This window comes from Neltuma alba, unplaced genomic scaffold (assembly GCF_004799145.2).
Source record: "Neltuma alba isolate B1F8T4 unplaced genomic scaffold, ASM479914v2 tig00002165_pilon, whole genome shotgun sequence".
NCBI classification, from domain to species: Eukaryota; Viridiplantae; Streptophyta; class Magnoliopsida; order Fabales; family Fabaceae; genus Neltuma; species Neltuma alba.
Window position 1 is genome coordinate 148,557 of NW_021632765.1, and position 53,009 is coordinate 201,565.

Sequence of the window (53,009 nt, forward strand, 5' to 3'; positions counted from 1 at the left end):
GAATCATTATTCCAATTCTCCAATGTATTTTCATTCCATAGTGAGTCATCATTTCAATTGGCCATTGTATAATTAACCCTGTAACTGTGGTTAGAAGAAAGTACAAGTATTATAACTAGCAACTAAATATTTTTCATATTGTAAATAAATAAACCAAATACATAAATGACAAGTCGAAATTATTGTAAATATATTACATAGTCATTAATTAAGTTCCTACAGCAGGCCACATTAGTTTACGTTAAAACAGAAATCAGTTTAATTTAAAAGGTACAATAGCAACAGTGAAATTAGTAAGTCCTAAGCTACAGGTCCCTTCCATGTGTCTGCGTCTTGTACTGCCGGTATCAACCACCTCAACAAACTTGCGCTTATTATCTATAAGTGTCATATATAGGCTTGCCTAGCCCATCTCAACCACGTAAGCATTTTAGCACGTACATAATATAGTTTATTGTCATCATTAAGCTCTTTAAAGTCAATCAAGTGTTTCAAAACCTTGTCAATTAAATGGGGATCGTCGTTCAATGTTGTTGCTCACTGCTTAGAAGCAACTGCTATAACACTGAGGCTATTAGCAATTTTAGTCGCGGCAATAACTTTTTTTTTCCATTATTCGTATCACACGTCTCACCCCTCTTCCTCTTTCCATAGTTTCCTGAATCACCTAATCCATTACTCATGGGCTTGTTTAAGTTACAATCAAACAAGTCATCTATCACCCTTGCACTGCCTGTTGGCCTAACGCCAAAATTTTCATCTTCACTGTCCCCCTACCCTTCCTCTGGGTCCAGCATGACTTTATAAACATTCTCCTCCTCTTCTGTGTCAGTCTGTGGAGCAGGTGCCTACTGAGGCTATGAGGCTGATGGTGCATACATATAGTTTCCCGAAACCATAACATCTTTGAATATTTTCACCAAATATGATGCAAACATCAACCCTTGATGTCTATGTTTCTTGAAATTAGGGTTCACCTACGTTAACATAATTAGGCAGAATCAAACGATGTCTAAACTGATATTTAAAATTAAAATTCAACCAACTCAAATAGTCACTAGTAATTTTCATTGCCACTACTCATCAGAGGCCAACACTCTATTTGTGGCTGCATCATAACCTATGCCAGTCTCTCCAGACATCAATGATTTCCACAACTTCCAATTTTTTCTCAATATGTCAAATCTATTCTTTAGTTTTTTCCTGTTGTAATTTTTCCCGCTGCTTTCGTTAAAATTCTTTTCAATTTTGGTCCAACCAGGCTTTACAAATGATGTTCCTTGTCCTTCCTTTTGCAATATTTGCTTGGCACAAATATCAATAAAAATTTTAGTCATGTAAGGATCCCGTGTCGCTTTTCCTTTATCATTATCGATTTTTCTATGAAAAATAATAGAGATAAGACTAACTAAAGCAAGCAAAGCACCAAAAAATGTTCAAGTAAAAGCTATATTACGCAAGAAATAAGTTGTACCCAAACAAAAATATATATTATTTGCATAGTCTGCTCACCTAAATTTCAGAATATGGGCTAGTGGGCCAATTGTATAGCAAACGGTGATTAATTCATTATTAACTTCTAATCACATACAAAATATATTTAGAGAGCCTTATAATAAGCTTTTCTATACGAAGAAAGGTTTTATAGTTACTTGTATTAGTTTTTATTTTATCATTTGTTTAATTTCTTTGCGGATTGGCCCTTTTTTATATTAATCAATCATTAAAATAACGAACTTTTTTCAAAGACGTGCTATGATTATCTTAGATAGGCTCAGATTTATTGTTTTTATTTTAGTATCTCCTAGTTACAAAGGTTGAGCCATTCTCATCATGTGTATAATATCTATGCATCTTTTTAAATGTGCTGAATCGAATCAATATATAGTGCTGGAGTCAAATTAAATCATCGGCAGAAAAAATTAATCTTCCTTAGAATAGAGGACTCTTTCTAATTAGATTTACTTCATAGATGAGAGTTTAATTATATATTTATGTCATCTAAATTAATAAATATTAATGCAAGAGGTTCAACACAAGTTTCAAGAATGATATGAAAATTGGAAGGAAATTTTATCGACAAAACTACCCAAAATTAAACTTCCCTTAAGGTTCTATACATACACTGATGCATTGATGAATTCATATATTGTTAAAATGACATAAGAAATCATAGTATGATGTTTAAATGAAAGTAAATATAAGTTGATGATAGATAGAATAAAATTTGGTTTAATAAGCAATGTCTAATAAGTGGAATGATCCTTAAACTCATATTTTAAGAGTTTTATAAGTTAAGAAGTGATGACTTCTAATTTTTTATCACCGATTTCTTCTCTTCCTCGTTTTTGGCTTTACTCCTCTTTCTTAACAAATTTATAATTTAGGACCAATTTATTATAAATTTCATATTTTATATCGATATTCTATATATCTTCCTTGTTGCACAATGAAATGATCTTGCTAACCCGGGGGTGTGGTTGAGCGGTGGGGGCTCATCCTCCCTTAAGTGTCGAGGGTTCGATCCTTGCCTTGGGCATGGAAAAGCTTTAAAACCTTGGGCCAGCTATCCCACCCATCGAGGTGCCTACAAGCCAGCAAAGGAATTAGTCACCGGGTCCGCCGGTGGATACCCTGATGTTTCATAAAAAAAAAAGAAATGATCTTGCTGCAAGAGAAGAAGAAAAGAGCTGAAGAGGTTATCCTAAATCTAATCAGAAATTAATTTTATTACTCCACCTGAATAGCAACGGAATGATTAGAGTATACAACAAACATCTCCAGAAATTAAATTTTCTTGTAAACCAAAGAATGTTAGTTAAGTCATTTAAATTTGTTTTAAATTGATAAAAGTTACATATTTTACCTTTGTTAAAGAATACGATTGCAAGATTTTCTCTCATGTCTTATGCATTTAAAACTCTCTCTCTCCTCCCTGTAATGTGTTACAGGCAAATAACTTTCATTAATTACTCTGTTAACCTCTTATATTTTAGACCAAATTTTTTTTTCTAATATGTTTTTTATATTATGGACCAAAGGGAATAATTTATAAATGTAGAGAGGAAGAACTTTAACAAGGGTACACTACATGAAAATATGTTATATTAAGAGCGGGGCAATATCTACAACAGTTGTTCAACACTGCCAATCAGGATCTCAAGAATTGTTTAATAAAACATCAGAAACTAGAGACTGGCAATCAAACTCAATCTGAACCTTCCGAATAGCCATGGGATAAGACAGCTATGGTCCCTCATTCTAAAACCAAACATTTCTCCATATGATGAGTAGCATAACTGTGGAAGACATACGACGATAACTAGTTAAGAATAGGATTTGATTTGTTCTGATATGATGTAAAACTTGATGTATTTATATTTCTGGTTTTTGGTTTGCGTACAATGCATGGGCTATAAATATAAGTTCACAAAACTTGCATTCCGGGTTTGATAGATACAATTGAATATTCAGTTTCTAGTCTCTGGGACGCTAATAACCCCCGTTGCGGAACCTCTCGTGTTTCTTCCCATCCTCTTTTCATCATCTTCCCTAATCATTGCCCTTCATTTCATCTATGCCTACAAACAAACCCATTTATCCTAGCAACGTCGTTTTGCCCATTCTCAGTTTCATCTTTTTCTCCCGAGGTGCGTGAACTCGTGGTATTAAAAATGGGAGGATTATTTGACTCATCCCCAAAATCATTTCCAAATTATTTTCCTGGCATGAAGGTTACGAAGGACCTTGCTTTTACGACTTCTGAACTTGGATTTTGGACAGTAAAGAGTAAAAGCTGAAAGTCTAAATACCTGTACTTTAGCATCTGATAGTTTTATGATTTCCTCATTATAAATTTTCTTTCTGGCGCCGGTTGCATGTAGTTAAGATGAACGGTTAGGACATGATCTTTTTTTTTTTTTGGTGACAATAAAGGAGAAAGCCCAAGAAGACGAAAACGTAAAGCAACAAGCCCACTAAATGACGATGACTCGACGAGGTACAAGGTAGCTTTATCCAGTGAACTTAATTAGACCTTTATGACCAACGGGAGTTGGTCCAAGTAATAAGTTGCTTGGTACCGTTTAAGCGAAGTCTCGAATTCGAACCTTAACGTATGCAGAAATTTTCGTTGGGAGACTCACCCACCACAGCCAGGTGTATGACGCGGTCGGATCTAGATGTAGTTGGAACAAAGCTCCGGTAAACTGGGAGGGTAAAAAAAAAAATTAGACCTTTATGAGCTATGGAGTTCCAAGGCTTTGTGGGTGTTGCATTTGGAAACCTGTTGTCTATGGTTATAATAAAATGCAGGAGGTTTTATAAGCTACCAGGCAATGGAAGCCAGGACGTTTCACAGGCAGCGAGGCAGGGTGCGTCTGCATCAGTCCGGTGCTTTTGATGATAAGGGATGAAACATAGACTCCTTTCCAAAACAAGAAGGGATGAAACATGGACTCTTTCGCAAAAAACTATCGCTGGGATAAGTGAGATCGTTTTAAGCCGTAGATGAAATGAAGGGCGATGATTAGAGAAGAGGATGAAGGAGGGTGGGAATGAATGGGAGAGGTTCCACGTCGAATAACCCCTCTGGTGTAAATCGTAAAGGAAAAACGCCGTCTGTGTTAATCATCAAACATCTCACAAAAGGACTGAGCAGGACACCAAACCCGAATGACTGGCTCAGCACAAGACCATCTTGACGCTAATGATGACAAATTTTGTGCTTATAATTTTAACTAAACTCTTACTCAATCCTTAAGTTTTAACCAGATGCAATTAAATTCTTATGGTTTGAAGTCCTTGAATTTTGACTCCACACAATTTTGTCCTATAATCTAACCATTTAAAATATTAGTTTCTATATAAGCATAAATTATAAATAAAAATCAATTATAAGCCTAAGGGCTTCTGACTCATATCACTGTGCTAATAAACAGTAGCGACCAATTCTATCTGGCTGCTTGTAGCAATCTGTTCTCTCCCATTTATTTAAAATCACGCTTGTGCATAGTAGTTAATGGTCGCCATATAGGTCAGTTACCTTGTAAGGCTTGCTTTATGAGCGGCGAGACTGATGATTTGCTCCGGTTACTGCGCTCATTGAATTTGAAGAAGGGGGGAGTTTCAGTTGAGGTACGCATGTTCCATTCTTTTATACCATTCGTCCCGTGTGTTATAATCGTCCTTTGTGTTGTTCATAGATGAAAATTTATTGCAGTTTGGTGATTTCTTTCTTTGTGTTAGGTGGAAGAAATTGAATAATTATGAATTTATATCGTTCTTTGTGATTTCTTTTGTTCCAATCATTGTCTTCCATGTGTTTACTGTTCTCATTTCTTGTTCTCGTACCTTTCATAAAATTGTTTCTCCCTTTTCTGATTGGATTCTTCCATTCCATCTCTTGGTTCTGAACAACGGTCGTAGAATATGAGTATGCTATTTATCCTTCGGTCGAGATGCGGAGAGTGATTATTGTGAGAGTGACTATGGCTAACCAAAGAAGTTGCTTTCGCTGGACATTATAGTTTTTGATGAGGATGTAAGTAAGGTGCTTCCTTCCTCACCCCCCCGGGGGGGCGTTCTTTAAGTTTCATCTTCTATAAAATTTAATGTAGTTTAATTTCTTGCTTTAGCAACATGTAAGTGCGTTACTTTAATTTCTTTTTACTTCTTTGGTTCTTTAAGTCCACTTCACTAACATGCTCAATTGTTCAGGGGACTAACATGTTGTGAATTTCTTCACAGTATATATGATTGATTATGTATTATTATTTGTTGTTTCCAGGAGACCCATCTTTGACAGACTATAAGAATGCTACAAGGGCATATTGGAACCCAGCATTTTGTGAAGTCCATTATTTGAGGAGAGAGATGCTGAGGGATCCTTCAAGGAATTGAAACTGTTTCTTAGCTTAAGTAGAATAGTTTAACTGCCTAGCTTTCATGATTAGGAGGGGCATGGTTTTTGGTGGATTGATGAAATAGTTAAATACCAATTATGTATTATGTTAGGTATGATCAGATTTGAAAAGATATTGGATGTTTGATTGAGCAATTATCTCCTAACATTCATCATGTCCTGATTGTGTTTTGATTAGATTAAAGCTCGTCAATTCGTCATTAATTATTTCTGTGGGCAGATGTATTATTTGTTTATTGCATGCCAGCAGAATATTATCATTGTGCAAACTATTTTAAGTGATGGGATGCTTAATAATATATTACTTTTTGTTTGATGTCAATGTGATTGAATTTGGTGTGCAATAATATGTAGCCCTATTTGACTTGATAGTTCTTAACCAAACATGTTTCTCCATTGCGCAAGTGAAGAGATAAAAAAAGATGAGTAGCCAACTGAATAAAAAAAATGTATAAAAACTCTTGCACACAGCACACTAGATAACAAATCTAAAGCAATGAAGCACACACAGGAGGTAGTATTGGAGTTTTGAACTGTTGGGACTGTATTAGTCAAGAGGGATAAGATACATGCAACAACCCAATCAATTTATATATGTAATTACTTTATCAAGCAGTGCAAAGTTTGAAAGAATAGGATGATCTGTTTGTTAGACTTGGTTAAGAGAGAGCGGTCTGACAATGGTTCGGTATGTTTGTTAAAAGTTAGTACCTCAGTTTTTGATATAAGAGCTTGTTTGATTTTTATTTTGATTCTAAATATAAAACCTCAATCTACTTTATTTCTCATATTTATTCATTTTTTCTAAAATAGTCTTTGAAATAATAATAATTTTAACCAATACACTTGATTAGCAAGAGTATTTTAGGAAAAACAACACTTATGTATTACAAATAACTAATTTAACTAGTTTTTTTAATTTATTCAAATGAGTTAACTAGTTTTTATATTAAGGATTGGAACTAGTATTATTGAGTTCAGCATAGGAGTGGAATTTATAATGTTTCAGAATATTTTTTTACCATGCATAATGTTTCAGAAATTTATGTTTGAGGGGCAATCAGGATATCTATGTTTGACTGGTATCTTATAATTTTTTAATTGTACTTGAACTAATTATATTTTTAAAAAAGTATAAATCAAACATTTAATTTAAATATTTAGTTATAAAAATCAATTAAATGAAGCAATTATTTACCGTCACTGATCATTCATCAATGTATAATAGCATATCCACCACCGAATTCATTATAAAATAATTGAGATGAGATGCATTGTGTTATTACCTACTCATTGTATAGTGTTGTCATATGATTGTTCAAAATTGAGTGGCGAAAGTGTAGTGATGGAACTTTGCCATATTATGTTTCTTAAAGTTCTGTCTATTTGTTTAAGGTTGAGTGAAAGGTTCAGATTATAATTTAGTTGATGCAGTACAGACTTTGTGTAATCTCTGACTTATGTCCATATAAAGTTGGTGGGAAAGCAGTCTTTTGGATTAATGTTTACTTAATACGCAATCAAGAGATAATTAGATCTAAAATTATTGATTTAAGATAGGATTAAACAGCATTTTTGCCTTGGAAGTTTTCAAAAAGGAGCTGTGGATATCCGAATTTTTTTTTTAGTGTAATTTTAATTTTCCCTAAAAGTACTAAAAACATAGCAATTTTGCCTTACCCCAGTAAAACCAAATTGACTTAGTTAAAAAATTATATTTGCCTTAGAAGTTTTCAAAAAGGAATTGTTAGTATTCGGAATTTTTTTTCTAGTGTAATTTTATCCTGAAAGTAGTAAAAAATGTAGCAACTTCACCTTATTTTGAATTGTCACTTGACTCTCATATAATATATTAATTTATAGGTTACTAAAATTAGTTTGAGAGAAAATAATAAACATAAGAAGCAAAGTAGACTAAAATCTCATATTTAAAGCTAAATATAATTCTTAATTAGCTCTTATATTAAAGATTAGAAGTATACATATATGTATTTTATCATAAACATAACATTTTTCAATTTTATTTATTATATATATAAATTAGACATGCGTTTATTTTACATATGGTATTGAACTTTTGAAATGACCACTCAAGTAAATAATAACTTATCAAAAAAGTACTTCATATAAATTTTTTTATATTTTATGTTGATATATTCTCTGTACCAGTTCATGTTTGCACGAACACCGACGATGATGATAAAAGGGAAAAGATGTTTCTTTTGTTTTTTTAGTGAGATGATGATGTGGCGCTTAAGATAAGATAATATATCAATATAAAATATAAAAAATTTTATAAGCAGTGTTTTTTTAATAAATTATTTACTTGAATTGTGATTTGAAAGTTTTATGTAACATGTAAAATAAACGTATGCTTTTTATATAAAAAAATAAAATTAAAAAGCTTTATATCTATGATAAAATATTAATTAAAAATATAGATGAATACTCTTTACTCTTAATATAAGAGTTAGTTGAAAGTTAAATTTTGTTCTAAATATAAGATTTTAGTCCACTTTATTTCTCATATTTATCATTTTCTCTCAAATTAATTTAGGTAGCCTATAAATTGATATATTATATAAGAGTCAAGTGACAATTTAGAATAAGGTAAAATTGTTACCTTTTTATTACTTTTAGGGTAAAATTGTACTAAAAAAAAATTTCAGATACCCATAACACCTTTTTGAAAATTTTCAGAACAAAAATGCTTTTTCAAACTCGGTCAACTAGTGCCAACCGTTTAGGTCTATTAAGACAGGATAAAATTACTATGTTTTTAATATTTTCGGAGTAAAGTGGCACCCAAAAAATTTTTTATACTTGCAGCACCTTTTTGAAAATTTTCCAGATAAAAATGCTGTTTAACCTCCTTTTGTATGTTAACTTAGTCTCACATGACATGTCCATCTTATTCAATTTAGTTCACTTTATACTGTTCTGAAATGTTCATCTGACTTATGGGGACTGTCCTTTTAGTGCAGCATTATATTTTGGTGTTCAGTATGGCTTTACTACATGGTGCAATTACTTCCTGGATTGGTTTTTTATTGATAAGACCTGAGGACAATTAGACGGGAGTCATAAAAAATAGGCCTGAAATTACAGTCAAGAATGTCAATAGAGAGAGATCTTCCAGAAAATGATTGAAATTATCAAAGGAAGAAAAGTGACATCTTGTGAAAGTGAAACCCGTTCCCTGGGTCTCCTGGCGTACGCAAGGAGATACTGTTTCACACCGAGGCATAAGTCATAACCCATTCCCCCAAAAGCTGAGCAAGTCACATCAAGTCGGCAGCATTGAGTCAGTTCATACGATACGATGCAATAATAATATAAAATCAGAAACAGATATTTTGCGGTGACATTTACGCTATTTGCTTTTCAATAAAAAAATATCAATTGGGGAAAAAAGTAGCATATATATTTTTTTGTCCAACAAAGTAGCATCTATTTAAGACAGCTTTTCCTTGCAAAACATGAGAAGACGTTTCTTCCATTGGAATCCAACGGAGAAAGAGGAGCACAGACAAACGGAGAAGGAAGAGGTAAAGATTCGATCCCACGCCCAACCCATCCTTTTCAGGGCGCATGGCTAAATGCTTAAAGCATGAAACCTCTGTCATTCTTGATTCCTGCCCGATTTTTCATCTTTTTATTTTTTTTTCTCCGTAGCTTCTCTTCAAATTGCTTGTCTTCCAGAAATTTGCTCATTTTCCTTTTCGCTTCCTCGAAACATCTTTCAATTTTTATTGAAGATTTGAGGTGGATTTCCTTTCTGTATTCTTATTTGTGCTGCCAAATTCACTGGCGCTGCATCAGGAAGATTTGTCTTTGGAGATTTCTGACAAAGGGGAAAGTGTACGAGTTAGATTCAGAATTCCTTGATCTGAAGTCTCTTTCTTTGTTATTCGATATTTATGTGGCCTCCATCGACATTTTACTTGCAATTGTGCCTCTCGTGTGTTGGGAAGGATTTCCATCGGTGCCTGATTCGTCAATCTTCTCCCTGCTGGCTGATATTCTCAAATCAATTAGAATTCTCTCGTTATGCTTATCCTTTGTTTGTTCTGAATAAGATTAGAAATATGTAATCATGGTAGCTTTTTCGCAGGTCCGTCATCTGTGTCTCCTCCCACAAATAGATTCTAGTTTCCGAGGTGCGGTGAATTGGCGACAGAGATAGAGACAATCATGGATTATGAAGGTAACGGTTGGATTTGGGACGGGGTATCCTACAGCCCACACCTCTTTGGTGGTCTAATGCTCACAGCTGCCTTGCTGGGACTGTCATCTAGTTATTTTGGAGGGATTGGGGTTCCTTCTCTGCCATACTCCTGGTCTGGTTTGGGAGTTTTCCGCAAAAAGAGAATTGGGAAGAAGCGCGTTCGGGTTTATATGGATGGTTGTTTTGATCTGATGCATTATGGGCATGCTAATGCTCTCAGACAAGCAAAAGCGCTTGGGGATGAGTTAGTTGTGGGTCTTGTTAATGACGAGGAGATTTTGGCTAATAAAGGTCCGCCTGTTTTGTCGATGGAGGAGAGGTACACTTTTTTAGTTTCATTAACGTTTATGCATAGTCAGGCTTTTTGTACCATGTTAGGTGATCCTTTTTCATCTACTACCCCCATGTTCTTTCCCCTACCCTTAGGCAAAATCACTAATGAGTTTAATTTTTAAGAATCGATATTTACATGATCTTCTATTTTTCTTTCCTTGGTTGTTTCTTTTTTTGGGGCAAATTCGTGATTTACAACCTACCCGAATTGCTTTCCTTTTGGGGTCTCAAGTTTACCTCTGAAATGTACAAACTTATGTTGGTAATTGTTTCACTCGTAGTTGCTAGCCGCCCATATATTATGTACGACTGGGGCTGAGATTTTGTTGTTGTAACTTGTGAGTTCTTTGGCATTTTGAATCCGCCAATTTGCTCTAGTCATTTCTACTTTAATTCCATTATATAGCCAATGACAACGAAAGAAACTTGAATTGCGTCAAAGACATTAATGCTAATCAAGATTGTAAAAGACAATTGAAGTTTAGAGGAACGTTATATGATCAGTCCCTGAATATTGATATTGTAGCGTTATTAAATGTACAGGATATATTAGGGAATTTTAAATCTGCAATGTGGAAGTGCCCTTCCGATTTGAAAATGTATTTAACCTTCCAGGCTGGCCCTTGTGAGTGGATTGAAATGGGTGGATGAAGTCATTACTGATGCTCCCTATGCTATTACTGAGCAATTCTTGAATCGTCTCTTTCATGAATACAAAGTAGACTATATCATACACGGTGATGATCCTTGCCTGCTTCCAGATGGGACTGACGCTTATGCCTTGGCAAAGAAAGCTGGGCGCTATAAGCAAATTAAACGTACTGAAGGAGTTTCCAGCACAGATATCGTAGGTACTGAGTTTGTCTATCTATATCTGTAAAATGTCAGAAGTTCTGCAAATCATGATTATTTTTATTGGGTTCCTGATGAATAAGTTAAGACCTTTTTCGTTGCAAGTTGTTTTTTTTTTTTGGGTGAACTTCTTTTGCAAGTTCTTGTTGAAGCAACTATTCATTGGCAAGAGGAGAAAAAGAAGGAAAAAAACTCTGTACATTTGTTTCTGTGCACACCTGCAAGTGTGACAATTAAGTTATTTAAGCTCAAAAGATTATCTAAGGTTCTCTCAAATTCGTAGAGCATCTTAATTGATGTGATTCTCTTGTACCCAGTTAATTTCAGCACATCATTTTTGTGCTTATCATACATATTACTGCTAATATTGTTTCATTGCAGGCAGAATACTTTCTTCTCTGGGAGATACGAAAGTTTGTAAAGATCATGATGACAATGATGCAAGGCTTGAGGAAGAAAGCCAGTTGAAGGGTGCCCATTTGGCGCATTTCTTACCAACTTCCCGACGCATTGTCCAGTTTTCAAATGGCAAGGTATATTTTGCTGGTGTGGCCTAACTGTGTTGTTCTGTAATTCTACTAATCAAATTGGTGGATTTTAGTCTCTTGCTATATTTTTTATTGTTCCTCTTCTGACGTCATGTATTCTATGTTGGTTGATCTAATCCAATAAATGTCACTTGTTTACATTTTGGGCTTGACGGTCTTTACATTTTTTTACTGTCTTTTCGTGGGTAGGTCTTTGCATCATAGTACTGTCCTTGCCATTCAAGAGTGGGCATGATGAGTTGTGAAGTGTCTAATCTTGAATGGATTGGCCAAAATTATAAGATGTCTCTTTCTCCCATTTAGGGCCTTTCTACTGTCTTATTTAACTTCAAGTTTTGGAGAATTGGGCAAAATTTTAATTTCTAGCAGTGGCAGATTCTTTCTTGATTCTCAAATGACACTTTCAGCTAGATTATATTAGGAAAACAGCTAATGCAGATCACATTAGAATTCAGTGCAGAATGAAGCTTCAATGAATATTTATTTGTGTCTATTAATACATTTAGAGATATTTCAATTGATTGAAATATATATGGAATTTTACGATATAGTTTTTATGTGGATGGATACACACACACACACACACACGCACGCACATATTATATGTTTTGGACCTTTTGGTTAGTAAATCTCTATGTCTAGAACAGTGGTGTGACTTTTGAAACTTGCAAGAGCTCTGTCTTCTTACATTCTAGTTTTGAGGGTTTTTCCCCATTGAAAAAATAATTATTGACTCCTTCCTTATTATAGGGCCCTGGACCAAATGCTCGTATTGTTTACATTGATGGGGCATTTGATCTCTTCCATGCAGGACATGTTGAGGTAAACAGATTTATACATGGGTTTAATTTAGTATTATTACAGTCAAAAATTAAATTTTATCATAGTATGAAAATATATTTTGAAGGTAAAATGTGATCTAATTTCTATTATAGTGTATGATTCTTTAATCATTATTTCATTTGCTTTCAGATTCTTAAGAGGGCTCGGGAGCTTGGAGATTTTCTTCTGGTTGGTGTCCACACTGACGAGACAGTGAGGTATGCAGTTTGTTATCATGCAAAACTTGACTTTATGGAGTTTATTTTGGTATTATCTTGAAGAGTAGATAAAACTTTCCTGTAGTGAACATCGGGGGAGCCACTATCCAATTATGCAATTGCATGAACGTAGTCTCAGTGTGCTGGCTTGTCGTTATGTAGATGAGGTCATTATCGGTGCGCCTTGGGAAATTACAAATGATATGGTAAGTTCCTGTTGTCACATTTTTTGAATCACATTAAAGCAGCTATCATTGTATCATTATGGAAATATCTTAGTTGGAATTATTCCTAGTGTATGTGTACAGAAACCGACTTTTTGTACATTTTAAATTGTTAATTAATTTCAATATGACTGCTGTATGATGATTTTATGGATAAATACGAGCATACAACCTAGAGAGAGAAGGAGGAAAGGTTTCATCTTGATAAGTTATTTGTGATGATCGGTCAAACCTTAGTGAGTAAACGAACAGATCCTTCCTCTTGTTTCTCACCATCAGATTGTTATTAATGAGTTGGAAGTTGGATCTGTGATGTTCCCTGTTGTGTTGTGTCACCGTCAAAGCTATTAGCCTGTCTCTTGTTTGCTTTGATGTTTCGGCTAGCAACTGTTTCATGTTTTTTCCAGGCTTGTCTATCCCATCTGATCTCATCATCAAGGATAATTTCTATTTTCTTTGTGTATCATTTACATATTTCAATATGACGAGGTGTACATTTGTTTCGAAACAGATTACAACTTTCAATATCTCCCTAGTTGTTCATGGCACAGTCGCAGAGAAGTCACAAAATGTAAGCTCATTCATCATCTGTAAGCTCACATGTGATAAAATACCGATTTCCATTTAACATGCCAGGAAAAAAATATTGCCTTGCAGTGTGATATTGATCCATACAAGGTACCAATGATGAAGGGAATATTCCGGTTGCTTGATAGCCCAAAGGAAGTAACCACTACTTCAGTGGCCCGAAGGATAATGGCTAATCACGAAGCTTACAAGGTAGTCTTAATTTTATTTGCTTTCTTGATATTGGAGCAACCCTCGGGTTTCACATCAATGATATTCTTGACGCATGATCCTAAACCCCACCCTTTTAAAAAAGGAAAAAAAGAAGGAAAGCGAACATCATATATTTTTGCTTCCACTTTTGCTTGTGCTGCAGAAACGCAATGCTAAGAAGGCTACGAGTGAGAAGAAATACTACGAAGAGAAAAAATATGTTTCCGGAGACTAGCTGTATATATATAGACGTGTTGGAGCGTAGTTTGGTGCTGCACTTTGACTTAACTTTATCACAATTGGTGTCCTATGGATAGAGAAGGAATGATATTTATTTGAAGGACGTGTTCAGAGGATGATACTTCACGAAAAGGCCTCACAAGAACATTGGGAAACCATCATGTTTTTCCATTTTATTTATTAGGTGGCTTCCTTGGTGGTATACCTCCCATTTCTATAGAATTTGGATTTTTTTGTTGTTGTCTTACATATGGGGGGGTGCGCCACAACCCGAGTTTGTCCATTTAAACACAAAATTGACTAGTACAAGTTTTGAATGTATCATGAATTTTCCTGCTATTTGATTTTCAAATATAAGCAGTTTAAAATTATTCTAAAAATTGCGCAGTAGAAGCACATGTTCGAAGACGATGCATTTCCTGACGTTAAGAGTCGGACACTAATTCCTAGTTATTTGTTAGGAGCGTCGCTGCATTTGATTTATTTTAGGGTTGAAATACAAATATATTCATTGGCTGTTATTTATTGTTTAACAAACATATTAATCAAGAAAATATTGCAAAAGTTTCTTCGATGTTTTCACCTCCACCTCCTTAATCTCCTCTCCGTCTCCAACACATGGTTAATTTGTAATCACGGTGTTCCTAATCTATAACTAGTTAGCTTGGAGGCAAAAGTACAGACAAAGAAGAAACCAAAGAAAATGATAGCGGATGAGGCAATTGGCGGAGCAGCAGCTTTAATACTGAGAAGGTGCTACCATGAAATTATGCAAAAGACTCTATAATAGCGGACATGGTTGTGGGGAGTGAAAATACTGTGCAACACATGGTATTGTTTGTTAAATGATTAGCATTAGTTAACTTAATAACCATGACATTTTTTATCATTTTGAAAACTTCATATATGCTTCCTTATCATTTTAACTAACATGTTAAACAGTTAATATTATTTCATTTGAAATCTAACATTTCATCATTGCTCCACAAGCAAATAAGAAACTTTTCTAGAATTAAATGGAATAGAGTGAGACGGGTTAAATGCATGTATTATTGTTCTATGAGAATTTTTCCAAAGTGAGGAATGATTTGGGATGGCCATTTACAACATCATTAGTCATTTGAAAGGCCCTTTTTCCTAAGATGGAATGACTTGAAATAAATTGCACAACTACCACTTATTCTTCTCACCCCTCCTCTCACTTTCTCCTCCCCCACCATAAAATTACAAAAGTATAAGTAATCTTATTCCATTTATTTTATAACAACTCTCAGATTGTTAAAATGAAATCCCCACCCCACTTTATTCCACACCATCCATGGCTGTCCCATTTCATTCCATCCTAAACTCAACATATTCTTAGAAATGCAAGACTGAGGAAAGCAAACGCGGAGTTGCTATCTTAATGCCGACTTGTGTGTGCCCACCAAATTGAGGCAAGCCAAGGCACAACAGTCAGACGATCGTTGAGTCTGTCATCTAACAAAATAGTCACATCGATCGCTTATAGGGCAACCACCATTTCAGCTTTTCCCAGACATCTTTGCATCAAATTGGTCATATAAAAAATATTTACATCAATCGGCTATACCAATACCTTAGAGTCAATCTAAGTCCTTCATATATGAAAGACTTGCTTTGAGTTACATTTTAAATTCATGTAAGCAACTGAAATACATACCCATTAAATAGATGTAGAGCTGTTTCTTTTTACACGAAAATAATTTGTTCCATTACACAGAAAAATATTGCTGATAATGAGGAAAGGTGCCTTGGAGGCAACAGAATTTTCCAAATTAAGCGTTGGGATCAGGAGTAAGCAGGAGGATGATAGAAGAGTAACTCAACATTGGATAAAAGTTAGCATCAAGGAATTGAGCATACTGTTGCACTGCAATGTCTCTGTGAGGTAGGTCTGCTGCGAGAAAGTCATAAGGTGAAGGCTTACTGGTGTCTACCAGGGGCTCCCATCTGCATCCAGGACGCCCGGGCAAGCTAATTGTCACCGGTAAATGACTCGTATTGAAAGCAACGTAAATTTCTCCCTTCACCGAGTCAATCTGGGTACAAGTTTATTCCAAATAAGGACACAAGTCAATCATTCACGGAGTATTCCAACAAAAGGAGGATAAATATGTTTTAAGCCTGGAACTCTGGTGGCATATGTTGGAATGGAGAAGTTGATGGGCAAAAATTTTAAACCTCAAAACTATTACATAAATGGACTGAAATAATTTGTGAAATAGGAAGGAAAGTAACCTAGGAGCCAAGTACAACTAACAACATGCAAACCTCTCTCTTGAAGAATGAAACCAAAGAGAGAAAAAATAACAGTAAGAGGAAAGAATAGCCCTATGTGATGTAACTCAGTACTAGAAGAGGTGGTTGTCCAAAGACTGCCCAACCCCGTATACGCCAAAACTCCATTTTGGACAAGAGTGGAAGAAGCTTCCTGAGGATCTTTCAAGACCTACAGAGCATCCCAGCACAAAGCAAAACTGAGCCAAACATATCCTTCCACAGTATATGAGCATAGTGCCCAAACTCCTCTCAGCTTCTGGCTTTGCAAAACAGTTCAAGTTTTCACATATTTCAGCCAAGACATCATCACCCATTGAATTTCGCAATTTTCAATCCATAATGATCTCACTCCCATTATGCATCAGTAACCAGCGTCAAAACATATTCAGACAAAGCAACCTCAAAGTCAGAACCAAATAGAGCAATAGTGACAATAAGATGAACAGACATCAAAATAACAGAGAGGCTTCTAAGGACACCTGGCAACTCAACATTGTAACAGCTAAATCCCAATGTTTCACAAAGCAAGCATGCGGCCAGAAGGGGTGGTAATCCTAAGAATTACTCTACAAAAGAGCCCAACCCCCTTATCGCTACTGCTACTTCAACACTTGCAGCTTTCAAGCTCTCCCTTCAAGCAAGAGAGAGAAAATCTACGGAAGACTACATCAGTGAATTACTCTACAAAAGAGCCCAACCCCTTTATCACTAATGCTACTTCAACACTTGCAGCTTTCAAGCTCTCCCTCAGAGAGAGAGAAAATCTGTGGAAGACTACATCAATGTCCATGAGATCACATAACCATACAGAATTAATCCATACAATTACCAGCCACAAAGCAATCCATTCTCTAACTTTTTGTTTCAACATAATCCCCTCACATGCAACCACTGCACTACTAGAACTAACATGGCCTCCTAGTGGCACCCATCTCTTATCATCTTTTAATTTATTTACAATTTTTTCAGTACTTGTGGCCAAACAATCATTCCCATACAAGCACCAGCAACATGATCCAGTGGCACAAACCATAGCATCCAGTATTCCCATTCGAATTTCATTGTTTCTAATAGTATAAGAGAATCATTCCACATGTTTACACCAGCCACCCAAATCTCATACAATCATGTGTAAAGGGAATAGGCCATACCGGATTGAGAAATTCAAAACCAAATTTTTCGTTACCTCACCCTTCCTGTTCAGACTCGCCTCATTCTCCCAAATATTTGAGTTCCATCTACTCTACTATATGTCCTTTGTGAGAACGGAGACCCATGAGGCCTTTAGGTCCTCCACTAACCTCCACGGCCACAACAATGTAATCACTGGTTCGTGACTTGAAAGTGATGCAGTGGAGGATGATCTTGATTCAGACCTGTCAAGCTTCGCAGAACTAGAGAAAGGCAAATTGATGGAACTCCTTCCTCCATTAGCCAAAATCGCATATCCCCTACCTCTTGCTCATCAATGGCCCTAGCAGAATCCTTTCAATCCAGGTGCTTGTTGCTAATCCTCAATTGCCTAGCAGAAGCTGTTCATCTTGCCATCTTTTCTTCGCTCCACGCCTCTAAAGACTTCTGAACGTCAACGATTAAACCTGTTGGCTTCAGAGAGATACCCACATCGACTACCCCCATAACACACATACAAAACCAAACATCCTCTCTCTCAGCAGATGCTGGAGAGAGGCAGTGGGATCACAACTCTCATGAACAGAGAGAGATGAATGCTACACAAGGGAAACCCAAGGGATGGACCCTCACAAAGGAGGGAGAAAAATTTTCACTCACGCTGTTTATTCAAATTTTTTATTTTGACAAGTACAATGCAATAATGAAGCAAAAGATTTGTCAACTACAAGGGATATGAGCAAAAACAGGATCATACCATGGTAAAAGCCACAAAACGGCTAGTTTCAGACCAGTCAGGCATTCCAGGAAAATGACCATGCCATTGCAGCCTCTCTGATGTAGCGAAGTCTTCTAAGCCCAATGACTCACATTCCCTGAAGGATCACAAAGTCAGAACATAAGATAAAAGAGTCTGAAATGAAAATAAAAGATCCTTACTTGCGAAACTTAGTCATAAGTCGGCAGAATCTGAAGAAGTCTGATGAGGATTCTTCCTTTTTATCCCATCGGAAGTAATTAAGCTGCCAAAAAATTGAAAATAAACCTATAGAAATAAAGTATGGCGAAATTTGCAGTTTTCTAGTGGACAGAGAATCACATAGTTATCATGACAATATGTATTGTTGTTGCCCCCTTTTGTGTGTCCATATTCATCGCCCATATAAATCATTGGAACTCCCTGTCAAATTTTTGTTCAATGTTAGTAAATAGTAATCCTGATCCAGAAGCATAAAAATGTTGGCTCTCCCATGTTAAAAGGCAAGCAGTGATAGGTTAGCAGGTTTAACAAAAATTGTAGACCCAATGTAAGGATTAAAATAGATATAATTTGGATCGTATTGGTGTTCCATCTTCAGGTTCAGGAAAATCATAGGAAGCTCAGATGCAGACTCGTGCAACAGAAAATAAAAATATACAGATAATCACAAATGTGGAGGTTCTTAGCTGAATATATCACAGTTGAATCTAAATGAGGAGGTTCAAAATAAAGTGCAGATTTTCCAAGGAAGCCCACTATTTGAGATGGGAGCTGACTCTTCTGCAGGAACCTCCCTGGACATAGGATAACTCGGTTTTATCTTGTTTGATTAGTAGCGTGTTTGATTTCCAGGTGTTAATTTTTCAAGCTTGTTCCTTGCCCTTGTATCCAAAATAAATAAATAAAGTGCAATACTGAAGCTTCTATTTCAGCACCATATCCCAATAGTCATTTCCTTAAGAAGCCCTGACAATTTTGGAATGGAAGGTGCTTATCGACCCACGTAAGACGCTCTATACTATGGTATAATTTGCTGAATACAGTTAGAACTTCGACAGCAGTTATCTGCATTCCTACCTTGAGGTCAAATGAAAATGCTTTTGAAGGGGTTGAAAACATTATAGTCTCCTCACACCTCACACAACCCACAAGACTAGCCTTGGCCTATTGGTGATGGGGCCTGTCACTCTTGCCCTTTCCATTGCAGTAGAACAATTAAATACCCTTGGTTCAATTAGACTCCCTGTTTCTCTGTATTTACTTCTTTTTTGTTGGTATAATCTACACAAGGAAGTTAACGAAGTCCACCAATGATCCATTCACATTAGTTTCACAGATCAGTTTCTACAGCTATGCATTATGACAGGAGTGACCAGCAAAATTAACTTCCATCAAATAAAACTCCAACCTGAAATACCAAAATCATAATAAGGTAAGTTAAAATGTAAGTGTTTATGGTCCGCAAGGAGCTACAGGTGCACCATGAGTTGTTTAAAGTAGCCTGACCTGGGAAACCATGAGAGAAAGGAAGAAATTGCGCATTTGTCTCTTTCTTAATTTCTTCACCGAAGCATTGGCAAATTCTCCCTCCTACATTTAAAAAATGAAAAATAAAAGAAGAATTTTTATTAGGAGGAGAAGAATTAAAATGTATCTAGTTATTAAAAAAAAATCAGAAAATACAAAAATAAACTTTTAACAGAAACAAGTAACCAAAAACAACACTATGAAGCCTAACAATGTAAACCAGCAGTACATCCTCTTTGCATATTATATAAGTAGTTCCACCTTAAGGGCTGTGTGCTGAGCACCAAAGGGCAGCTGTCCGCACACAGTTCATCCTACTAAAAAGCTAAATGAGAAGATACGTCCTTGAAGATGCATGCATTGTACACACAGTTACGTTATGTCATGTTTAACATGATATGTATTGATAAAACAAGAATACCATTTCAGGATTAAGAAATTCTTTAAATCTATGCGTATCAGCTTAACTAAAACTAATTCAAAACTGGCCACATTCAACAGATAGAGTAAACTTTGTGAAGAGATCAGGCAGGAAATGGTAAATGTATAAATATTAAACTAATGCACGGAAGACAATCAGAAAGACTGATTTTCTATGTTACGTACATAATGCCACTTAATTAGTAAACATTGAATTATATATACAAAAGCATAATGATGAATCAGAGGGCAGAACACTTCATTGTCATGGTCAAAAGCCCTGACTCGAATTGTATATAGGCTTGAAGGAGTGGGGGGAAAATAATATGAAAAAAAAAAATTTGACAGATTGTAATGAATGTCCATATCAGAAAAAATTTTAGCACGACCAAAAATTTAGAATTACTGATTGCAATATGCAAGTATCTATTAAGTATGATCAATAACATAAATAGTGTTGTTTCATTCAAAAAATAAATAACATAAAATAAAATAAACATTGCTTCAGATAGTGAGATTAGGATCAAAATTTAAAAATATTAAACAATGAAGTGCCACCAAGCATGAGAGGAAAGCAGAAACGCTACAGGGTTTGTTTAAATGCAAACCAGAGAATGTCTCTTAACATCTACCTGCCCACAATTCCAGCTGTTGTTATGATTTTCGCCATCGTTGTTGTTTTCTCCATTGGCCAAGTTATGCTTGTTGTTATAGGTCACTAAGTCAGCTAAAGTGAACCCATCATGAGCACATATAAAGTTGATACTGTTCCATGGTTTTCTCCCACCTCCCTGAGTCAAAATACAGTTAACATTAACCATATGAAAGCATACATCATGACATAGACAACTGCATTAACATTAAGGTCACCTGGATAACAACAACAACCAAAATCAAATAATATGAGAAATCAGTGACCTACAGCTAGCTTAGGTGTTTTTATGCCATTTAACAAAAAATTAAAAGAAGAGGACCTATGTAATAAAGAGGGGGTTGTTGCACAAAAGGAACTAATAAAGTCACAAGAGACAACAGAAAAACCTGATATAAATTAGGACTCCCACAAAGGCATTTTGCAAATGCTCCAGCAAAGCCATCTGTACCTTTGATAAATTGACGCACTGTGTCCCTGTACTGCATATGACAAAATATCTTCATATAAATGGTCCTCACTCATCATGACAAATGTATGTCAATGTTCATATTGGAGATCATGACTTGCTTTAGAAGTTTGGCAAGTTATGTAACAGCAAAGAGAAATACTGATATTGCAAGAAAAGACCCTAGTTAGAGGATTATCTAAACTCATATAACCACTTTCGATAGAGGTAAGAAGCCCGCAGAAATTGGTTAAACTCTAGCATTTTGACTTGCATATGGTCAATGAAGATGATTGCAATTATAACCATTGATGAGAGCACTACTCCCATGGTATAATGGTATAGGAAAAGAGGAAACAACATGCATTGACAAGACAGCAGGAGGGCTCCCAAAAGTTTAGTGACATTTTAGGCATGGTCAATAGGTTACCTTCCCATTCCATTCTGACCAAATACCCCAGTGAGGGAATGTGCCAACTTGGTACAGGCCACCAGTATCCCAGGCTTCGGCTATAAGCTACCAAGATGAAATTAAGACACTCAGTTTCTTTGCTTGACAATATTTAGTGTGTACATATAAGCTAGTTGGTATAAATCAGCGAAAAAACTAATCTATATAAATGATAATGATATAACTGACAAATCAAAACATTTTAATAAAACAAAAATAATGAAATCATATATTAGTGCAGATCATGGTTCCCTGGGCATTTGCCAAGGTATTCAATCTGGGCATGGCAAGGATACATTGCGTCTCTTAATTGTAACTCCTCCAACTTCAAAAGGTGATGAGCTAACGAGTGTCTATTGCAATTAAAGCCTCTATCCCTGAAATAATTTTGTTTACCTTCTTTAAATCATCTTGAAATATTTAATTAGCCTTGTCTAGCTAAAGAAATTAGACTATTTGGTCCATTTTTGTTGATAACCACTTAACTTCATGAATATTATAAACTTCAAATATTGAATTTAAATATACTAGAACTAAATAGGCTAACTGTATTCTTTATGACATGCACTGCTATTATGCTGCTCTACAGGTTGTATAACTGGCATTGTATAAATAGGCAAACCACAAGCCTAACAATTTATATTTCCTATCAAGATTCCTCTTCCTCTCCCCACCCCCACCCCAAAAAAAAAAAAAAAAAAAAGATATCAATTTAAAAACGATTCACCAATTCCTTGAATTTCTTCAATGACATGTAAATTACTAGAAAATGATAGCCAATCCTCATCATGGTAGAGAATTCGTCCTTGAATGAATATAAATCAAGCCTTGCAATGATAAAATAATTAAGAAAACCTTCACTTTGCAAAGTATTGGATCGTTGCTTATCAGGTCAATCAATGGGGGGCTGCTAAGTGGGGTTCCTGTTGTCATTGAGTCAGCGTCTATCGAAGCACCAAAAACATTAACTCCATCCCACAAACTGATGACAAACAGAGAGAGGAAAATAAGAACATCACTCTCCCCAGTAATATCTGAATAATAGTGCACTATATGATATAACCTGCTACATCTGGTCAAAATTGAAGCAAGATCAAAGCGAAAACCATCCACATGCATTTCTGTTACCCAATATCTGTTGCAAAAACCAGGGAAAAAAATGGTGAGATCCTCAAACAATATGATAACAACCTGTAACCCCAAGATATTTGATCAGAACGCAAATCAATGGAAGATTATTTAACATAATAAATATAAAGGATGCATGTAAAAACAGGAGTTAACACTTCTGATTCAGAAAAAAGATAACCCTGGACAGGATATTAGTTGTGTTGGTTATGCATGTTATCCTTTGTTTGGAAAGAGACTTGCTATTCCAGTTTCTTTTAGTCATTATTTTCCTTCCTACAATTTCCTTGTGCAGAGGACCCTCGCCTGTCAGAATCAACAGACATTTTTGCTTTTTATTTTTTCCTCACAATAAAGACAATTTTTAATCCAATACTGAACTCCTTGGCTCCTTGTTTTTCTTGAATATCAGTCGGGAATCTGTTAGGATTACTTTTGGAAACTTGGGAATAAACACGGAAAAGGGAAATATACTTTTTGATGTTCAGAACTTTGACTTGAAGCTTCCTGCTATTTTGGAGAAAGAAAGAGAGGTAGGGTAACTGTAGAGTTCTGTAGTCGAAGTCTATGAGATAGCCTGTGAGAGTCACCTTTTGGGCCTTTAGATATTCACACTGGTTCAAGGGGAGGGCAGAGAAGAATCTGAATTGTGGCTTGGCCCTTGGGGGAGGAGTGCAAACCTCTTGGAAGTTTGGCAAACCTGTTTGTGAGAGTTGTGTCTGTATGTGATTTGTATCTGTTGTTAGTGGTCATCTGTTGTGTTGTAATCTGTATCACTCTTGTATCAGTTCCGTTAGTGTGTTTGTTGTGTAACAGAGTAGTGTTTATCTTGAACGTATTGAATTGTATCCCTTGCTTTTACTTTTTGAGTCTAATCTTCCCTAATATATTCAAGGATTAGTGTTTTCCTGTCTTGGGTCATAACAGAATCAAAGTGAACATTAGAGCAAGCCCAAGAGTGCTTAGACTGCAAATATCAGAGCATTAAAGAATCTCTCTTAGCTTGTCTTAAGATAGTGCGTTTTAGAAAATGAATGGAACTTGAATTGAAACTATTCAAAAGCTTGCTTCCGTAAGATTCCTTGTTTGAATAATTAATCCTCAAACTAGAATTAGCACATTTTGGAGTTTGTCACAGTACCTGTTAATTTCCAATAAATTGCATCATATTTAGGGCTTATTAACAACTTCATTAATTACATAATTGAAAGTCACATTTAGGTAGCCAGTCTTGGCTGAATTAGGGGGACACAAAGCATTTTGTCTTTCTTAGGGTAGTAAGCATTGATATGGAATTTGAATGAAAAAAGTGTTTCAATTTTTAGCTGCTGGGTCCTCTGTTCCCGTTCTATAAATTGAGGTGCCAATCATGTCCGTATGAAATCATCAACAATCTCGGGAATGTCGATGAATATCTTGTGTGATGGGTTTCTTTTCACACACTACTAAATCTGACATTTATGATAAAAATATGCATGTATGCCTTAACCGGTCACTATAGATTCCCATTCCCTAGAAATAAAAGTCAACAATCTTTTAATAGCCAAATAGGATGAAGTTTTCCGAACAAAAATGAAACAGGATATTCATGCTAAAAGAAGTTTAAAAATGGTAAAATACAGAGAGAAACTGACTTCATAAAATCAAACCACGGATAATCATAATAAGCATACCTTAAGCAGTCCACTATAAATTGCCGCACAAAAGGATGGTTGCAATTGAATGTGTTCCCGCAACCTGAATAATTATAGAACTGCCCCTGTAGAAAACGAGTATTATTCTAAATATCATGTGCCAAAGGCATTGAACAATATGAAGTGAAAACATATATGACCATCATCTAGGAAACTCAAAAGTTAAAACCAAGGAAGAAGCATAGATTAAATGTGCTAGTGCTTACTAAGACCAAGCAATAAACTTTGCCTGGCCAGACAAAATTCAGTGGTAAAATGAAACCTATGTAGTAATCTATCTACTTTAATTGTTTTCTTTTATAATTTATGGTGCAGTCATATATATATATATATATATATATCTCCCTGGAAACAGAAGAACTAAAGAAGAGAAGCTGCTGCATTGGATACAATGGGAAAGATAGAAGTATAGGCTGAAAAATGGGGAAGCAAACACGTTTTTGGAATTATTACAATATATGTAACAGAAGAAGGGACAATTGACCATCAGAATTTCCTTGTCTACTTAAAGGACAAGAGCACCTTCGGCTTTATATTTTTCAGTTCAATGAATGAAACATAATATGCACCTGAGCCATTGCCGGACTGGAAAGAGAACTAAGATTTGCTTCTAGCTACTGGATTTTGGCAGCACTCTCCAACTGCTGGTTGTTTCATGTCACTTTTGAATTTAGTTTAAAGTAGTGCCCTTTATGCTTTATGTGTTTTTGTAAAACGAATTTAGTTTACCTTAAGCATTCATATCTTTTCTTTCCCTGAAAAATCTGAAAAGTTCTTTGTAAGATGAATTATCAAGATATATGTATAAGATTAAATTCCTCTCCTTGACTGCAGAACAAAACCCAAGCATATGCATTGTTCATGTCCAAAACGGAGTAAAATTTTATGACTCAGCCAAAAATATTGAAGTATTGGCGACTGTAAAGGCCCATACGAGGCCAACAGGCTACTAGACCATTTAGATTCTTATTCCTATCTGTTTATCATTTTCTCATTATTTTATTATTATTCAGTTTTTATCATTCCATTAGTTTTAGGTTGCAGAATCTATTCAAATAAGTTAGAACGATTAGATAGAGAATTTAGAGAGAGGAGCCGACATTCAGTTGTGGCTACCCTGCTTGATGTATTTCCAGCTTCTGTATTGAATTCGATATGGAATAAAATCCTCTACTTTCTTCATAAAGAAAAACGTTCAGTATAATTTATGGAAAAACAGAATGTCCATCGCAAGCTTAGAAGTAGAATGAACGACCAAGAAAATGGCCAAAATAGAGATCTTCAGTTCTCATGTGCTTTGTTATCAGTTAAATTGATGTAATAATGGATGGATTACACATACTGTCGAAAGTCTTCTTTTGAACCCCTCCAGAACTTCAAAAACTTCCAACAATCAAATAATTCAAGTGTGAAAGTATTGTTAGGTATACCTTGGGGGCAAGCATGTAATAAATACTATTGTCAATTCCTCGGAAAGAAATTATGGGACCCTTCTCGTTTCCTTCAGCTGTGTGATTGAACACAACATCCATTACAACCTGGTTGCAATTTGCAAAGTTAGCAATGAAAAGTGAAAACATAATTATATTCAGAGAGAAAAACTACAAATACAAAAGAAACAAAATCAGGTAATCCATGGTCACCTCCATTCCTCGTTTATGTGCCTCTTTGATAAGGAACTTAATTTCATTGACCCCATCCCGGCCACAATTGTTTATACCAGCGGATGAATATCTAATCATTGGTGAAAAGTAACTGACAGTTGAATAGCCCCAAAAGTTCACCCTAAAGGAAGAAAAACACAGCATATCACCATAAGTTGATTATATCATTACAGAAAAACAAAACAAGAATTATAGAGCTGATGTGGTGGTATTTGTAAGAGACCACGAATTCATCAAATTATGCTGCATTATTGAAAGAAACTTCCAACATATTACTATGCAGGATGAAATCGCATGTTTGAAAATGAAGAAAAAAGCTAGCTCAAAGACTTTTAGTAAAAGCCAATGGTTTGGCCAGCACCTACAATTGACACTTCGACTTATTCAGAACAGAAGCCAGTGATAAAGATTGTAACAATTTCTACAGCAAGCATCAAGTTAGGATTTAGCTCATCAGCAGGATGCTCAAGAAAAAGTAGGATATTATGATTAAATGCAATTGTTTCAAGAATTCTCTTACTTGTAATCCCCAAGTGAAGAGTTGTAGCTGAAGTATTCCAACTCATTGAATTCATGACATGGCATTAATTCTATACAATTGACCCCAAGTTCCTGCAAAAGGATTTATAGCAATTGAAAACTAACATCATGAATAATAAATTAACCGTTTGTGTGAAGTGGAAAGGAAATATCACAGGTGCAATGGGTTGATATATGGGCTTTATTGTAATTATCTATATAGATGAGCATGCATAAACAACTATGGTAGTGGTAATAGACAGATTATCCAAAGGTGCTCATTTTATGGCTCTTAAGCATCCTTTCAAAGCAGTGGATGTTGCTCATATTTTTATGGATAAAGCGGTCAAGGTGCATGGTTTTCCCAAGTCTATTGTTACTTATCGTAATCCTACTTTCTGTAAAAAATTTTGGAAAGAATTTTTCCGTTTGGATGGTGATGAAAATTATGCTAGGATAATGCATGCTCATCTACATAACAACTTTCATCACCTTGTATTGTGGAAAAGGAACATCTTTGGTGTTCCTTAAATCACATCAAAAGTGTTCATGTGCAAAGACAGATAAACAAAACTCAGCAAACATAACTTTATATGACCCTAATCTCTGTACTCAATGCAAAGCTCAGAAACCCCTTTAAAAGTTGATATCACACATTCTCGATAATTCAAAATGGGAGCTGAACTTTAACCTTTAAAAGGGCCACAAGTTTACTGAAAAATAAAAACAGCTACAAGTTGACAGTACCATTTAAAATTTCCATCTTATACCTTCAAGAGGTTTGCATCCATGAAATGGAGACAATTAAAAAAAAGAGAGAGAGAGACATCTAATATGTACTCCCTCTGTCCCTTATTATAAAATCCATTTAACTATATTACGTGGTTTAAGATAATTGTTAAAATTAGTTAAAACTAATAAATATGTTGGAAATGTACTTTTTCTCCAAATATGCCCTTATTTATAAGTGGGCAGATGTCAGTGAGGGGGAAAAAAAAGAGAGGAGAGAATGTATGGGAAAAAGATAATGAGAGAGAGTACAGTGATTAAAAATAAAGTGGATAAAAATGTATTTATTGTTTAGACAAACCCAAAAGGGATCTTATAAAAAGAGACAAACCAATTCAAAAAAATTGGATCTTATAACAAGAGACGAAGGGAATATCAAACATTCATACTTGACTTTATAAGAAACTCACCTTTAGGTGGTCAAGTTTCTCCACTACACCAAGGTATGTACCGGGGAATTCAGTTCTGCTTGACTCATGCTTTGTAAAACCCCGCACATGCATTTCATATATAATAAGATCCTTTTGTGGATATTTCAGAGGTAAGTCTCCTTCCCAATCAAACTGCACATCTCACAAAATAATAAAAAGCATTACTCCATTCTATTTGCAGTAGACTAAATGAACCCTTGATCAGGGAAAGTTGGAAATTTACTCATTGAGATCACATGAAACAATTTGAAGTTAAAATGTAGCATTCAAAAAGTTAAAGGAAAAATAGTCCGACATACATAGAAACACACAGATATGCATCGAAGTCTCCCCCCCCCCCCCCAAAAAAAAAAAAAAAAGAATAGAGTACCTCATCCGAAGAAGGAATCATGCCAGCCATCTGAGGCCAGCAGTTACCGTCAGGCCCTAAAGCACCAAACCCTCCTCTGCTTATAACTGCCTAGACAAGTGAGAGTTATATTAGAGCATACAGCAATACAATAGTAAAAAGAAGACGTAAAAATTTGAAATTAGTCTTGCTTATTATATTACAAACACAGCCTTAGAAGAAGAGTGCTGGCCCACTAACTTTTGCATAAGGATCTAATAATATACGAGAAGAATCGTAGTAGTGTCCTTCTTCAGGAAAAAACCTTCCATCAAGTTTGTAGCCATATAGCATATCTTCGAAATCGCCTTTCAGAAATACATGCCAGACATCCCCAGTCTTATTGATCAACGGATCGAGAGGAATGTGCTCCGTTACTCTATTCTGTAACAAATACATTCAACCATTAATACAAGTACGTTCTAATAGAAATCAGCCGTCTCTGAAGTTACTATACTAATGTGATATGTTAATAGTTAAATGAAAGCAAGAGATTGGTCCTAGCCACGATATCTATATGTTTTTCTCTTCAGAGAAGACGAAAGCTGAAAAAATGAAAATAAAAAGAAAATAGTAAGAAGGATAGAGGGGAGAAGAGTAGAGAGGAGTGATGAACAGACATGGTGCAAATCAGAGAGAGTGATCAAACAGAGAGTGGCGGAGGTTGCATTGCCAGAATAAATGGCAAAATTAACACCACCGTCACGGAGAGTGGCTCCAAACGGCAAAGGGTATCCTGTGGATATGTGGAACCGACTGGAGAGGGGCTGCTTATCAGCAGCAGCAGCCTCTGTGGCATTGACGACGAAACTCCTGGGGGCGGAAGCAGGGAGGGAAAGACGGGAGGGAAAGCAGGGGCGGGTGGGGATTGAGAAATGGAATGCGGAGGGAAAGTGGGAATGGGGAGGGAAGAGGTAGGGAGGGAAGGCATTGATGAGGAAGGAAAGAGCAGAGTGAGGGAGAGCCATGGAGATTGGAAGAGCTCAGAGATTCATGGGAAGATGAGAGTGGGAGTGGGATGTATATCCAGAGAATGAGGTTGTAAGAGAGAGCAGATGCCACTTTAGTCAGCTGATAGCATGATGCATATATCATAGATGTTTCGACTTAATCCTCAGACCGATGCTGTTACTATCTACCATGCCAATCCCCACTGTTCTTTGGCCCAAAAGAATCCCCCTCGGCTCGCTGAGCGCAGCCGCAGATCCTCCCCCGCGCCACTTCTGCCGCCGCAGTTTTTTCTTCTTTTCTTTTATTTTCTTTCCCCTTTTTTGTCAAAAAAAAAAATTCCAAAGCTGAGGAAATAGGTCTTTGACGTAGTCATATTTACTGTAAAAATTATTTGAAAATGAGACCTATCAATGACTTTGATTTTTAAATTATTATTTTTATTTTTAAAATTAATATTTTGAGATATGAACTGATTTTTTTTTAAAAAACAAAACAAAACATTCTTCTTTTTTGTTATTTTTGCCATCACAAACTTTCATATCCTATTTTTAAAAAGTCTTTAATATACGTTTTTGGCTCAGCACGGGAATGTTGATTCACAACAAATATTAAGATTAATAAAAGACCTATGCTTTTAATTGATATAATCAATGATATTATTGGGGTCTCTTGTTAAAAAGGTGTTTGGTAACATTAAAAAGTGATTCTCAGAAGTATTTTTTTGTAAAACGAGACAAACTGCTCCACATATTTATTTTGTAAACCGTAAAAACACTTTTAAAATTATGGTTTGATTTTTATCTAAATGTCCCCTAAAAATATCTCAGAGCATCATTTTTCCTTTGGAGTACGTCTTCCTCCTTTCCCTTGTCGCTCGTTTGATATAATCAATGATATTATTATGTACTATGGAATTAGTTTCGAATCTCGTTATTTTTTTTTTTTGGGGGACCAAATCTTGTTTTATCTAATTAGAAATAATCTTTAGAATGTAATTTTTTTCCCTGTTCATAAAGTTTGAATATTCAACTTCACTTGAGGAAATCGAATTCTTCGTACCCAACTTAACGAGAGTTAATTCTTCTAACATTAAGAATTGATCTGAATTGTTGGATATCAATTGGATGAGAAAGCAATCCAATTCAAGTGCACGCCTGATGTTTAAAAGCTTCTAACTAATTCAATAGATTTATTAGGGACAGCTTGTTTAAAATTTGAAGGGGGGAAAAAACTATTCTAGATGAGAAAGTCGAGGGGAGCTGAGAAAATAATGCATTTTTAGTTTAGTAAATAAGACTTAAAAAAAATGACTAGTAATTCTCACTCATTCTCGTATTTACCTTAAGATTTTCCCCCAGATCTTCCTTACTCGCCAACTAAAATACCTTTTTTTTTGGGGGGGGTAATTTTAAAAAAACTGAGCCTTAGAAAAAGAGGACAAGAAGAGGGTTAAAACAAAGCAAGGTAGGAAGGAAGTTGAATCAATGAAGGCAAGAATGGAGTTGATGGCAGGTTGCTTGACAAATGGACGAATGAGGAGGCGACGATGAAGAAGGGAAGAGTGGTGATTATAAACGTGAACTAGAGTCCATGGTCAAGAACTCATGATTGCTGGCTGACGGATAAAAGTTGAATTTGGTGTTATTTATTATTAATTTGTCGTTATTGATTCTACGGAGTAAAACATCACAAACTACCCTATCGTAACTGACACGCGAAATGAAGGGAGAGAGACTTGACCTCTTTCCCGCCCATTTCACTCCGCTGCGTCTACATGGGCCAACGCCTGATCGCATGAGTCATGACCATTGTTTGTCCGGCGCAAAGTAATAAAATGATTTCTAAAATACGGGCTTTTCAGTTTACCAAAATCAAAAAAAAAAATGATAATATGATCTAGCCCAGTGACGAAAAGGATCGCACTGTTGTCGAGTGGTTTTTACCGCAATAACTCTTATCAGTGTTGCCAGAATCAGTTCGTCCATTCTGGTCATTCGGCTGCAATGACTCCCCCGTTTAGATAATAGTCCCCGTCTCTTATTATAACGTCCATTTTTTTCTGACTTTTAATTTGATTTTAAATATAAGATTTCAATTTATTTTATTTCTCATATGTATTTATTTATTTCCCAGGTAGTCTCTATTATCGCTACACATGTTAAATGTTTCACAAAATGGTAATTCTGACAAATATATATGATTAGCAAATATATTTTAAGAAAAACAATATCTATTTATTACAAATAACTAACTAAACTATTTTTTTTAATCTATTCAAATTAGTCTTATAACTCCGCCTATATTGTATAGCCGGTCCCAAGCCCGGATAAATGAGGAGGGTTGTGTTAGGCCCTTAACAGCCAACGTAAAAACCCGTCGAATCTCATGAACATGGATCAACGAAGTAATTATGCTAATGCTAGGTCGTTGCCCAGAAGTGATGCGTTGTATGGCTCGAGTACAGTGAGAAATGAGCTAGAGCTGCTGCATCGTCGCCCGGATGTAGTGTTAAATGAGCAAGGGCTATCGCACTCTCTTGGACGGAGGCGACTAAAGAAGTTAGTTCATGAGACTGAGATTAGATTTGGCACTTAGAATATTGGGACGTTGAATGAGAAATCTATGGAAGTAGCAGGAGTTATGAGAGACAGAAGGATTAATATCTTATGCCTCCAAAAAACCAAATGGACTGGAGAAGCTGCCAAGGAACTTGGAGAGTATAAACTTTGGTACACAGAAAAGGTGAGCGTAAGGAATGGGGTTGGTATCATCGTTGATGGGACACGGAAAAAGAATGTGGTAGAGGTTAAAAGGTTTGAGGACAGAATAATATCGTTAAGAGTAATTGTTGGGAAGGATACTATCAATATCATTAGTGCCTATGCACCTCAGGTTGGGGCAGAGATACATCTTAAAGATAAATTTTGGGAAGATATGGAGGGTTTGGTTCAAAGCATACCACTTGAAGAAAAAAATTTTATCGGTGGGGACCTTAATGGACATGTTGATAAGGAAGCAGGACAATTCAGCGGGGCCCATGGTGGTTTTGGTTTTGGGGAGCTTAATAGTGGAGGACAATCTATTCTCGATTTTTCTCTTGCATACGATCTTAAGATTGTCAACACTTGTTTTAAGAAGCGAGAGGAGCATTTAATCACGTACAAAAGTGGTGTCTCGAAATCACAGATTGATTTCTTTTTGGTTAAGAATCTAGACAGAAGATTGTGTATTAATTGCAAAGTGATTCCAGGAGACGGGGTGACTACTCAACATAGAGTACTTATCCTTGATGTGCGTTTTAAGAGTACCAGGGAAAAGTACCATCAAGTGGCAAAACCTAGGATTAAGTGGTGGCAGTTAAAAGGGGAAAAGCCGGAGTTATTCAAAAGGACTCTTTTGAAGGAAGGAATTTGGGAGTTATAGGGAAACGCAAACATGATGTGGAAAGAGATAGCTACAAGGGTTCATTTGGTAGCTAAAGCAATTTTGGGAGAATCCAAAGGTCTTGGTCAAAGAGATAAGGAGACTTGGTGGTGGAATAAGAGTGTGCAGGAGAAAGTCAAACAGAAAAGAGATTGTTTTAAGGCCATACACTTGTGCAATAGCGTAGAGAACCAGGAAAAGTATCAGTTGGCTAAAAAAGAGACAAAGAGAGCAGTGAGCGAAGCACGTACTAAAGCTTATGAAGGGTTTTATTAGGAGTTAGGAACAAAGACGGGAGAAAGAAATATTTACAAGATCGCGAAGCAAAAGGAGAGGAAAAAGAGAGATCTGGACCAAGTAAAGTGTATAAAGGATGAAGATGGTAAAGTGTTGGTTACTGATGGTGATATTAAGGACAGATGGGAGGCTTACTTTTACAAGTTGTTTAATGAGGAAAGCAATTATACGACTCAGGACTTGCAGGACTTGTTAATTAACGAAGATGATCGGAATTTGGCTTTCTACCGCAAGATACGTATCGGAGAGGTTAAGGCGACTCTCAAGAAAATGGACAATGGAAAAGCCGTTGGGCCTAATGGTATCCCTATTGAAGTTTGGAAATGTTTGGGCGATGAGGGGGAGGTGTGGCTAACCAAGCTTTTTAATGAAATTCTACGCTCTAAAAATATGCCGGATGATTAGAGGAGAAGCATTTTAGTTCTTATTTACAAGAATAAAGGAGACATTTAAAACTGTGCAAGCTACAGAGGGATAAAACTTATGAGTCATACAATGAAGTTGTGGGAAAAAGTGATGGAATATAGGTTGAGGTTGGAAACTTCTATTTCGAAAAACCAATTTGGATTTATGCCAGGGAGATCCACTTCGGAAGCAATCTATTTACTAAGGGGGTTAATGGAGAGATATAGAAGTAAAAGAAGATATTTACATATGGTTTTTATTGATTTGAAAAAAGCTTATGATCGTGTGCCAAGAGAAGTATTGTGGGAGGCTTTAGAAAAGAAAGGTGTACGGGTTGCTTATATCAAAGCCATACAAGATATGTATGAGGTGGTAACTACCAGTGTAAGGACGCCTGGGGGGAGACAAAGGACTTCCCTATTAAGATTGGCCTACATCAGGGATCCTCTCTGAGTCCGTACTTGTTCAACATTATTCTGGATGTTCTAACTGAACCTATTCAAGAAAGAATCCCTAAGTCCATGCTCTTCGCGGATGATATAGTCCTTATGGCGGAATCAAAAGAAGAGATTAACACTAGTTTGGAGTCATGGAGAAGGACTTTGGAGTCGAAAGGTTTCCGTTTGAGCAGGAACAAAACAGAATATATGCATTGTGATTTTGGAGGGAGGCAAGGTAATGGGGATTTGGAGGTGAGGATGGGAGAGCAAATTATTCCTCAAGTATCAAAATTTAAATACCTAGGACCCATTATACAGGAGGATGGGGAAATTGATGGAGACATTTCTCATAGAATACAAGCTGACTGGTTAAAGTGGAGGAAAGCTACCGGAGTTATTTGCGATAAGAAGGTACTTGAGAAATTTAAAGGAAAATTTTATCGGACTACTATAAGACCAGCTATGATGTATGGTAGTGAATGTTGGGCAATAAAGGGAAAACAAGAGCACAAAGTCGGAGTAGCAGAAATGAGGATGTTGAGATAGATGTGTAGTCATACAAGAAAAGATAGGATTCGAAATGAAAAGATCAGGACAAGAGTTAGTGTGGCACCTATCCAAGAGAAAATGGTTGAAAATCGTTTAAGATGGTTTGGACATGTGCAGAGAAGGCCTCTGGAGGCCCCGGTGAGGAGGGTGGATCAAACAAGATGGAGTTCCATAAAAAAAGGCAGGGGAAGGCCGAGAAGAACGTTGAATAAGGTCATTGAACGAGACCTCCTAGTTAACAACATATCTAAGGATTGGGTTGTTGACAGAGCACGATAGTGTCGTGTGATTCATGTAGCTGACCCCACCTAGTGGGATAAAGCTTGTTGTTGTTGTATTAAAATTAGTCTTATATTAAAAATTGGAGATATTCAAATGTATTAAAAATAGCTTGTGCAATTTACGTTAACTTATTATTATTTTTTGTTTGCCACCGCAATTTACCCCAACTTGGTACCAAAGATATCCCAAATTTAAAATGCTCGCCGATAAACAAGACATGGGAGGCAAACTCCATTCTACGGAATATGGCAGGATAAAAAAAGGATGCGATTATTTATATAGGATATAATTATTGAGTTGATTTTAATCTAATTTATCAATTTTTTTAAATTATCTATATAGATTTCTTTCAACTATAATCAAGTAGAAGAAGAAGAGAAGATATTAAAAATGATTATGGTGTTTTAGAAAAAATATGTTATATTTTTTATAGTCAACTAATTTATCTAAATTTTTTAATCTAATCAAATTAATTAAGTAGATTTTATATTAAGAATTAGAAGGGTATGGATTTTATGTGTGGAAATGAAGAAATAATAAAAACTGAAATACGGGGAACATCCATTCCGCCCTCGGAATGCACAACAGAAGCACGAGATTCCCTTTGCATCGAAAACATCAATTGACTCAACGGGCGCCTGTACATCGGTCAAAATCTTTTGAAGCCTTAACTGAATGCAGAGGACTCAGATTGCACCAGGGGTCTAATTTCTTTTCTTTTCTTTTCTGATTGGGTTCGGACATAAAAAATGATCTCCATTCTGCTAAACTGCGAATGTTTTAATAACATTGGCCCAGATGAGAAAACACAATAATTTGAATTGCCAATAGTACTACTCCTGAAAATTTTAAAGTCGCATTTAATTGTAAATATAAATTATTTGCCAGCTAATTTTAAATATCTAGTAATTACATTTTGAAAATACTGCTTCTTTTTAATTATACCCACACTTTATTGTGATCATGAATTTTACTAAAGAATAAAATTTAAAAAATCACACGTTTTTCTAGATAACTATCAAGAATATACTACTTAGTTAAGTTTGCCAGAGGGCATAAGCATAAATTGAATGCCAAAAAACGCCATTTAAAAAGGAAAGAAAGAATACGCAAATCACGCCACAGCTTAATTAAGTAAATGATTTTTTTGGTCAAAAGAGGATAATTATAAGGCTGTTATTGAAATTATTTATGTAAATCCATATAAAACTTCCCTCATAAATTACAATTAAAAGGGTCATTTCAAACGTGTAAATAGTAATAGCAAAATATAGTTCAAAAATTGCAGAAGACGATGGAGAAGTAATAACATACAAAAACGCAAGGGTTGGCCCAAAACTCAGATCTAAAATCAAGAAACGTCATTAAGCATTGATCACAAAAATTTGATCGTGGTCATCAAGACGTAGATTTGGTATAACCTTACCACATACAGATTATCCGAATCTGCAGAGGCGAAAGATAAGCTCAAAAACATCTCACTGAATCCAACTCACTCAAATTATGGAATGGATTCGAGGATGATTAGAACCAAAAACCCACGCTACAGGGAGAATAAGGGCAAAAAGGAATAGAAAAAGAAGCACAATCCTGGTGCTGGACGCTACATATCGCCGGCGAAGAAAAAGCAAGCGGAAATCAGGAGTCAAACCCGGGCTTTCTGGGGGAGAGGAGTGAAAGCAAGGGCACTTTCCTTGCAAGAATCAGAAGCGACGTCGGAAACGAGCTTGAGAAAGTCGTCGAGAGAGAATTTTCCGTAGCGCTCTTCGTCAGCGTGGAGGTAATGGGTGATTTGGGTGAAGAAAGAGACATCGCAGGGGAGAACCAAACCGCCAGGGTTCTGAAATCCGAACTCGTCTTCGGCGCGCTTAAGGAGAGCAAGGAAGATGGGGAGGTTGAGGAAGCGAGTGGGGATGACGAAACGCTTGCTTTCGGGTCCAATGTAGACGGCAACAAAGCCAGAGGGAGTGCGACGAAGGGGACAAGAGTGAGATTCCGAGGAGAGGAGGGTACGGCGTCCGAGGTTGAGACGTCTCCAGCGCATCAACATCTGTTTGAGTCGGACAATCTGACGAATCCTATCCCCCTTCTTCATCGCACCCGCCATTGAAGTTGCAGAGCAATAGAGGGCAGAGGCAGGGCTGGCTTCCAGGCAGATGGAGTCAGTCAAGTGGTAAACCAACTTTAAGGGCGAGAGGTAAGGGCCCTGACTCTTCGCCTAAAATAACTCAACTGGGTTTCGCTCCCTAGCTTATTATTATTATTATTAGAGTTAATTAATATGCAAGTTTTTATAGTTTGAATTAATTTTGAATCAGGTTTTTATAATTTTTTTTATCAAATCCTTATACTTTTATCAGTTTTTAATTAGGTCCTTGTAATTATTTTTCTTTTTATCAAATCCTTATAATTTCACTAAATTTTTAATCAGGTCTATATAGTTTTAATCTTTATTTATTAATTAAATATAAACTTAATTAAATAGATTAATACTGAAATATAAAATATTGATAATGAAATTAAATTAACAAGCATATAATAAAAAATAAGTAATATAATTAATTAATTCAGGAAATTTTTTTAGAGCAATTAATATTTTCTTGCTGGCAAAAGTTAAAATTATTATAATAATTCATTATTTTTAGAATATTATAGTTCATAAACTAATATTAAATAATATATATTATTTTATGTTTAATAGAATAGTATTATTAGAATTTATAAAATAAAGAATAAAAAGTTCAAGGATTTAATTAAAAATAAGGTGAATTTATAAGAACTTCATAAAAATAAAAATAAATATAAGGACTTAATTAAAAATAGGTGAAAGTATAATGGTATGATAAAAAAGAAAAAAACTATAAGGACCTAATTCAAAATTAGTTAAAACTACAAGGATTTACAAATTAATTATCCCTTATTATTATTATTATTTTGAAATATACTCCCCCCTGAACGGATTAAAATTTACTTTGCTCTTAAGAATAAGATTTCAATCCAATTTATTTTTTAAATTTATATTTTTTTTGAAAAAATTATTTGTATTGATTATTTTATTTAAATTGAAAGAAGATTCAATATAAATAATTAAGGAGAACATTTTAGAAAAATTAACACATGCGTTGCACCGGCAGTAAATGAAAGGGAATGTGATTTTAAATGTTTTTTGTGTATAAAGAAAATGTAATGAGAGGAAGTTTTACGAAAGTTGATCCGTCCGGCAAGTGCACGGAATCGTTAGCAGCAATAAAGAAAGAACCTGAAATACTGAGGAAGGGCTGGTCAAAAAAAGAACTCAAGAGGGAAGGTACATTTCGCTTTCAATTAAACTAAACAGTATTGCAATAAAGCAAGAATAGTATTGCAATTTCCCTTGAGCAAAAAGCAAGGTACTAATGGGGAGCTTCTTCTAATTAATGAAAGCATTAGGGTTGAGGATTATTCCCCTCATGGAATAAACTTGCACTCATCCAATTGATTCTGATCATGTCTAGGACTAAGTCTTCTCTTCATCTCTAAACCCACAAACAGATTGTAGGAAAATGAAATCGAATTGGAGGTTTAAACATGGAATAATTGAAAAATAAAGAAAGTAACATATGATAACAATGGTAGAATCCGTAAACATTTAAAAAAAAAAAAGAAGAAAAAAAAGATGGGAGTGGAAGAACAATGAATAGCATCAATGATAAGTAGGCTCCTCTGTCAGAGTGGCGTGGTAAAGGTTATGAATCCATCTCACATTAATAACTCGACCCCTATCACCTATAAGTAGTTTTAGGCAAGTTTCCTTTGATGTGGATACTTGAATGCCAAGTATAGCTCGTAATAATCTATCTTCGGGGGCATACGAGGATTCTTTCGCCATTTGGTGGGTTCCCATTCGGTGCTCATTAGGACTCCTGTATATGGACTGTCATCACCCCACTTTCTATTTTGCTGCTGAATCACGTCTCTTGTTCGTTTGAAAAAAGTACTAGTAACATTTTGAGGTTTAAATTAAAGGTGCAGGTATATAGTCAATATCCGCGATTGATCGTGTTTCACCAACGTGTTACGGATATGTTGTTGGCTGTTGGTTGTTGTTTTGGGGTTGGTCGACTGGATTCTCGTGGTCTTGGGCCTAATTGGAGAGTTTCGGGCATTAGGGAATGAGTGATGAGTAAGGTCGCAGTGGGCAGATGCATGGCAGAAGGAGGATGCTGTTGATTCATTCACAAAGAATTGGAGGTAAAGGGACATTAGTGTGGAGTTGGGGTGAGCGTTTGGATTTGTTGGGGCTTGTGTGGCAAAATGAGAATAGTTTCAAATTTGCAATGGCTGGTGAGATGGGGGCAGGGCAGGCCTAGTCGGGAGTGAGGGGGTGGAGAGGCAGGTACGTACGTGAGGAATCCACGCAGCTTCGCCTACATATTGGTCTCTATGTACCTGCAGCCGCATCCAACACATCCTCTCCGATTCTCGTCATGAACTCGGCACTACAGACATTCACAAATTATTACAAAAATGCGGTTCCTATTGGTGTCTGTATCACTCAACAAATGCACAAGCCTGCCTTAATCACTCTGCCTCTTATATGTTTTTATATATATCGCTTCATATTCAGAATTAAATGAATTGTTTGGGGACGCCAGATAAAAAAAAAAAAAAAAAGAAGCATTCTGTTATTAATATCCTGATTTCCCTTGTGCTGTTGTGCATATAACTATACTCTAAAACTTCATCATCAAGAATAATAAGAGTAAAATGCATCGGCATTCTTTCTATTTTATCTTACTTTACACCTACAAACATCCCTTGGCTTCTGTTTTCAAAATCCATAAACCCCTTATGAAATCACAATTTATATACTCCTCTGATATTAAATATAAGACCCCTTTCATAGTGTAAATTACACTACAAAACGGGTCTTGTATTTAGGACAAGAATTTTACACTACGAAAGGGGTTTTATATTTAGGACCGAAAAAGTAATACATATCTTCTATCTATCTTTAAGATTTCATTATCTACCTATCTAGTTCACTATTAGTTGGCCGTTAAATTACATGCTTTCCACTAAAGTAGACTTTTTTAGCAACAAAAACTATCTTTAAAATCATGCAGGTTAAAAAATAATTTTAATGAGCATATTTTAAACTTTATCATTTATCATTTTTTTAAAAAAAAATTTAGTTATGTAACCTTATGTAGTTTGTAATTTTTTAATGTTTGAATACATAAAATGGTTAAAATAATTAATGTTATTTCAAACATATGCGTGTAAATATGGCTTAGGAATTTAATATAATGAGAGATTAATTGATTGGTCGATATAGTTTTTTAGACGATATCACAATTCAAACATTGTTAATAAAAAAATAATATTAGAAAACTTTCCTTTAATTAATTTAAACGTAACGCAAGTTGAATTTAGATTTTTTGATAATACTAAATAGGGATATCGTTTATGAGAACAATAAAATTTTACGGAAAAAGGTTGAATGGAAGGAATACCAAACGGCAAACACGTTATCAGAGGCAGTCCACAAAGCACATGAAAATAGACAGAAGCCACAAAATAGGATGTAGAAAGTGGAAACATCACATGCGCAATATTATCGATCATCTATGTGTGCGCACGATCTAACATTTTAATGATTAATTTATAGATTTACGATAATTATAGCTATTATGCCTCTGATCAATATCTACTAATAGTGTAACAAAATCGCTTCATTTACGTTACTATTGTATGTTACCATATCGTATACCTTTTTGAGATGGGGAGGAGGCAATTCAAATAGATAAGAATAAGTAGGCAGAGATATTATCTGCATGGCTGGGGCGTAGGGCAGAAGAGAGAACTTGCTATAACAGATCCTCACTGATTGTGGTGAATTGTCACCAAGAAATAATTTTAATGATCTAATACAAATGATTAAAAAAGATAATTTAAGAAGACATACATCTCTGACAAATAAATGATTGGAGGAGGTAGTATTTCTTAGGTTTGTTTTTATTAATACTAATTAGCCTGGATACGTGATGGAGACAGGATTCATAAGTTCCAAATGTTTTTGATATCGGCTAGCTAGTGACCAAAAACACAAGACACCAGTGAGAGCGTCGGTCGGTTGCTGGCTTGGCTAGTGCTCCAAATAGGAGCGGGATGAGCAATCCCACATAGAAAAAGACAAAAGTAGAAAGCAAATGATGTAGAACAAACGGACACACACGACGATTGATTGAGGTGGGGGGGATAATTGAGGAAGTGGGATTTTGGGAGGATTGATTAACAAATCATAATAGAGGAAGATAGATCAATACATACGGATCATACAAATCATGCTTTACTGGGATTGCATCAGTATAATGTCATCAACATACAGGAAAGTAATAGTGGAAGATGGCAAAGAATGACGAACCTAAACAACCACTGAACACACATACGTATAATCACCCAGCGTAATATGGTAAATACAGAAAACAAAGAGTGCATCTAATGAGAACCATATATAAAAAGTGCATGATTATATTCGCCATCCATGCCAACCAATTCAATTGTATTGTCACAATAAACCTGCACGCGACATGGCACCGATTCGGGCTCAAAAACATGACGGAATAAAGCATACATAGGTAGATCATTCCGCAGAAAGAAGTTGTATGCAGAGGAAATATAATTGTGGAATTGTTCGATCTCTCAAAGTCAAGGAAGAGATCGATATTCTTGCGAAAGTTGAGGCGGAGAATTACAAAACGCGTGAAAGAAGGCAGAAGTCAGCAGGCATAAAGCTAAGTCAGGAAGGGATGGATGAAAACCTGAGAGGAAAACGAAATCCCAGGGGGTGAAAGGAAAAGCTTAAGCTGATCATAGTGATGAGCTTACTAACCCTGGCATCCATGAGATGAGGATAGAGGATGCTTCCTCGTGGATGGTGCTGATTTGGCCGCCTCTATAACCACCACATGTATTTGCAATCCGTTGTCCTACTCCATCAAATATCAGACATACCTCACACTCCTGTCCCATCGTTATTTCACTCCCACATATCCACATGGGGTACGGTGTGATCAATATGTGAATTTAAAGCTGAACGCAACCGGGAAGAGGTCAAGCTTCTAACCATGCCCCACTCTGCCTTCTGTTGCATTCTCAATCATACACACCCAATTCTCCTATTCATTCCCTTTCTCAATCCACCCCGGTTTCGCTGCAACCTCCTACTGCTCTGCCTCCCCCCATCAAAAACCCAGTTTCATTCCCTTCCTTCTTAGCGTTCTACGCCCACCACCTTCTTCAGAAACATGAATAATCTTCTCCCTTGGTCTCCATTAAAAAACATGCGTCATCTATCATCTCATCTGGCTGCTCTTGTTACTTTTAGTAACACCCGCCATCTTCTTCCACTTCTTCAAAAAGTGAATCGTCTTGTTTGCTCTCCTCTCAAAAACTTGCATCTCTTTGCTCATCTCCGCGCTCTCATCACTTTCTGTAAATCCCTCTATCGTCTTCTAGCCTTCCACGTTAGCCCCTTTTTTTTCCAACTCTTGTACTTCATAATCCTGTCTCTCTTTGGTTTCCTTGGTCTCAAGGTCTCCAAGCCCAGAATCCCTGTTCCCGCCAGCGACTTGGATCTCTTCTTTACCTCTGTTTCCGCATCCACCGTCTCCAGCATGACCGTGGTGGAAATGGAGGCTTTCTCCCATTCCCAGCTCGTTGTCATCTTGTTCCTCATGTTCCTTGGCGGTGAGGTTTTGTCCTCTATGCTGGACCTTCTATATTCTTCCTTCATTCTCTTTAAGAAACAGAGCCTTAAAGACAGAGAAACCCCTCTTCCGCTCAAACAGCACCCTCCAATGTCAACTGCCCATCAAATCGAGATTAGTTTAGTTTCTATGCAAAAACAGAATGAGGCCTGTACTGTAGATTGCAGTGATCCTAGTGTGGCTAAAAATGATAATATGGGCAGACTGAGGCAAAATTCCATTAGATGTCTTGCTTTTGTGATCTTGGGTTACCTTATGGTGCTTCACGTGGCGGGTTCTGGTTTGGTCTCATCCTACATGAGAATCATGCCAAGTGCAGGACAAGTACTAAGAAACAAAGGGATCGACATATACATGTTCTCTGTGTTCACCATAGTGTCCACTTTTGCCAGTTGCGGTTTTGTCCCCACAAACGAAAACATGATTGTGTTCAGGCAGAACCCAGGTCTGCTGTTACTCATTTTGCCATTTGTTTTTCTCGGGAACACCTTATACCCGCCATTCCTGAGGCTTGTGGTTTGGGCTCTGGAGAAAGTTACCAAAAGAGAAGAGTTCTCTTATATTCAGAACAATTACGAGGAGATGGGTTATGGCCACATGCTGTCTTATGCACATTGCGTGTGCCTTGTGGCTACTGTTTTTGGGCTGAATCTGACCCAGTTGGTGCTGTTCTGCTGCATGGAGTGGAAGTCGGACAGCATGGAGGGCCTAAATAGCTATCAGAAATTAATTTCATCGCTGTTCCAAATTTCAAATGCCAGACATGCCGGTGAATCTGTTTTCGATCTTTCTACGCTCTCTTCGGCCACTTTGGTGCTCTTCGTCGTCATGATGTAAGCACCTCATTACTATCTCTCCCTCTCCCCCTGGCCCTCCTTGCTTTCATGGAGATAAAGTATAATGGCGCATGATTAGTCACAATTTTATAAGCTCTGAACTAGTAGTCCCTTTTGTTTCCTAGTGAATTTTCCACGTTTGAAGATTTTTATTTGGGTTTTGGGAGCCTGTTCTGTGCATGTTCATCGGCGCTCATATTTGATCCATCTGTTTTTGTGTTCCAGGATGTTTGGTGTAACTTTTACGCAAGTTGCCTTCAAATCTCGAAAGAACCTACAAATGTTGCTTCTTTTCGGTTGAAAAATCAAATAAAGTTATAATGGTAACCATATGGCTCCTGTAGGACTTAGCACCATAGATTTTTAATTGTTTTTTAAAACTCTTTATGCTACCACGCAGAATCTCATAAAGAGGATTAACTGAAGGTGTTTTGCATCGAAGAATAAAATTTTGGTCCATAGAAAACGAATACTATAATTATGGTGCTTGTTGACTAAAATCATGCCAAATATATACACCAGTAAGAAAGAAGTTAGTGAAGTCGGAGAAGAAATATGATGGGACATAACGTAGATATGGGCCATTTTGTATGTGGAGAACAGGTACCTGCCACCATACACGACGTTTCTACCCAGCGCGAGGGACCGTGAAAACGAGGGGAGGAAAGAGAAAAGAAGTCTGAAGGAGTGTCTGCTGTTCTCTCAGTTGTGTTACCTAGTTATCTTCGTGATTCTGATATGCATCACGGAGAGGCAAAGCCTGAGAGAAGATCCCCTCAACTTCAATGTGTTGAGCATCACCCTGGAGGTGGTGAGCGCCTATGGGAATGTGGGGTTCTCGATGGGATATAGCTGCCAACGGCGTTTGAGACAGGACGCGAATTGCAGAAACGAGTGGGTTGGATTTGCAGGAAGATGGACTAACAAAGGAAAGTCGATCCTCGTAGTCATCATGATCCTGGGAAGGATCAAGAAGTTCAACATAAATGGCGGCAAGGCTTGGCTTCTCTCCTAGATGGCCCCCATGCATGCAACTTCCTTCCTTCCTTCCTTCCTTCCTTCCTTTTGTAGTAAATACGGATCCATGAACATATTTAAGCTCAGCAAGTTTGTCAAGGCTTGTAATCGCAATTCGGAAGCTATGCATTTATAGTTTATATCCTCATCATGATTTTGACGAAAATCGTCTCCAAAATTGAAAGCCTTGTGGTCTCAATACAGTAAGTGTCTTAGTTACTGTTAATATGCACACTGTCCCCCCCCCCCTCCTAAAAAAGAAGGATTTGAGATGATGTTAAAAAGGGAATGGCGTGCTAATGGGGGAGCCGTTTAGTTAGTTGAAGAAGTAACGACTTTGGAGAGGAGGAGGGAAAAGCAGCGCAGATATGGTCCCCGGCGGCGGGGATGGTGACGGAGGAAGACACGTGTCCTGACTTCCCGAAAGGGAAAGAGAGAGTTGAAATGACGGAGATGCCATTGGCAGCATCTCTAGGTAGTCACCAAAAGAAACATAAGAAGCAAAGGGTGAGAGGGGCACATATTTGAGAGAGAGAGAGAGAGAGAGAGAGATAAGTTCATATATAAACAGTATATAATCCAGAAGCTGCCATGCTAGCGTGTCCATATTCTCTGCATCTTTCAAATACCCAGGCCACCATCATACACGCACTTCACCCGTTTCACATCCCACTGCCGATTTCTATACGAGGACGCTGTTGGTGAGTGATTTGTAAGTATATCTATAAATACTCTTTGAATTTGAAGGTATGTTTTGGTCTTGGTCTTGATGAGTTTCTAAAACCCAACTCACCTAAACTTTCTGTAAAAAAAAAAAACTAAAAAGTTTTACCAACGTAAATGCAAACATTATAATAGTGCAATATCTACTTATTTTTTTAAAAGGAAAATTACAATCATATACTTGAAATATTCGCAAAAGATTAAAAAAACAGAGTGGAAACAAAACCACTTTCATATCCATCCCTTTAAAATTCAATATTACGTTTACGTGACACTAATCACATGTGTATATATGGTCGGTTAGGCGCAAGCCACTATGGCCAAGACGCCAATCAAAGTATCAGACTTCAACCCAAAAACAGAAACAGAACAAGACGCGCATTTATTTTATTACACGCGCCTTCTACCCATATACGTTGACTATAATCCCACAGCCCACTCATTGCCATACAAACTAACACGATAGGTACATAGTGATACTCTTTTTTTTTTTTTTTTTATATGAAGGGTACATAGTGATACTGATACATATATTTCATACTGGTATTTCTGTAATTTAAAAATATGCCTTCATTTTGTTTTACATATATATTTTATTCGCCCAAATACTTCTTATTTATTGCACCTTTCTATCGTTATATATGTATATATGGAATATGCGTAGATACACACACATTAGAAACATTTTTTAGATATATAAAAACAATTTTATATTCAATTAACCACCATATGATAATGTATTTAAAGCAACAGATTATGCTAATGAGAAATTCAATTAAAAATTAAATACCATGATACTAATGACTGACTGAAGCTTATATCGAATTCGATCCTAATCTTGTAAAGCTTGGGCGATGCAGTGTATTTGGGGCAACAAAAAAAAGGACATCCACAAAATTTAAAAGAATATATATAATTCACTTAGAATAAAACCGATCGAATTTCCATTTAAAATAAAACCACTTGCACGTTAAGAAAAAGTAAATAAAGCAAATGCGCGAATTAACTTGTGCTTATATTGAACCGCACATCTGCTCTCAGAAGTGCTATAACCTTGTAAAAAGGACAACCTGACTTGAATTCAACATTCCCCAGCAATTTTTTTTGCTTGCCATTTAGATCTGCTGCTGCATTTCAACCCATTCCTCCACCTGCCCCATGCAGCTACTTCAACTTTGGTGGAGTATATATTATTACTTCATGCAATTAGTTCATACATACGGGGAACACAAGTCAAAATTGTCATCAGAAACTGACCCCTTTAATTTGTTTTGGGACAGTGAACTGAGGATCGTGCATCTCACTGGCATATGTTATTTTATATATAACCTTAAAGTAACATGTTTTATTTTCACATCATTATCATATACTCTCTTAAAATTATATGAGGGAAAAACTAAACAGAATTGGCTCAAGAAGCATGTCAAATGTTGGTTGGGTCCTGGCAGTGCAAGTCATAGTTAATTTCATCTCGCATGGTTGAGCAGGGCATGGGGTAGAATAATGATCGCTAGCTGGCTGCATGCATGTTGACAAATGGCATAGACGAACGATTTCTTATTTTGGAACCGGGAATACAATCTGGCCAGGCCTGCTATATGGAAATGGGAATATTCACGGGGAGCAGAATATATCATCCAGAGAATTTATTCGATCGGGCAATATATTGATTAAAAATAACGGAAAAAAGCAAAGAAAAGAAAAGAATTTATTCGGGCCGAGCATTTTGGCAGCTTCAATGTCTGTCTGTTTAGTGTTTTCAGCAACAGGTACCTGCCACCATACACAACATTTTTGCCCATAAGCATGAGGAAGCAAGAGAATGATAAGAAGAGAGACAAAAGGAGTCTAAAGGAGTGTCTTTTGTTCTCTCAGCTGACTTACTTGGGCATGTTCATTATTCTGATTTGCATGATAGAGGGCAAAAGCTGGAGAGAAGATCCCCTCAACTTTAATGTGTTTAGCATCACTCTTGAAGTCATCAGGCAAGTAATTGATACATAAAAGATAAAATTTGATCAGCATATGTGTACACACACAAATGAAATGAAGCAAGTTGAAATACTAAATAATGAAATATACATGATGAACAATAATAAAATGTAGTGCAAATGGAAATGTGGGGTTCTCAATGGGATATAGCTGCAAATGGCAGTTGAAAGCAGATGGAAGTGTGGAGATGAGTGGGTTGGAGTTGCAGGAAAGTGGACAAACAAAGGAAAGTTGATCCTCATCCTCGTCGTGTTCTTCGGAAGGGTCAAGAAATTCAACATGAGGGGCGGCAAAGCTTGGCTTCTCTCCTAATTAATTGCCTTTACTTCCACCTACATATAAATGAAGCTTTGACCAAAAGCCTTTTCTACATGGGTGGAGAGCTTTGATTGGTAGCTAGGCTGAAAATACCACTGAGCTGCAAGGTACAAATTAAATGAGCAAATTAAAATCCCCGGTTGCACCCATGAAACCATGCAATTTAAGCAAACCTGACGACGATCCCAAGACAGATAGATAACTTATCTATAAAAAATTTGGGATTCTAGGTGATTGGAAGGGTCCATTATAAATATTTAATGTAACTTATCAATTCTCATATTCTTCTCCTAACTTTCTTGAGTTGCAAAATTATGGATCAAAATTTTACATACTTCATTCTTAATGGATAAGCTAAATAATCCAATCTTATGATGAATTAGAGTTGTGATTATCTCAGAAGAGATTCATGTAGTTTTAATAAAAATGTCAAGAAAATAAAATGGAGGAAGAGGGACATACCGGATTCAGGTTCAGAGCAATCCAATTTAAACACGACAAATACATACACGAGAGAGAGGAGAGAATTTCACTGGTTGCGATTGATATTGGAGATATTGATATAATATTATTTAATTTGTCTTCATTAAATATTTTGGCTACTAGAGATCGGATATGCGAACAAATAACAGCATCAACAACAAGCATCTTACCACCTTCTTTGGACAGTGAGAATCTAATCTTGTGATATCAAGATCATTGCCTTAATCTTGGAACATTAACTAACCTTTTATAATAACATTTGTCTCCATATATTCATTTATGGATAGTTTTAATAATAACAAGAGATTTCATTGGGGGTAAGGCGATAAAGACCCATAGCTTAAAGAATGATCAACAGGTCGATAAAGTCTGATGGTGGAGCATTGCTATCCACATCACATGGAGTAACTTTTTCCACTACACATATATACATTCATTGACACATATACACTTGACACCAACATTAATTAATTAATGGTTCTCTCGTCCGCATTCATTCAATTCATACACATTTGGTTTTGCAGGAAATCATTAGTGGCTCCATTATATTATTGTCCAGAGAGCGCATGCAGAAATAGTAAGATTGATCGGTCGATGAATGAATAAGGAACGCTAGCTGAAGCCCAAAAGGGAAAAAGTATATGACCTCGCTCTTCCATGTTATTTACAAATAATGTTCCTTACGGGTCTTATTAACCTTTTATTATTTAGTACGAGTTGAAAAAATGTGAATAATAATGTTGGGACTCCAAAATGCCAAGACCAGTTCTCTGTTGCAGTACGTACATACGTACACAGCTAGCCCAAAACAGGAATGGGCACCAGAAACCAAAGACAAGGAGCTAAACAAGATAAAACTAATAAGGGGCATAAGCTTGTTTCATGTAATAGAAATGAGTTGAGGAACGGTGTGTGTTATAAACGGAGCGCATTCTTAACGGTTTCAAAGTCTAGCTAGAGACTACCATCTCAGCTCTTCATAATGCTAATTAATTACGAATGCCTTACAATAAAAATCAACTGTACAGACAGCACTTATTTTATTTGAAAATATTATTGCAACTGCATGATTAATAGCTTTTGCAAAAAGTTATATAGGAGTGCTTTATGCCCTTCAAAAAAAGATAGTTAAATGGAGATGATCCTGTCGAAAGAAGTGGCCATCCACTACACAGATAAAGACAATAGCCACAAGATGGGAATAGGGAATTGTATACAAGGCACACGTAATAATATCCGATTATGTTTTCAGTATTTAATTATTATTGTTGCAATTATTATGTGATGAGAAGATTTTCAAAATTGACAACATTCACGAATTATTTGGCACGACTCTTAAAACGATTTTATAGAAGATGACAAGGTTCATAAAACATCACAAAGTTAAGAGTTATTTTAGTGTATTCTAGTAGATATTATTTTCTTTTCATTTTTCATGAAAGGCAAATCTCCACCATCTCTACCATCAACAAATAAACTCACTTGCCTTTAATTTTGATCACTCAAAAGATATACATAGAAGCAAACTATATATGTATATCCCTTTGTAAAAATTATTATTGTTGTCTTATTTTGGGTTTCACGAAAACAACTCATACTTAACAGTATCGCTTAATGATCCTATATATAATGACATATTATATTTCATTTCAAAATTCTTATATTTCATTTCAAGATTCTTCTTTGTCTTGGCGTATGCCTATGAAGACGAGAGTCTGGACTCACAAAGGGCAAAGGCCTAAGAATCGTACAAAACTTTGTTTCTCCTTTATTTCTCTGCAATTCAAGAAATATCATCAAATTATAATGAATTATTTGATCAATGCGAACTTGTTCTTTGACAAAAACGGTGTGGAGATGACAAAAACAAGTGACTTAATTTTTGGTATGATAGACTTCTCTGGTCTTTAATGTAGGGCTTAATTTAAGAATTGATGCTAGTATTTTATATAAGATCTATTTTACATATTTATTAGTCTTTTTTAAAATTAATCCTATTGATATTCTCTCACAATAATCAAGTAGAAGAGAAAATGAAGGAATTTAAAAAGATGATTATGGTGTTTTAAAAAATACATATCATATTAACTAATTTAACTAACACTCTTAATATATTCAAATTAGTTAATTATATCTTACATCAAGAATCAGAGTAGTTTAGGTTATTATTAAATCTTCTCGGGTGAAATAAGGATTACTGATTGGCTACAAGTATCTTTATTTGATTACTTCCTCTTTAACATGCGGAATCAGAAGTATAAAAAACAAAGAAAGAAAGAAATGGGTAGAGAGAGATATCATTCCCCATGAGGCAATTAAAGTTTAATAATGCACACAGGCACTAAATATTTCTTAAGTTTATCTTTATTAAAACAACCACTTACAGTTAAGGAGCAACATTGTTGGTTACTGACGACAAATTATGTGATCTTTAAATATTACTTTTCACTGATATGTAATCTTTGCAATTCGTATAATAATACAAGAAAGTAAACTAAATAGTTTATAAAAGAACAAGGCAAATGTACTAAGAAAGATGGGGAGTTGTTTGGGAGTCTATCAAAAGAACAAGGTAGGGAAATAGAAGAAGCTAGAAAAGGGAGGAAGGAGAGGTGGGGGGAATAAATGTGCCAACTCTCATATCACAATGGACTATCAACCAACAAATTTGTGAGTGAGTGGGGCAGATTGCACCGACTTAGCATTTCCTTTCCATACTTTGCTACCCATTAAATATCATATCCCCTTTAATATTTAAAATATGTAGCATACACGATCCTAAGAAAACGGGAAGAAGAGAGGTAGGCGCAGATTGGCAGATTTATTAGATATAGCAGTAACTAATAAGACCAGAAAAGGACACAATAATGGAAAGAAAATGAAACGTACATGTGTAGATAGCTAGACGAGTGTCACAGGGAGGAGGAGGATATATGAACAGAACATTAATGCAGAAAGATATACATAAATGATTACCGATACAAATAGCTAGATGGCCCAAAGTGCTTCCATAAAATCAAATATTTTGGGGGTGTTTGGATAAAATCAAACCATGATTTAGAAAATAACTTCTGAAAAATAGATTTTAGAATAATAGATTCTGTAAATAGATTTTGGAAAAATAAATTTTCAGAATAGATTTTGAAAAAAGTGATTTTGATAAAGTGAGAATATTTGAATAATTGTTATCAGAATCTTTTTTTATATACAAATTACTAAAAAGGACATAAGCTAATATGATAACTAAATAAATGATAGATTTTAATTTATATTTTTGTTTGAAATAATAAATTTGTAAATAATAAATTATATATGAAAAATATAATTAATATTATCTCCGGTCGTTAATATAAGAGCTAATTGGGTATTCCACTTGATTTTGAATCTAAAATATCAATCTATCTTGTCTCATACATTTATCCTTTTTTGTCAAAGTAGCCCTTATGTTAATTTGCACATGTTAAATGTTACATTAAATAATAATCCCAATACACATCGTTAATAGGTGTTTTAGAGAATGCAACACCTATTTATTATAAATAAATAATTTAAGTAATTTTTTTAATATTTACAAATTAGTTTTCCAACTCTTACATTAAGGATCAAAGGTAGTAATTAATATGTGTATATATATTTATATCCCAAACCATGATCTTATGCCTTAAAAAGCAAAAAAAAAATTTACTTTATGAAAAACCATGGTTTCCCAATGCAAAGTGATTTTAAAAAAAATTATGGTGTTTAGTTATTTTTATAAAAATAATGCTTGGATGTTTTTTCTTCAAACTATGGCTTTCTTTTCAAAATCATGGTTTGAAGGAAAATCCAAACACCCCTCAGCGTAAAGGGACAGAAAAGGAAGCCAAAGAAGAGATAGATCCTGTAGGCGCACAGATTTAAATGTCAGGGTAAAGGGACAGAAAAGGAATCCTCTCATAATCCTTCTTTCTCCTTTTCTTCTCAGAATCTCATCTCTACCATTGGATCAAATAATGCATGGTTCAGATTGAACCATGCATTATTTGATCCAATGGTAGAGATGAGATTCTGAGAAGAAAAGGAGAAAGAAGGATTCTGAGAGGATCCAAATCCAAAGAAGAGAGAGACAGATCTTGTAGTCGCACAGATTAAGAGAGGATACCACGCATAAAGAGAGAGAATATGTTTGATTTTTATTTTGATTCTAAATATAAGACTCCAATCTACTTTATCTTTTATAGTTATCTATTTTTTTTAAGATAGTCCTTTAATAATGATAGTTGTAGATAACAAACTTGATTAGTAAGGATATTTTAGGAAAAACAATACTTATCCATTACAAATAATTAACTTAACTAAGTTCATTAATCTCTCCAAATTAGTCAATTGGCTCTTATAATTAGGATAAGAGGTAGTAATAAATTTGCATTTTTTGTGTCCTTTTTGTTCCCCCCTCCACGGCCCCCACTTGTTATTGACGTGGACGATGAGGTGGAAAACAATCTGCTGACTGAATCGATGAATTAAAATAGGAGTGACAAAGGTCACAGTGAACGTATATTCTTCAATCTTCATGTTTTGTGGAGACCCAAATGAGACTCCATTCTCTCTCTCCCTCTCTGTCCTTCACTATTGCCCATACGCACCACCGATATTTTTTAGTTCTTCCAACATCTTTGACATGTGGTCTCACTTCACATCGACGCCCATTTCTAATATTTTATGATGTCTCTCACTCTTTCAGTACGATTTTCTGTAACACAACACTAATTCGTGATATCATTGTATATATATGAATTGAATCAAATATTTTACATATAATATGCGCCTCTCGCATTCTCGAGAGTGGGAAGGCTCCAACTTGTGTTTCAGAAAAGCTGTGTGAACGCTCCAACTTCTGTATCATCTATCACAAAAGCTGATGCTTTTCCCGGAATCCTACCTAAAGAGACTGCACGTGGGCGCTCAAATTTTCATTCTCTTTACATCGTAACATCATTGGTCTTACCCCTTTTGAACCCTCTCATCTCATCACAATTACGTCTCGACAGTCCACAGTGCATCCTTGGTAAAACCAACCCCCGGGAAATTA

The 53,009-nt window shown here is 35.9% G+C and overlaps 3 protein-coding genes and 1 long non-coding RNA gene across 5 annotated transcripts; 2 read left to right on the plus strand and 2 right to left on the minus strand.

The window, feature by feature from the left end:
* The first annotated feature begins 9,380 nt into the window (after positions 1–9,380).
* Positions 9,381–14,548, plus strand: LOC114718318 (ethanolamine-phosphate cytidylyltransferase). Of its 2 annotated transcripts, none has more exons than XM_028903607.1 (10): positions 9,381–9,471; positions 10,038–10,470; positions 11,100–11,335; positions 11,718–11,869; positions 12,635–12,706; positions 12,857–12,924; positions 13,010–13,130; positions 13,660–13,719; positions 13,806–13,928; positions 14,092–14,548. In XM_028903607.1, exons 2-10 carry the CDS (start codon positions 10,118–10,120, stop codon positions 14,161–14,163), a joined length of 1,257 nt encoding a protein of 418 aa, XP_028759440.1. In that variant the 5' UTR covers positions 9,381–9,471; positions 10,038–10,117; the 3' UTR covers positions 14,164–14,548. The 2 variants fall into 2 exon arrangements, with proteins under 2 accessions (XP_028759440.1, XP_028759447.1); XM_028903614.1 differs by lacking the exon at positions 9,381–9,471 and adding an exon at positions 9,740–9,784.
* Positions 14,549–15,816: 1,268 nt separating this feature from the next.
* On the minus strand, positions 15,817–29,485 carry LOC114718758 (isoamylase 1, chloroplastic). Its single transcript, XM_028904186.1, has 18 exons — positions 29,092–29,485; positions 28,673–28,855; positions 28,454–28,543; positions 28,063–28,215; positions 26,865–26,956; positions 26,324–26,465; positions 26,111–26,218; positions 24,660–24,745; positions 22,922–22,993; positions 22,714–22,840; positions 21,838–21,924; positions 21,349–21,441; positions 20,940–21,098; positions 19,867–19,950; positions 18,700–18,780; positions 18,540–18,622; positions 18,358–18,475; positions 15,817–16,228 (listed from the first exon to the last, which is right to left on the minus strand). The coding sequence occupies exons 1-18, from the start codon at positions 29,437–29,439 to the stop codon at positions 15,965–15,967; spliced, it is 2,370 nt and encodes a 789-aa protein (XP_028760019.1). The 5' UTR covers positions 29,440–29,485; the 3' UTR covers positions 15,817–15,964.
* A 3,754-nt stretch (positions 29,486–33,239) lies between these two features.
* On the minus strand, positions 33,240–52,252 carry LOC114718649 (uncharacterized). Its single transcript, XR_003737840.1, has 3 exons — positions 52,242–52,252; positions 43,419–43,427; positions 33,240–33,366 (listed from the first exon to the last, which is right to left on the minus strand). It is a non-coding gene; the product is annotated as an uncharacterized LOC114718649 (long non-coding RNA).
* LOC114718623 (sodium transporter HKT1-like) lies at positions 41,776–44,606 on the plus strand. The gene is made up of 2 exons (XM_028904012.1): positions 41,776–43,402; positions 44,009–44,606. The coding sequence occupies exons 1-2, from the start codon at positions 42,108–42,110 to the stop codon at positions 44,418–44,420; spliced, it is 1,707 nt and encodes a 568-aa protein (XP_028759845.1). The 5' UTR covers positions 41,776–42,107; the 3' UTR covers positions 44,421–44,606.
* Positions 52,253–53,009: the final 757 nt, after the last annotated feature.

Excerpts from the sequence above, each read along its gene's own strand:
- LOC114718623 (XM_028904012.1), top strand. The coding sequence starts at position 42,108 with ATGAATAATCTTCTCCCTTGGTCTCCATTAAAAAACATGCGTCATCTA. Across the intron at positions 43,403-44,008 it reads GTGCTCTTCGTCGTCATGAT|GTACCTGCCACCATACACGA; the intron begins GTAAGCACCTCA and ends TGTGGAGAACAG.
- LOC114718318 (XM_028903607.1), top strand. The coding sequence starts at position 10,118 with ATGGATTATGAAGGTAACGGTTGGATTTGGGACGGGGTATCCTACAGC. Across the intron at positions 10,471-11,099 it reads GTTTTGTCGATGGAGGAGAG|GCTGGCCCTTGTGAGTGGAT; the intron begins GTACACTTTTTT and ends TTAACCTTCCAG. Across the intron at positions 11,336-11,717 it reads TTCCAGCACAGATATCGTAG|GCAGAATACTTTCTTCTCTG; the intron begins GTACTGAGTTTG and ends GTTTCATTGCAG.
- LOC114718758 (XM_028904186.1), bottom strand. The coding sequence starts at position 29,439 with ATGGCTCTCCCTCACTCTGCTCTTTCCTTCCTCATCAATGCCTTCCCT. Across the intron at positions 21,442-21,837 it reads GGTCAGAATGGAATGGGAAG|TACAGGGACACAGTGCGTCA; the intron begins GTAACCTATTGA and ends TGTCATATGCAG. Across the intron at positions 18,623-18,699 it reads CATATTGTCATGATAACTAT|CTTAATTACTTCCGATGGGA; the intron begins GTGATTCTCTGT and ends ATTTTTTGGCAG.